Source organism: Stegastes partitus, unplaced genomic scaffold (assembly GCF_000690725.1).
Source record: "Stegastes partitus isolate 25-593 unplaced genomic scaffold, Stegastes_partitus-1.0.2 Scaffold435, whole genome shotgun sequence".
NCBI classification, from domain to species: domain Eukaryota; kingdom Metazoa; phylum Chordata; class Actinopteri; family Pomacentridae; genus Stegastes; species Stegastes partitus.
The window spans coordinates 189,986-247,363 of NW_007578166.1; the positions used below are offsets into that span (position 1 = coordinate 189,986).

A 57,378-nucleotide genomic window follows, 5' to 3' on the forward strand; every position below is an offset into this window, starting at 1 on the left:
TTGCAGGTATTTGGTCAGAAACCAAAGAAGACATTGGTATCCTGATGTTGCTGACAAATTGAACTTAACATACATGTTGGCATTAAAGTAGAAGTCATGGCATTACTGAAGTTAAAAGGATTCATCCTCTGGAGACCATGCATGTCTATGCAAAATTCCATGGCGATCCATTCCACAGATTGTTCACCCTGTGGACAGACAGACAGATGTTGCGATCTATAGAGCAACGTCGCTAGCGTGGTGAACAAAAACAGTCAGTGATTACAGAGTTAAGCAGCTTCTAGGATACTTTTCACCACAGCATAATAGAACTCTTTGTGTTTTCTTGTAGGTTGCTTCACAGAGGATTCAGATCGTCCAAACGCACCGCAACAACAGCTTTTGTATATATATTTGATATTCACAAAGATTTTTCACTGCACTCAGCCAGAAAGGAGCCAAGTCAGCAAGACAAGCTTTGAATATCATCTAAAATGTCGATGAATATTGTGTTTATTCAGATATTTTGTATCTTTACTGGAATGTAATGTAAAGTCACAACACATAACCTGCTGACGCTCCAGAAAGAAATCTAAAAAAAGCTAAATATCTCAATGAAAAATCCCAAATATTGCAGTTTTGCTTTGATATTTCATAGCGCAATAATTCATTCGTGCAATAACTAACAACAAACTTAAGAGGGAGCTCTTCGTACACTCTAAACTTTGCATTGTAAAAAGGAGCAAATAAGGAAAGCAAAAGGTTATCAGAACTGGCTAAAACAGAGAGACTGTAGAACTTTTTTCCTCCTATTTTATAAGACTGAATTGTTTTGTCGTATGGATGAAAAAGCCGACGGTGCTGTTTTCAAAGCCAAAAAGCATTAAATGAGGACCCACATCTCTTTAGGCACACTATTAAGATTTATATATATTGTTTATATTCTTTTTATTTCCATAATTATTGTGCACATTGATAGTCTTGATCCCAAATTACCATTTTTTACTGACACACAGCAAACAATGTGAGGCTCAATAACAGATTCCAGTGTGTGTGTGTGTGTGTGTGTGTGTATGGACGTAAACATGATCTTGATCTCAAAAGGAAAAATAAATTCGCACCCAAACACTTTCACCTTCTGATGCAGCACTTACTGTCACCCCGAGACAAAGCTTTTTTGTTATTTTGATCTGCGCTCTGCTTGTTTTCTCTGCAGTGACAGTGTGATATACGAGGGTTAATATGGTGAAATAAGCTGACGAAAGCAGACAGGCCCGCACACGCAGCCTGCCAAAGAAAGAGACGCCGCACTCTGTTTGATGCTATTCTGAGCGACGCCACTGGCGCTGCAATCAGAGACCTGTGTTTTTTTTTTTTTTTCTTTTTCTTTCACTGAGTTTGTAGGTGTGAGTGTTTGTCTGTTACACCTGTAAATTCTAGCTATAAAAAGTTGATTGAAAAATAAAAAAAAAGAAGCAGCGATGGCTGCGGCCTGCCTGATCGCGCCCGCAAATGTGCGTACAAGTTTGTGCACGTGTGCGTTTGTGCACTTCTGCGCGTATGTGTAAATGATGAATGTTTTGCCTTCTTTGTAGTCGTACCCAGTTCTGGTGCGATAGTATCAGTCCTGTCACTGTCGAGGGAGACTGATGTGGAATGTTAACAGTGACTCTAAGTGTTGGACTGTCTCCATGGAGTCTCATTCATGCAGAACCCAGATAGGACATCCAGGAGATTGAACACATTAAAGTGAGGCATGAAGAGAGGAGCCTTATTATAGCAGGTTTCACATCAATGATGGAGAATTCCAGTCATCTGAGAAGTACACAGCAGGTGAAAGATTACAGCTATTAAAGCAACAAAAAAAATAAATATGCACCTAGGAGGTATGAAACTTATCATCACCGACAACAGGGCTGCAATCATCTTATTAAATCATGCAATTATGTTGCAGGAGCTGCTGTTGACGCAAGTGAAGTTTTGATTTAGGTGATGAAATGGCACCATCTTCTGCCAACAGACAGAACAGCGTCACTGCAGCGGGTTAAGCACAGAACAACCAGCTGATGGCGTCACTGAATCGTTGAAGCTCAGTTATGATGATTTGGTTTTTAGATGCAGGATAAATGGCTCAAGCTGTGAGGTTTTTTTTGTTTTGTTTAAAGAATGCTTGCAAATAAATGTGCTGATGAATTCACATGGAGCACTGATAGACAACTCATTGAACTTCACTAAGATTCTGTCAGTCAGTGACACTAGAAAAAAGTCCTATTCATCACAAATGGTTAGTTAGATTTGACAGGAAAAGAATGAATGAGTCCGAGCAGCATTGAATTTCAGCTGACAGAGCTAATTCCTCAAATACATGAGCTCAACAGGAGCAAGAGCTTGATTGACAAGAGGAAGTTTTGGGGTGCTGAAATGTAAGATCTATGTTTGAATATGATGGTCACCTGGCTTCCACTAAACCACTGATTTGAGGAAGGCAATGCCAGCAGTTTGCTTTATACGTTTTCCAAAGTGTCCATCCTCTCAGATTTTCCAGTTGGAAGGATTTTAGCAGTTTCCATCTATTGAGAACATGTATGTTCAGCCGCGTGTGAAGCATAAATAAACACGTCTTTAAATATAAACCTAAAGTAATATTGATTTCCTTCTCAAAAATGCAGTTTTAAAAAAAAAATGATATCCAGATATTTTGTCTCCACTTCTTTGATCAGCTGCTTCACAAGTAACGCACTTCGTCTCTTCTGTTCCTTTAGCTGGTTTTAGCTCATTCTGTGATTTTCCTCTGGTCACAATCCTTTTTCCCATACGCTGGAGAGTTTCTTTCTGCTGAGGTTGCAGTTTAATGTGCCATGTGATCAGTCTTTTCTTTGGAAAGCAACAAACTGCAGTCATTAGTGTATTAGACAGAAGTTAAGGTTGACCATTCTGTGCTTGGAGAGCCCCTTCACAGTTCCACATTCCAGCAGGTGTTGTGAAATTCTGACAGACTTCATGCATAGATGTAAAATGCATACCTTTAAGAAGCTCTTTTATACAAGTTTCTTCTTTAACACTATCATCCTAATTAATGAACATAAATGAAATTGTCCTAAATCACTCTTACATTCATCCCAAGTGGGTGAATACTTTCTTAAAGCACTTTTAGTGCCTTTGTTCCAGTTTGACACTATAATTCTGTTACTGCAATTTCAGCACAAATACTCAAACCACAGAACCCGACGCTTCATGGACTGCCTTGTCCTTCATTCTACTGACCGCACTCTGGCCTTTGAGGAGTTCAGCAAACAAGAAGTGATGAATATCCAGTAGCGTCCCTGGTAATGACGTGGTATTCTGTAGAAAGAGGAAGCCTGTAGCCTGCAATAAGTTCTCAGCGCTGTAAACACACACGTGCTGACACAATTATCCTGATTCCACTGGGCAATCCTAAAGGTGCAGAAATCACAGCAGAAACCCCACACTGGATGTAGTTCCCATGGATTCAACATTCATCTAATAAAACCGATAACATTGTTATAATACGTCCCTTTTGGAGTTTCTCCTTTCCCCCTCTGATATGATTTTTCTCTTTAGACCATCACACAGCAGACGTGTGCACTCATGTCAGACTTGAGCTGTACAGTCACCGAGCCTCGGCTCTTTGTGACACGGATTCCCCGACATGTTCGAAACTTTCCTTTGAGTTTCTGCTCCATGTTGGCGTGATTGCATCTCAAATGCGGATTTGTCAGCTGTACATTCATACTGCAGGTCTTCTGGTCTGCCAAATGCCACCGATACTGAGGATAGACTGGGGAGGCCACTGAGGTAGACTGAACGCTCTGTCATGTCATGAAGCCAGTTTGAGATGATGATGAATTATGATGCTGAATGTAGCCATTAGAAGAAGGTAAATTGTGGTCATAAAGGGATGCACATGGTCAGCAACAATACTCAGACTGACTGTGGTATTTAAGTCATGCTGATTGATTAGAAAGGGCCCAAAGTGTGCCAACAAATCATTCTCCCCAACCCTGAATCGAAATTGAAATTCATCAGACCAGACTGCATTCTTTAATTCAATTCAATTCTATTTTATTTGTATAGCGCATATTTACAACAACAAGTCATCTCATAGCGCTTTAGTGTTGGACTGGAAAGTTAAGTAAATCTAGCAGGCTCAGTCAGCATTAGAGACAATATAAGGGGTTTATTCAACCACCTAAAGCATAATGAGCAGAACCAAAACCTTAAAAAATCGGACCCACCCCCCATTCACTTTGGTTAATAGTCAAACATGACCACCTGCAAAATTATCTCACCGATCATTTTTGTATTCGGTGCTAATTCACAAATGCTAGCATACTAATGTGCAAAATTAGGATGCAGAATGAATGAAATGAAATGAAATGAAATGAAATGAAATGAAAAGAAAAATACTTTATTTATCCCAAAAGGGAAATTCAATCTTGTAAAAGCTCACTTTTTTTTTTTTTTAAATCAATATAACATATATTCTATACAACAACAACAATCATTCATTCAGAACATCAACCAATTAATCATACTTCCTAAATATCAGCTGTGGCATTGTCACTTTCAATGTTTTAGCATACTGGCTATTAGCATTTTTTCTCAAAACACACTCAAAACGCAGCTTCACAGAGCTACCAGCAGGACTGTCGGCTCAAAATCAGTCAGATTTCCTGTTATATGTAACTGCACACCGGCTTTTAATTTATTTTTTTTATACCAGTTTCTTCATCAAGTCTGTTTGTGCATTGCTGTGAAGGAAAAAGCTCCAGTTTTTTAAATCACAGTGGGAATTGATTTGGGTCAAGATCAGCTTGTGTCTTAGTTTCACATTGCACAGTCTAGAGGATGATTTTTTTCCCCTCTCACAGTATATTTGTCATTTACACCAGCACAGGACAGAAACTTATTTTGCTCTGTATAATGATAATGTCGTGACAACATCAGGCACCATCACCTTCTGAAAGATTCATACACCAGCTACGTAAGCAACAGACAGATGTTACATGTGAGTTTGTTGCTAATGAGGCGACAAGTTCAAATGTGGGATAGAAAGACCTATTGTTTTCATCCACCCTGCCCTTATGACAGCTGTGGAGTGGAGGTGTGGGCCTCCAGCAGGAGGATACACCGTGATCTGGTCAAGCTGTGCTTACAGACAAATATGTGTGTGGCTTTGCTGCGTGTGGTGTGTGTGTGTTTGCGTGTGTGGGCTTTCCTCTGTGCAACAGGGACTTTGGTTTCAGAATAGCTCACCAAAGACCCTCAGGCCCTTTTATTGTGTTCTTTGGAAAATCTCATGTTTTATTTTATCCTCGGAGCTCTGATAAAACTTCACCCTCTCGCTCGGACTTTTCTTTGCCTGTGCTTATCTGGCTGTGAAAACAGATGATTTATGTACAGTCTTCACACTCGAGTTTATGTGTTATTCCGATAAGGCCGGTGGGGTTGTGTGCGTGTCCGTGTGGTTTATGAGTGTTTATTGAGACCACAGATTGTAGGACTGCCTACTGGAGGACACAAACAATCTTCCGTGGGAATGCAAAGTCCCACCAGTTCCCAATCCCATTCCTTATCTCCAGCATTCCCATATGAGTGATGTATATTATCTTCCAGAACCGGGACCATTTGACCACTGCAGTGCTGCCGCCGCTGACCATATGCAAATGCATTTATAAATACATCCTGTAAGGCTTTTAAGATTACTTAAATTTGGACAAAGTGCTTGAAAATAATCATGCAAGTTATCAAAAATCCTGAAATAAGTATAAAACAAAAAGCTTTTTTAAAAAATGAATTTGCGGCCTTTCAAAATAAAAGACTGAAAGAAAATACACAAAAAAAAGGCGAGACAAAAGTGTGTGTTGTGGGGGTCAACCTCAGGTTTTGCATATTTTTCAGTGTCTCTGGCACACAGTGCGTATGCCAACACCGTGGCATGTCCAACTGCCTCCTCACCTGCCAGACTGACTCACCTGGCCTCCATCAGAGCCCTACCCATGGGTGTGAACATCAGTCAGGACTCTGAAAAAAAAAAAAAAACTGTTGCCTCCTATGAATCATTCAAATCATCATCAGGTGTAACATTAACCCCAACACAAATACATGCATTAGCTACAGTTATATGTGCACCTGTATTAAAGCAATTAATGTGTTTTCCCCTTTAATAAAGCTATATAAAAACTGAATAAATCAAATATGTGCGCACTGCTGACCACTAAGTATGTAACTCGCGATTATTTTACCGTAAGCTGTGCATGTCGCTGTTTGTTCATCGCGACCATCTTCTGTCACTTATCACTTGACGCACACACAAAAATCCACACACACACCTTTTTCGTGGAGGCGTTCGGGGAATTCCCAGTAACCTGCATGTGTACAGGTTATTTGCATATGTTCACTAATCTGGGGGGTTTGGCTTTAACTGTAAACCCACTACACCTGGACACACGGACACACACATGCAACAAACACTCACGCACACTAACTAACGCACAGCCCCTTACTCATCAGTAACCGATGGCCGCGTTTTTAAGCCCCAATTAAAAGCCCTATCTTAATTGCGTCGAGGCCTCGCACACTAATGGTCAACGAGAAATGTTTATGTGTGTGTGTGTATCCATGAGTTTTGCGATTCACCTGTGACCGTTAAACACCGCAAGTGACTCAGACGTCACACAGAAAGTGTAAAGCTGAATAAATCCCTCCTAATCTCACATATAGACGCACGCTCAGCAATATGCAAATGTAATTAAAATGATTGTTAACTGCAAAAAAATGACAGTAATCGCCTTTTCCTTGCCTGACAACCAGACATTGTACACAGCTTTCTGTCATAAGGTTAATACACTGATGTAGTGTAATATACTGTTGTGTCACTCTAGTAACAACAAAAGTACTTTTTGTATTAAGCAAAGGACTCTCATTCCCTTGGCCTTCGTTTGTCCCCTTTCACTCGAGCGTTTCTTATAATCGACTTCTAATCGAAAAGTCCTCACCCTCCCCTCAGTAAGGTAAGAGTTTATTTTTAGATGCAAACACTTATTTTTAGCTCGCATTTCCCCGCTCATTCCTATCAAAGAGGACTGACAACATTTTTACGGCAGCTCCAAAAACACAGATCAGATAAGCGCGACACATTCATGTTCTGGTAAAGCAACAATTCTCGGGTTTCACCTGCTTCTTTGTGTGTATTCCTAACTACGCGGGTCCAATGTCTCACTTGTCTTATCACCGCCTCTAAATCCTCCAGGTGCAGGCTGACTTATATGAATCCTAACCGTCACCTTCGCTGAATGATCAGGGTTTTTCCAAACACGTTTATCACGGCTTTTGAAAAGCTCTTGCAAGTATCTTTATTTTCACAGTGTGCATGCTGCACCTTTAACTAATACCAAACTGCAACATCTGCTTCGACGACTTGCACCCATACTACTACATCTAACACAAATACTAGTACTACTTCTACTACGATTGATCCCAATATCACAGCAACAAAATCTGCCTCTGACTTTTACCCCAACCACTGCAGCCCCCTGAATTGTTACCGCTGTGCATTGCTGTGCACAGATTCTGTCTCTTTTTATTTTTGACCTTGATGGAAAAAGTTCAACACTTTGCTAAATACTCCTACTCACTTTAATGCCTAGAGCTGCGTTAGAACATTGATATCACTCTCAGGTCTGCACAGTAGACGTGAAGCTACCAGGAGCATCCACTAAGCATCGCTCAGCACAAACGTTGCTAAAGTTGCCTCACAACCAGCTGAGACTCCAGACGGTTACCGCACCCGGCCATGAAGTAGTCCAATGCGTAAAATAACCTTGCAAAAAATAAATCACAATATGTTGTGACACCTTCCTTTTTGTAAAGATTTTAAAAAGACACACTATGATATTATAAGGTTTGGAGAGGGGATTTTTGCTACCTATGGACATCGACAGTCTTCTCTAATAGGTTACTAGGGATGTTTTCATGTTGATGAGACAAGAAAAAGTCCATTATCCATCCATCTATGATCTACACACCGCTTAATCCTCACTAGGGTCGCGGGGGGGCTGGAGCCTATCCCAGCTGACTTAGGGTGAAGGCAGGGGACACCCTGGACAGGTCACCAGTCTATCACAGGGCTACACTTAGAGACAGACAACCAAGCACACTCACATTCACACCTACAGACAATTTAGAATCACCAATTAACCTCAACATGTTTTTGGACTGTGTGGGAGGAAGCCGGAGAATCCGGAGAGAACCCACACTGCACGGGGAGAACATGCAAACTCCACGCACACGAACCGGCAACCTTCTTGCTGCGAGGCAACAGTGCTACAAGAAAAAGTCAAGAAATCAAATAAGTATGTCTGGCTCTATTTGAAAAGCCACTCAGGCTTTGTTAACTGACCAGATCTACTGAATTAAACCTTAACAAGACCTACAGTTGTAATACAAAAGCTACAACTTCAACTTTCTCTGCAATTAATCTGGTGGTTGCTCATATAAGCGTGTGTGCAGGTAATGAACTCACACTTCTAAAGGCATGACACTGGATTACAATTAACACTTGGATGTGTCATATATTTGCCACAATGTCAGTTTGTACCACAAAAAAATAAAAAATGTAAATGTAGCAGCAGCGTCACTGCCAATAAAGGCTCATAAAACAGAATTATGCTCCTGATCGCAGGGATGAGGAGGCGCTGCCATTGTAATATCTACCCTAATGGGAAGTAGGTATTTATAACTTTTGCAGTGTAAGCAAATGTTAGATGCACCAACTAATGTCCCCCTGCATCGTAAAGATTACAGCCTCGTCCGTGCTTTTGTTTGTTACTTGTGCTTTCATCTGGTTAGCGTGTACGGTTAGCATCCCGAGGGTTCGAAAAGGTGTGACATTGTGCGTGTGGAATACGGGAAACTCCTGACACTTTTACAGAAGCTGTTTCTCCACCTTGCTGAACAGGTTTTTCTGAAATCACTTTAAAAAACCAAAGTGTACTTTGATAGCGTGTAAACAAACAACGTGCGTAAAAACCAACAAACCGTTCAGATCAGATTCATCAATCTGACCAGAGTTAAAATATCAGCAGCTTCTAAGTGTCTTTACTGCACATGTGCCAACATGACGCACAACACAACACAAAAGTGGTTACATATCACAGTGTGTGGCAGTTTGTGCATGTGTGCATCACATTCAGTATGAGCACAAGTGTGTATCTGCGGTGTTCTGGGTGATCAGTCTGTCACGTTTGGTTACTTTTACTGTTTCAGCTGCTGACACATAAGCAAATCTGACACAAGTGCATATACACATTTTTGATGCCCGGAATCAGAAGGAAACAATGCAAGTGGTATGAAAACCAATAAACTCTGCAGTCCAACCACATAACTGCTGATACACTCTGACATATTGACCCCCATGACCCATTATCTCTGTGTACCTTAAATGTTTCCACTGCAGATGTCTGTGGTAATATTTCAGTATAAAGAATCTCTAAGCTCTCTGACAAGGTGCTAAGTTATTGGTCCCATTCCTGTAAGTACACTTTGAGTTTTTATCAGGTTGAGATGACAACCCAGGAGTCGAGCACAGGGTATAAATACCCCCCTGCCTCTCCTGTTTCATACACGTCGTATATCATCCATTGAAAAAGGGTCATAGGCTCCTGGCACTGCATTTGGATTTATTATGACAGTGCTTATCAGGCCATAAACCCCACCGAGGCAATTTTAATAATATTCTTTCCTGCTTTGTTTTATTTTTTTTTGCACGAAAATGTACATCTGTCAACATTTGCATGCTTTGTTCCAGCATGCATTAAAGAAAATACCACATACAGGTCGTCAGTCCATGATTAGGTTAATACATGTGCACAAAGAATCTCTGGCATTCCTGTTCACACCTACGAACAATTAGAGTTTGCAGCTGACCTGACTTGTATTTCTTTGGACTGTAAGCCTCGTAAGCCCACACAGAAAGCAGCAGTGTGTGAGAACATTGACAGCTCTAGCTTTCAGTTTTCACAGTTTTACTGACAACAATATGCACTCAGATAAGCTTAATAGTAGTTGTGGTCGAAAAAAGTAAATTTTGCTACTAACAAAACCTCCCGACTTTGATTCTAACTCAGTTTTAATGTCATGATTGATGGTTGCTCTTACTCTGAGCCCCAGAGTTCTGGATTGTAGTAGAAGTTTCAGAGTTGCTTTAGTGCCTCGTTTAAATCCAGACTCCCGGCACATGGCTCTTTGAGTCGATCACGTTGACAAGGTTGTTGTTAAAAACCAAAACACGCTTTGGGGAAATCCCTATACATACCCCGCTGGTTGTGTACTGGAATCTACGTCTGAAATAATAACACACGCGACAATAAAAAAGGAACAGGCTCACTTGCGAGCCACAGTTTAGCATACATTGAAAGTGAGCTATGAATGACGTCATGCGTTCCTAACCTCCGGTGTGATGCAACTCTTGTTGCTTCCTCACAGCGGTTTATGAAGAACAATGTCAGTTTTACATGACAGTTGAGAGTTTAATTGGGAATAAAGCATATTGTATGTCAGAGTTACAGTAATGTTCACAGAACTGAGCCATAGAGGAGAGTTCTGTATGAATTTTACTCACCAACTGTGTCATAAGTTAAACTATTTTCCAAACCCTTGTTGGAGTTGACTATCTGTGAGACGAATGAGTATATGGCCATTGCGTTCCAGGAAGAGTGGATGATGAATAAGTGTGCTGTAACGCTGTCAGTGCAATCAGAAATAAAGTGCTATCGTTAACTGGTACACTAGACTTACGGGGTAACATTTTATTTTTTTACCGCCCTATTAAGCATTTATAAGCCGTATATACACATTTAATATAGCTCACTGTGCTAGAATTGTAAGTCGATGTCAGATTTTTTTAAGGGTTTATTGATGCAGTTGTCTGCAAAGGATATAAGCTAGATGCTGGTGTGTAAAAGAAAGAAAATAAAGTTTAACACATATGTAGTTATATTCATATATTTTAATGAGAGAAGTTGTATTTGCTGAAGCGAAAGTATATTACATACATGTATGTCTTACAACTACATTACAATTTATTATAAACAAGTTATCATGCATATCCTCATTTGGTGTTGTATATAATAATCATATTTCTCATATTTGGAGATATCACACTAATATAGGATTGTAAAATTTAAAAACATGTGATTGTATTGTCATGTAACCACCTTTACAAACACTTCCAATGTTAGCAAATAGACCTGCTGTCTTACCTGCAAGCAAATATGTGAAGCAAATGTGTTTTTTCCCCTTTCCATCCAACATGTACTGGGCTGAATTTTTAAATGTACATTCCAGCTGTTTCATCATTTAACACGAATACAAAGAAAAACATCATAAAATGCAAACATCCTACTTGTGGATCTAAAACCACACAAGCCATAAAACCCCTAATACACATCTTTTCCCTCCATCTATCTGTATGTATGAGTGTGTCATGTTTAATTACAACGACAATTTAAAGCCAAATTCAAGCATATAAAGCCTCGTCATTATCCTGCATTGTATCTCCACTGTGGCACAAAGAGTGATAACAAACAAAAGCAAAAAAAAAAAAAACACACACACATACACCACAGACTTTGGTTCCAGGAAATAAAACTTCACAAGTGACAAACACTAACTGAAGCTCTGGTATGAAATAGACAATCTGCTTTAAAAAGAAATGGAAATGAGAACAACTTTCATCCTGTTTTTTCCAACAAAACATTTAAATATGTGTTACGATAAGAGCGACGGAGACAATGACAGCTTACGGTAATGCAACTTTAAATAGCAAAAAAAAAAAAATCTGATTACATTTTATTAAGAAACAATAGAAGAGCCAGAATTACCCTTTATTTTGCAAACCACTCCCATTTTAACAGCACTCACCGGCCAATGAGAGGGGTGGAGGAGGGTGTATGTGTGTGCAACCACTATAAGAGACGGGGACGTCCAGGTGGAGCATCACACAGGTGAGCGTTTATATTCTCCACCCGCTTCTGCTTCAGGATACTACTTCACTGCACCAGAACCAGGAGGGCACCTCAGACTGAACAAGGTACAAATATGTCCTCATTTGCTTTGTTTTGTCTGTTTGTTGTGTGACTGTGTGTGTGATAATTTCGAGAAGTTTGTGTGACAGCTTCTTTCACTTCTCTCTTTTTGTCTGTGAAAGCTTTGTGCTTGGATTCTGGTGTCTGATGGAGGTGTTTTCTTTTCCCAGGATTGTCCTTCGAGTATGCTGGCAGAAATGGAGACGGTGAGTCTGAATTTAGTTTTATTTGTAGTTTTTTGTTAGATTTTTAGTTACTGATGAATGACAAGTGTGTTTATTATTAATATATATATATAGACAGCTCGTAGTTTCAGTCAAACTGCGCCTTAAAATCTGATCTCATTGACGGTAACAGATGCACGTAGGCTGAGTGTAAAAGACCTGAAAAGCTGGAACACACACGACTGTTACCTGAATGTTATCTGAGGAAAACACAAACACTTGCATAAATTTGCCAGTCAAACTACAATACACACAGTCACTTTGTTGTGTCCTGGCTGTCGTCCAAGAAACAAGATGTGCAACGCAAAGGCAGCATCACTTTCAATTTCATATAAGTTGAACGTTATTAAGAGTTTCACAAATACATGCTGTTTATATTTATATAACAAGAATGATCTCCACTCTTTAATGTTTGTTTGTTTTTTTAAACTCATTTAAAATTGATGAATGAGTCCATTTCTGATCTTCAGATAGCATAATTATTTACACTATGATGCATCACAGCACAACAATAGGTACCTTTCAATCAAAAGTGTCTGTGGTCTGATAATGATGCCTCAGGCTGCAAATGACAGGAGGTAAATGTCACAGCATCACACAACAACCCCAGAACAAAGAAGAAACAAAGCAAAACTATATGATGCCTGAAAGCTGCTGTCCTGCTCTCTGTCTTGTCAGATGGCTTACATGGCTGAGATCAAGATGGGTGGAGGCCGGGGCATCTGGAGCGGAGCGACGCCTTCCTCCTGCACCGAGGTGGACCTGGAGGTCATCGAGGAGTACCTGCAGGAGCATTCGCTGGAGGTGCAGCCCGCGCGCACGCCCACCTCGGCTCTGACCGCCATGGGGCAACAAACGCACTCCCACCAGGGCGCCAGGATCATAGGTCAGTGGCGATGATGGACGACGAGGTTCTCTGTGTGGTTGGTCGGCGTGGATTTGACCGAACCGTCTGTGTGTGTGTCTTTTAATAGAGAATAGCTGGTCAGGTCAGCATGCGTATGAGTGGTACTGCGACTCACACACTCCAAACGAGGAATACAAAGAGCAAGCCCTGCCTCCAGCCTGGCCTAGTCCCCATGACAACCAGCGGGTGAGTTCAAGGACCTCCAAGTACATTTTAGCTTAATTATCATTTTACAGACAAGACGTCACTCCCTGTGACAGACCTGGCGGTATTTGGACTAACACAAGACTGACTTAATGATTGATTTATGAAGATGGTTACACTTGTGAATAATTTGTGTGTTTTTCTTTGCGTTTACTTCAGGAGCACATTGCATATTGCTATGAGGCAACTCCATACATTGACTCGGATTCACAATCTAGTAGCTCCCAGTATCAGGAATACCAAGATTCGCCATCACCGTCCTCCGACAGGGGCGACAGAAAGGACTCTTTGCCTCTTGCACCGCTGTCAGGTACAATAACATACAAACATGTGTACATAGGCAACAAAACTCTTAACAGCCACACAAAAATGCTCGACTGTGTCTGTGTTTGTGTTCGCATGCACACACGCACGTATCGGACATTATCACTTCATTTTTGTGTTTACATCCCCTTCCTCCTCGGCAGGAAAGAGGAAGGAGCGGCTGTTCCAGTTCCTGTTTGAGATGCTTCAGACACCGTCGATGCGGAGCTGCATCTGGTGGGTCCAGTCCTCCTCTGGTACCTTTCAGTTCTCCTCCCAAAACAAGGAGAGCCTGGCGCAACTTTGGGGTCGGCGAAAGGGGAATCGCAAGCCCATGACGTACCAGAAGATGGCAAGAGCCCTGAGGAACTACTCCCGCACCGGCGAGATTCACAAAGTGAAAAGGAAGCTCACCTATCGGTTCGATGAGAAAACACTGAGAGGTCTGCGAGGAGACTCCAGTGTAGTGTAGAAGGGACGGTGGAGAGGGCATTTTAGCCTAGAAACAGAATAGGCACAAAGGATATTGAGGGAAATCATTGTTGATGTCCCATCAATGTCCTTTCTGCTGAATCTACTTCTGTGGTATTTTGAATAACAAATGAATACTGAGTATTTGAAAAGCCAGAAAATGAAACACTGCTGGCCAGAGCTTATTGTACATAGAGAACCATATTGGAGTTGGTGTGAGAGGTGAACCAGGAATGACCACACTGATAGAAAAACGCTAACTTTAGGAACAGGCGACGTGTCAGAGGTCAGCTGGTATTTAACATGTAAATCTAAAAGGTTGTCACATAATATCTACTTTATAAGTAGTAATGAAATCATTGTAAAAAATAAAAGTTGTGTCTTTATGTTTTTTTATATATATAATTCTGTATTGTGGATTTTCAACAGATACAGTATCATTTTAAAGATTTTTTTTTTTTAACCAAACATGATCTGTTTGTGTCAAAATAAATTAAAAACTATTTTCAGAACACTTGACTGTACGCATGTCTGTACTGTAGCCGTGTGCCTGCCGGTAGCTATGAACAAAGAGACACTGTGTCGTGCACATTATCCCCAATGACACAGAACTGCTTAGAAACTAGAGCAAACAAACACACACACAGACACACACACCCGCAGCCAAAACTGTATGCAAAGTTTGCATGCATTGGAAAACCACCACCGCAAACAGGCCTGTTAATCAGTAACATCTAAAAGCCCTCCTCACACACTGAGCAGAACACACACACACACACACACACTAAACACACAGAGATGCAGAGAATTACTTTCTTTTGTGCAAATTTGCCAACTACAGTAATTTTATTGTTACCTGACGCAAGGACAAGTTACATAATATTCAACACATGTGGACTATCCAGAATAAAAAGATTTACTCTTAAGTCACAAACTTTGCTTGTGTGATATATTTTCAATAACAAGTATTAAACTGCATTAATTCCCGTCCTGTGTTAGATATTTCCATTTTATGCAGCTTTATCCTTTCCATCACACTGGACAGGAAAATAGAATACCTTTTACTCAAATGCAATTTTCAACAGTTATTAATTTGCTTGCAACTTAAGATTTACATATAAAACATAAAGTTATAGAATAAGATGCACAATATGGATCAAACTATCTACCAGTAAGTGATTCTTGAAATTAGCTGAGGTACTAAAAAAAAATAAAAAATCTATGTAAACATGGATGCATGAGTAATAACAATCCAGTTATGTAACTTTATAACCCTTATAAACTATTATAACCCCTTTGGATATATGACACTCGGGTGGGGCTGCTTTGCATGAGTGTTTTTACGTTTGATTCATTTGCTCCAGTACATTTTGCTTATGATACACGTCTCCTTTCCTTTGACTTGTAACTGAGTGGCCCACTTTTCCAATGAATTTTTTAAAAAATAAAATCCCCAACACCACTGAACACACCTGCTGTATAAATAAGCTGAAGAGGCTCATTCAGAAGTCCTTCCCTCTTCTGAGGCACATTTATCAGAGAGAGGAAAAGATTTTCACTTACTGATGAAATACAGATGGGGTCTCCACGGAGTGCGCGCCTGTTGTTGTGTGTGCACACGGAGGCGCATGTGCGTGTTTGCATATAAAAAGCTTCTGCACATTGTTTTTGGTGTTCATTTGAATCCAAGAGCTGAGAAACAACAAAAGGCTTTCTGAACAACAAACTCTGGATTATGCTGGATTTTTTTTTTTCAGCTGCTGTGGAATTCATTACACCTGTACGTCGCCTTCAAGGAAACTTGCCCTATCAAACTTCTCTGCCGCCCTTTGCTCTCCATCTGCAGCGATGGCTGATTGGAGCTGGGTGGCCTACACCGTACTGGAAGTGCTGATTGCTGCGGCCTGCTGCTTTGGGAATGTGTTGGTGGTTTGCGCGGTGTGTCTCGGTATCCGGGATTCTCTCCGGGAGCCAACCTTCTGTTTCCTGGTTTCCTTGGCGGTGGCTGACCTGCTGGTGGGTGTGGCCGCTGTGCCCCTTGCTGTGCTGCTGGATGGGTGGGTGAGCGTGACCCCTGAGATGTGCCTGCTGCTCAGCTGTGTGGTGCTGGTGCTGACGCAGGCCTCCGTGCTGTCTCTGCTGGCTATCGCCGTGGACCGATACCTGCGGTTACACACCCCACACAGGTGAGGGCCGAACTCTGCAGCACTGATTTATTGGTGGAAATTGTTGATTTGTGTGAATATCCCTTGATTCTGTTTTTATCCCACATTTTCAGATACAAAGCCCTGGCCACACAAAGACACACTTGGCTGGCCGTGTCTATGTGCTGGATACTCTCTGCTCTACTCGGCTTCACCCCTCTGTTTGGCTGGAACAACTACTCCTCCCTAACATCTGGTTCCACCAATACGTCCTCCACTTCCTCCGAGACTCCACCGTGCACCTTCCTCTCAGTTATCTCCCTCCCTTTCATGGTCTACTTCAACTTCCTGGGATGTGTCATGGCACCCCTGCTGGCCATGACCATCCTCTACACTCGAATCTTCTGGAGCTTGCAGGGGCGTCTGAAGGAGAGCTGCCCTCAAGCTCAGGCACCTCTGCTCAGGGAGAAGAAGCTGGCCTGCTCCCTTGCTCTGGTTCTCATTTTGTTTGCGGGCTGCTGGATTCCTCTGCACCTGATGAACTGTCTTCTGCTGTTTCACGGTCCTCACGCTGTCACACCGGGATGCCTCTATACAGGCAGGTGATGGTGCTTTTTGTAGTCCTGCAGTTGGTTGTTGTTGTTTTTTTTTATTCATATTGAGAGATTTCATCATTTGTTTAGATCATTTGTTTCCAGATGACAACAGTAGTGAAACATGACATTAACAAATCCCAAAATTTCAGGTATCCTCCTGTCTCACGCCAACTCAGCAGTCAACCCTGTGGTCTATGCCTACCGCATCCCAAAGATCCAGCAGGCCTACAGTCAAATATGGAGGCGCTTCCTTGAGAGGTTAAACTGTTGCCATGGGAACAAGCAAGTTCGCGGATCAATAACGAGCAGCCGAGCCAATCGCACGGAGATGGGTAGATCGGGAGGGAGGACCAGCGGGTCATTTTAAGAGCAGATACCCAGTTGAGATTGAATTCTCAAAGTCTGTCGTATTCGGTTTGCATACGTGGTCCCTCGTGGCATTCGATGTCCCGACAATTTGGGTACAAACTTAGAACGATTTCCTGTGTCTCCACTAGAGTGTGCCATACACTAACAAACTCAACAGATGCTGCTCAGTCGGAATCAGAAAAGCAGTGTGCGACAAAAAACAATTTCAAGATCCCATTCACTGATTTTTGGACAACTGTTTTGAGGCAAGTGTGACTTTATTTAAGATGTACATATTTTAAAGCAGGTCATTAGACAGCTTCAGTCAGTTCAACAGCTGCTGTTAATTAAACTAATCCTTTGAAGCACAAATGTTCCTGCTCCTTTTTTTTTTTTTAATGATGTCTGAAAATAAATGTAATACTTGAGCCGTGAGAGTGAGTTGAATATTCATCAATGTCCAGTGAGCTCCTCAGGGAAGGCAATAGACTGTATAGTTATCACCTGAGCAGGGTGCAATCCCACCCACCAAACTATACAACCTACTACCTCACCCTGTCAGAGCCCCAAATCGAGCACACCACAGGTTCAGCTATCAGGCGGGGGGGAAAAAACTCATTTACCTGTTCTAGGGAGAAAAATGTGTAAAGAAAAAAATAGAAGGTTGTCCCAATGCATTATGTTGACTGCTGCGAGCGAGTTTTTTTGTGTTTTTTTTGATTGGACAGCACGATTGCCCATCTGGAGATGACAGTCGGCGAGTGGCTGACTCAGCTGTCTCCTTGGGAAAGACAGTAGATTGTATAGTTATCTCAAAAAGAGGTCACAAAACCCCACAACTATTCAATCTACTACCTCAGCCCCAAGGACAGCATCCACGTTGCTTCATCATCAAAGATCCACAAAGGTAACTTTCCTGCAATGGTACAAAGCAAAAGAGACAGAGAGGGTTATCTTAATTGACTCATCGTTGATACACATTCAGTGGACACACTGGGCAGGATTGTCACTTTTGAAACGTATATTTCCGCAGTATTTTTTAACCGATGTGTTGAAATCCAACCCCGACTGAAAGGACTGTTCTTGTATTGTCCGATTTATCTCTGTGTCGGATTTTCTTTAAACCGCTTCCTGGAAATTGTTCAAAATCACAACTTATGGCCGAAACTGCTTCACGACAACAAGTCTTCAGCTGCCAAGATTTGGAGGAACAATTATCACTTCTTAACAAAGAGGACCGTCAGAGACTTGGCATATTTGCACATCCTCGCCGATCGGTCAAGTTTCTTTCAGTTGCATAGCTGAACGTCTTTAAGAACCGTCTTCCGTTGAAATAAATCAAAGACAAATAATTTAACGGTAAGCGGACATCGGAAAGTGAGAGCACTAATGTGTGAAAGCCCAACAAACAACTCACTGGCTTCCTGAGACTCTGGCATGTGATCGAAAGAGAGAGAGAGAGAGAGAGTGAGAGAAAAAAGAGCTGCTCGACTCTGTGCCAGGAATCCTTTTCCGTTTTTGCCAAAAACTGAGCTCATTCCAGTGGGCTATCCCTGTGTAGGCTGGCTGCTGCTTCTCAGACGGAAGTATACACACACAGATGCCTGCAAATATGGCTTCCACCAGCTGCCTCTGATTGAATACAAAGCTGGGATTCTGCCCCCCAAAACACAACAAGGAAACACAAAATGGCGTCTTGCAAATCGGCCATTTTAGGTCTGCTTAAAAACACTATAAGGTCTACCTTTCAGGGTTTTTTTTTTATACTGAGCCTGCTGTGTCATGATGAAGAAAGAGCAGCTGTTCTATCGGGAGTGATGGAGAATCAATCTTGTGCCAAGCACTGAGACGAAGCCAACAGTCCTAGACGACGCACTCGATCACGGGTACTGAGTGAGACGGAAACTCTAACGTTACTTATCAGACAGCTGGACAGTTCACAGAGAAAAAAGTACGATCACATACAGCGTGTACCTGTCCCTGTCGTTTATCAATAGTTCTCTCACTGAACGAGCAGATTTTCGGTATTTATTTCTTCATGAAAGTTGCAGCTTTTCCCTGAAATCACTAAACTATTGCTAAACTCTGGATAAAGGTTACGAAGGGCCAGCAGTTTCACATGGCAGCAAGCGAAGGGTTAATGAGTGCCAGACTAAATGCCAGACCTGGACCTCACATAGACACGGAGGGGTTAGAAGGTGCACCGCTTGCATAAATTAGCATACAGCCACAACCCCTGAGACTCGGTCCAGACCGGCCCATAGTTAGCATGCGGTAGACCCCGCTAGTCTGATTACAGAAGACCAGACAGACAGAATGGGGTGGGGGGGCGGAGGGGTGCGCTGGCAGGACGCCCAACTCTGCCACCATGCCAGTGACAGATCTATGAGCTCTGTTCGGTCGCCAAGAAACGTCCCCTGACTGGAGCTGTGTTTGGAAGGACAAGGCGAACAGACTAATAGTGATATGACACAGTGTACTCGGGGAAATAGGTCAAATTAATGAAGATTTAACGGGACATCTGAGCGTGAAAAATAAATGATTTCAACATTAAATGCTGGTGGGGAATTCTGTGCTTCTGGGTTAATTGCGAAAAATTGGCGTCCCCCCCCCTCCCTCGACCGCTTTGGAAACACCGAAGCCAAACTCGGTCGGTCATGTGAGCTCGACTGGGCGCTGCTGTCTGTGAATGTGCACATTTTCTATGGCGCATGGAAGTGCCACTCACGGCTTGGCTGGGGCAAAATCATTTTCTCTGTCAACAGCTCCAAAATAAATGCGCCTCGAGCCTTCGGGGCAGCTGAGAGGATCTTGAAGAACAGACGAGAAAAGGGAAAAAAATGTGGCCTATTGAGCTAATCTCATCTGCCTATCAGACTGTCTGTGCATCTGTCACGGCAGATTTATGGCTACATGTTAGTAAATTCGCATTAGCGGTATTCGGAGTAAGCTACGAAACGAGGACCTTGTCCTCTCGTGCCCTCAGATAACACGACTCTGCTGTGACCAACCAGGATATGTTTTTCTGCAGGCAATTTCCTGCTTTAGCACAGTCATCTTTCTCTGTCACTCATGTTTCTTCTTGAGTTTCCAAACCCTTATGTCAGTTTATAGCGCTTTAAATGTTGAACAGATGCTTCTTCTTTTTTTTTTCTTTTTTAAATTTTGATTACTTAAGACCATAGCTGATAATGTTTCATGAATGCAGCATCTAATGTTTGTTAAATAACTTAATGTTTGTAATGCTGCCAAAACTGTAAAATCGGAAGAATAAGGAAACGTGCTAAACAATGAAGATGAGCTGTTACGATCAAGTTATTTATTCCTGCTCTTTTTGTGGATAATGCTGAAAATCAGGCACATGCCACATAACTGCAATGTCAACGGTTCGATTCCTGGCCAGGAGAATCCAGTCGCATGTCTAAACTATTCACGGTCAAATAAAGGCCAAATACAGGTTTTACAAACTTCTAACATCAATTTAAATTTTCTGTGCAGCCAAAACACAACAAAAAGAAGAACCACTGCGCCGTCTTAACCAAATCAAAACCCATGCCAAAACGAACCCCGAAGATATAAAGTATGGCGGAAACAACAGGCCTCAGGTTCCTCCCCTCCGCTGTGAAAGAACGCGGGATTCGTTAAGATTTACTCCTCGCCCAACGCAAACAACGTAAACACGCAAATTAATTAGCAAATCCCCAAAACACACACACACACACACACAGCACGCTCGTTTGCCAACAAAACTCCTCAAAACTGGAGCAGATTATCGCAGGAAGCAGAGGCAGGGAAATACCTATTGGATTGCCTGGTCCCTTGGTCCACGAGACAGGATGAATGCTTGGCACAGACACAACGGAGGGGGCACCAGACGATTGGTACAGGTTCTTGTGTGTTTCTCCCTTTCCCACTCCCTCTTTCTCCCTCTCCCTCTCTGAGCTTTGTGCCAAGAATGGGCAGTGTCTGTGTGCCAGGCAGAATTTCAATAAGCGAGTAAGGAGGTGGTGATGGTGGGCAAAGGAGGAGGAGGAGGAGGAGGAGGAGGAGGAGGCGCGGTGGGGGAGCTGGAGTTGGCAGAGGAAGTATGCCACACAATAGATGGCAGGATGAAGAAGTCCCACTGTTAAAAAGATGCAAACGGATGTCTTGTCTTACTCGTGTCCAGTCTTACTGATCCTCTCTGAAGCGCTGTGGTGATTTTTATCACACCAGCTTTTTCATCTTCCCGCTCCCTCAGGAATGCCCCGATTCCTGCATTAAAGGGACGAGGAGCGCTGGGCTTCTTCCATTCTGCTTGGCATGGTGCCCGCTGCGGTGCTCTGTATATCCTCATTAACCAGGCGCAAACACACAGACCTCACATGTATGCAAGTACACAGAAATTCGCTGCCATATGCATGTACTCACACACACAACCAGAGAGACGACGCAGCGCATTTGCTGGACCTGAAGCTCACACTGTCTGATCCAAACTGCTTAATTTCAATGAAATGCTTCCAGTCCTTTGCAATCCATTTCTCTGTTTTGCCAGACAGAGGACACACAAATGTTGAACTGGCAGGCATAGGAGCTAAGTAAACATGTCGGGCAACGTGGTGGACGAAAAGGTAGTATGACCTAGATGTGGCACGAGCTTTAGGGAGCCGTTGTGTTAACTATCACAGAGTTCAACAACAATCTTAACCACATCAACACATAAAAATGGCTCAGTAGTTAGACAGGTGACGGGGCATGAAGCCATTCTCCAATTTTTAGATTTAGGCTGCGGTATTTCATTATCGTGGCACAAGCAGTGTATTTTAAAAATATGAATAGCAGTTGATGTCTTGAAGAGAAAACAAGTGACTGAGTGATAAAAGTAACTCTGGTGTATTTCCTCTACCCTCCAACCACCCAGATCGTCAGCGTGTTTCTAAAACCTCTGCATGAATTAAATAAGAAAGAAGGTTTTTTTTTCTCCTCCTCTTCATCTTCTCTCTCTGTCCCCTCTCCTCTTTTCCACTTGTCTATGCTTTTGCTAATGTGCTAATGAGATGTGTGGTTACCATGGTTTCAAATGTTTCTGATAGCTCAGAATCCTGGCCTGACATGTTGCTGCCCGCCCACATGTTATAGCATTTACTAATGCCACACAGAGCAGGCCATGCACACAGACACATGCAGCAGCGAGACACACTCAGATAGGTGAGCCCCCTCTTTAAACAGGGGCGTGTGTGTCTGCTCATTTGTGTGCATGTATACACAAGGGGTATGTGTGCAAGAGTGCAACGTGGTGTGTGTCAGGACGAAACAGCTGCAGCTTCCTGCATGAGAAGACAAACTTCCTGTTGCCTCGCTGCAAACCGCGGCCGGTCAGCCGAGATATCAGCCAATCAGCTATGTCGACGCTGAATGCAGGAAGTTAGCCTGACTGCCTCTAGGAGCAAAACTCAGTGACATTATGAGGCAACACGATAAGTTCATCTGAGGATAAGAGAGGGGCGGGGAAAGAGCTCCAACACTCCTACCTCTCTTTCTGTCTCAGTCACTTTTGATCTCTCTATTTTTCTCGAGCTTCTTTTTTTTTCTCAGCGTTTTCCTCTCGTCGCTGTCGACGTCGTTTGCTCGTATTTATTCGTGAATTCGTTTAATGCTAAAGCTGAGCAACCTGACATGACAGAGGCTGGTGCAGAGGGAACTGGGAGCAGAATACCCAAGAATTGTGAGGAAAGGGTCTGCTCATGTTCTACTGTTTACACGTGGCACGAAGGCGCCATCTTAACACCAACCCCTATTTAGACCAAGACAGATACAGTACTGGAGATATGCTGTCTGGTTAGGTTTGTAATTGCACATACAGAAAGGTGTTTCAGTATGATAGTTCCCCTCTGAAAGTAGGATGTGACCGAATCATTTGTTGGTTAACATTACGTTTCATCTAATTCGAGTGCAACATCAATATTTTGCTTTTGTTTTGTGGCGTTCTTGTCAAGTCATTTGGCTGTAATCAAAAATATTGAATATAAACGACATGTTTGTTTTTCTTGGGACCGACTGAGATACGTACCCACGAGATAAACGCTGTTGTTCACATGTACGCTTTTTCATCGTCAACGCTAGCGGTGACAAATCAACAGCTTGATTGAAAAAATAAATGTAAAAGAACTACTGGAGAACGGCAACATGAAACTGCGACATTGGCTTAACAACCTGCCCTTTTCGTTGCGGCATTGTGTGTTTGTTTGGCCTAACTCAGGTTCATTTCTACCTTGAGTGTAAAGTGTCATATGTACAGTAGCCTATAGCACCGTGATCCAGGACAAACATTGCAGTTACCACCTTCCAACACACGGCCACACCTCTAGATCGCAGCGATAAAAACTTGTGTTTGCACAAACGCACACGTTCCCTCGAGACAACCGCCACATATCTGCGTTTTTACAGTGGCAGAAAGTGCAAACAGTGTGTGAAGAGAATAAGAAGCAAAGTAAACCCTGCCCTCGTATTACCTATCATGACAGCTCCGGGTGATAAGAGACGTGACACTTGCCTCGCACCGGTCAGCGGCTAAACTTATACCGACCTGAACACAACAACAGCTCTCTAGCTCGGTCGACCCCCCTGAGGTCAGACAGTAGCCTCTTGCCAGTCTCCAAAGAGACACCTGTTCAGCACAGAAAGCCACAGCAAAACTGTTTACCGCCCTGTCAGCGCCTGCTGTCCAAGAGCGAAGAGGGGAGAGGCAGAGGGCGACAGGGAGAGACAGAAAGAGGTAAAGAAAGTGGGAGAAAGAAGATGGTCAGCAGGGAGTCAGAGTCACTCTGAGCTCGAGAAAAGTTTCTCCTGTTGTGTCCATTGAGCCAAAATGGCGCCGAGCAGAGTGCGGCGTGGCAACCGACGACGATAGACACGTTTACAGGAGGAAGACCGTGATGAAGGACAGAGAAGAGGGCGAGAGGAACTAGAGGAGACAGATTATAGGGCAGTAAAAAAGACGGGAAGAGGTGTCGCAGGATAAAAAAGAAAAATACCTGGAGCCTGTATGTGAGCGGCGGGCTGGGCCGGAGGACTGAAGGAGAAGAGGGCCGTGATGGCGGGAAGAAGGGAAAAGAGAAGAGTAGAGCACACCCTCTGAGAGCTACACCCCCTTCCCACAATCCCCTCCTACTGGCGTGAGTGCGTCTGTCCGTACACGGGGTGACAGAGGGACGTCTGCTCACACACACAGCCCTGTAACACACACACACAAACCACAGTATCAAACACACTGTGCACAACAACACAAAAAAAAAAGAAAAAGAGCTCCAAAACAGACACGCAGTACACTCACATTACTTGCGGTTGCGTACGACCGAAAAACAGAGTCAACACACGCGAACACGCAGACGCAGGACAGTTCAAAACACAAACATACACATAATCAATTCGCCAGCCTTTGGATCGCCCTCTGCTCTGCCCTGTGCTGTGTTTGCCTCGGTCTGCCTGCCCACTTTGGCACCGCTGCCAAGAGGGAAGGAGAGAAAAAGGACGAGAGGAGGAGGAAGAGGAGAGGAGAGGAGGGGGGGTTGTAGAGACACAGAAAGAGGAAGGGAGGGATACGCTGTAGCGAGAGAAGGAACAGAAAGAGGAGGAGTCCAAGAAAAAGAGTTAAGAAAGAGAGTGTGCCATGGAAAGACAAGAAAAAGACAAGAGGGGAAGTGTAAACTGTCGCCATCGGCCACGGTGACACAAAACAGTGGGACAGCGGCTCGGAAGCAAACGCGAAAATTTGCATGTTAATCATCCAGCATCCAAAAAAAACCCCACACATCCCTCGCCTTACTTATACTATCCTGCAGCAATAGACAGATGGCGAAAGAGACGAGCAGATCCCAACACTTCTGCCATATTGTTCCATCTCACCATATTTTTTTGTACAATCAATAGATAAAAAAATTTCAACAAAAAGAAGCCCCGAACTGGCTCGAGATTCAAACTCTTAAGCTGTTGGACATTTGTTGTCAAGTTCTCTTGCCAAAAAAAAAAAAGAAGGAGTCCCGGCAGACTTACTGTCTTTTTCTGACATCTCTGTTCTGCCTGTTTTTCTCCGCGTCTCCCTCCATCCTCCCCTCAATTCGTCCTCTCCCTCCATCGGGGATAATATCAGCCCTCCTGAGTGGGAGGGGTTTGAGGGAGTTCAGCTAAATGAATCAATGAGCAATGTCACTTTTTTTTTTTTTTTTTTCCTTCTCTCCAGCCTTTGGCATCTTTCCCAGGTTCCCCCTTTTTTTTTTTGCTTTTCTCACACCAGCATGAGAGCTGAACACCAATGCAGATGTTGGATCAGCAAGCTGTCGCCTCTAGATGACCTCAATCATTAGGAGAGAAAACATAAATCCATCTGTTCATAAATGGCCGACCTTCTCTATAGCCTGCTCGCGGGCCAATCGCCGGCGCCCGAGCGGGTATCCCAAGCCGAGCCAACCAATCGGAGCGCACGTCTGGGCTGATGTCATTTTCAAAGTGCGGAGTGTAATTCTAAAAAAGCAGGAACACTTTTTTCGCCATTAAATTGCAAGCAAATTTTTCTCTTTGGAAAAAAAAACAACAACAACTTACCATCGACCACATAAGGACAAAAAGCAAAAGCGTGTGTTGTCTTTGGCGAGTGAAAACGGTCGATTCCTCGTTGCAGCTGCTGTCATAATAGCTGCTGAGTCCTCAAACTGACCAAAGAGACACCAACACACACATTTTTTTGAGGGTTCTCCCAGCCCTCAGACGCCCACCGCCGAGACAAAACAGACCACAATAGTCCAGCTTCTTTGCTCAAACTCCACAAGTCTTTTTTCGAAGATAGGACAATGGACACGCACACACACACATTCATACTGTACACACACACACACATACACACATGTGGTGCGAACAATCCGGTTCTTCCATGGAGGCTCAGATTCAGCCAGCAGGTTGGACAGCCCCTCAACCTGACGTCACGTCTCCTTTGTTGTTTATGAATTTATTTCTCTCCTCAGCTGAACTCTCTGAACCCAAAGTCCCCCCCCCCCGCACCACCACCACCTCCCGTCCTGTCCTCGAGCCCTACATTTACCCCCTGCCAACGAAGGCGGGCAAATACAGTATGGCTTTAACAAGAACTAAGAAAAGAAAAGAGAGAGAGAGGAGAGAGAAAGGGAGAGGGAGAGAAAGAAGCTCAGATGTCTCTCTCACTTTTTCTTTTCCTCCTTTTCTTCTTCGATCGCTCCCTGTGTCTCTTCCTGCTTGGCTTGTAAAAGTTTCAGCTGCATGGCGGGCCGGCCTCTTTTGGCAGCCGTCCAACTCTTGACTCTCCTGTCCCCTTGCAAAAGAGAGAAGGAAGGGAGGACAAATATAGTCACAGCTAGACTCTACTGTACAGTTGTGGAGGCTGATTTACTCTGAATGAACAGCCACCACTTTTACTTCAAAGCAACCTACACAGGAGCAGAGCAGTTAGTGGCATTTCCAACAAGTTCCCAGTTAAGCATCATGCAGTGAATAATATGTACAAATACAAGTTAAACATTGCCTGAGACAGCATGTGGAGTTTCAAAAGACTGTGCAACAGTCGTGATGTTCGTCTGCCTTTAACTGGCTCTGCCAGCTGAATCTGATAACTGTGTGTTTTGGTGCTCACGCCCAGTTCACACAGGGACACACTCGTTGTTTTGTCATGGTATCAATAAAGTGAGCAGCTCAGCTGCTTGTAAGTGCAGTTATATTTACACTAGCACACGAAAACCTTTACAGCGCCAAATATTTGCTTTAATTAAAAACATATATGCCGCCTAAATGGGCCTTGTTTCAAAGTCACACACACACGTATGCACACAAAGGCTAACAGATATGCAGTTACTGATTTACTCACCTCCGCCGGGTCGATGATTAGTGACACGAACACTGAAATGTAGATGTAGTTACTCAGAAACATCATCCTAATCAATTAACAAAAACTTTAGTTTTTCTCATTTGTTCTGTAACAGTTCTGACACGTCCACAGCTGTGGTCCCTCTGTATATACAATGTGCACATAACATGAAATAAAACTTGGTCAGAAATGTTCTAAACTAAATATTACTCATAATAATGTAATAATTTAGAATTTATTGTGAAACAATCATTTATAATAAATATATATGTAACATTGTATAAGCCAAAGGAAGTTCTTGTGCTATATAATGCTTGGAAAAAAATACAATAACATGAGAATAAATGCAGTGTCTAAAATAATAGCAAACGGTTTAGGTACAATCCATTTGTAGAAAGAAAACAACATTTACATTAAAATTATTAAGCTAAAATTAAAACAGAAAAGACACTGTAACCCTAACACTACATGTGACTAAAAATTCACAAGGTCTTTATGTTAAGCGCTGTGAGAGGATATATGTTGTGAACAGCGCTATATAAATAAAACTGAATGGAATATGTATAATAATATAGATTTTATTCTAGCTGAGAACAAGAAGAACCTACTGTTTTGCAAAATATTGCAATTTTTTGTTGATTAAATTATTTTACAGTCCTAAAACATTGTAATCACGCCCATAAAATATCTTCACTTACATGCTTTAACGTGCTTGCTCAGTTTAACAGTTTCAGCATATGTTTACCAACTTGGAAAAACTGTACTTTGAAAACACAAAACCCTCTAAAGTCAGCGGTCAAAGCATGATGCCTTTCTTCTCATTCCTACATCAGACTTGAAGTGTTTGCTCACCTGGCTGAGATTCTTTGCTGCAGGTTTCAGTCACATCAGGTAGGCGGAAAGGTCTCACAACACTGCATTAATTCAGTTGCTTTTGTATTGATTTCCAACTAAATGAGTGCAAGTTTACACACGAGCTGTTCACCAGGTGGTTCGATGCTGCTTTTGCTTTGCTTTAATTGGCTCATGAACAGCCAATAATAATCCAGTCTGTAAAATGAGGAGGGTGACTGGATGTGAGTGTGTGAAACAGGGACGACTGCAGAATTAAACTCAGTAATAGTCAAATCAAACAGGCGTGGAGTTTGATATTGTTATAGAGAATCTGCTCAAAAGCACATCCTTGTACATTTAACTGGCTAAACGACTGTGCTGTTTGTATTGTAGAAAGACGAGGCGCTCCATCTAGTGGCAAACGTGCGTAAATGCAGCTTGTGGTCTGCAGCACATGCTGCAAATATCATTATTTTATACCCTCTAATTTTCTCCAGAGTTTGAATTCCCCATGCATTAGGAAACTGCATGTTGTAGCTCTGATCTCTGCAAGTAGAAAAACAAATATTTATATATATAGTTTGGTGGCAATGTTATCCACTCTGCCAAAGTGTTGTCCATGCAGGGAGACAATCAGTTCAAGAGTAGGGAGGAAACAGATTCTAGTAAATGATCAGGAGGTCATGGGATGCAGATCTGTTTCATGTTGTGTGTCTGCAGGGTTTAGTGCAATCATGATCTCATTGTTTTACACCAATGTCACACATAAAGTGTCAAATATAAAGTAGAGTATGTTGCCGGCGACAAGAAGTCCAGCAGAGGTGATGAGGAAGAAAAAGAAGTAGCCCTGAAATGACCATGTAGTGCTTCATTCTTTTTCCAGAATAAAGAGCAGCCTAACTGCTCCAGAGACTGAAATTAAGAATCCTGAATAGTCTGCCCTCCAGGCCTCTCTGAGTTAGCTCGACAGACGTGGAAAGTATTTAAGGATAAGAGAGACAGACTGAGGCTTATTACCCATGTACTGTCTATACTTGAAGAGGACAATGATATAAAGGAGGGAGGGGACCTCTTTAAAATTCATGCTAGTACCAAGATTTGTTGTAGCTATTATTTCTGACAGGTTGGGAATTTAAAAATCCCCCCTTAATTTCTTTTTCCTCCTCAATTTTAAGCGTTTCTAAAAGCTGAGAAGAAAAAGAACTACTTCTACCACTGCTGCCATAGACCTCAGTGGAAAGGGAAGGATCTTTGCATGGGCAGGTTGCAGTGCAGACGTGTTTGTACATGTCAAAAAGAAACCAAGCAAATCCAGCTGATGTTAGGAAATCTGTCCTCTGCTCTATATTTTACTCCCTTGTCCGTTACCAGTCAGTAAATGTGAGCAGGTCTAGAATAACAGCACATGGAGGCAGTGACTCCATCAGTTTAGTTTGTTCCAAATACAGAGATTTTTATTTTATTTTTTTAATGTAGCTCTTATGTTTGGTTCATTGATCTTAATTCAGCTGAAAGACTGAATGGCCATTTGTCCTCTGCTGTGCTTTCATAAACTCACAGGGCTGGTAAAAACAGAACACTTACAAAAGGAGCAAATTAATGTCATTCATATAATCCAGACCTCTGAAATGGCCATGACTGAGTTAATACCGCCCTCCAGTGGTCATTTGAAGGCCGTCGTGTTTAAATATTGCCACTTTCCTGTCTGGCCTTGTGCTTCCTCCTGTGCTCAGTCACTCCTGAGACTTTTATCCTTACTAGTCTTGGCCCAGCCCATTTCACTCAATCATTTCAGCTTTAAAGAAACAAAGTAGGCGCATTCAGGGCCGGCAGGTCTTACAAACTTTGGGATAATGTTAAGGGTTCTGCATTAAACATTCCTGTCTATTGCAGATCAGATTCTAAGTGTTGAAAACAGCCTTGGAGTTTACAGCCAGCAGTTATGGAACATGCTGAGAATAAAAGGGTTTAAGTCTCTTTTTCAGTCTCTTGACATTTCATTCAGAGACCCAGAAGCATCTTATTTTAACAATACAGTCACTGTTACATGTTTGGTGCAGAAGCAGAGCCCTTTTCTTTAATTACTCTCACTTAGTCCATCTGAAAGAGTAATATAGTTGGCAAAGTAAATCAGTAAGCAGCCAATACAAGCTTATTTGGATCCCTCGGTAGGATTTGACTGCAGAACACATCACTGATAGTTGTAAAGTTACACAATGTTGCAGTCCTCGTTCATATAGTGACACATCACATGGACTACAGACTATAAGTAGTCGTCCCTTTTCCATTATTGTTGTGTGTAACCACTTGTAACTGAGAGCAAATAAAAAAGTCTATTTATTGGTGATATCAAATAAAATATGAAACAAATCAAGAACATGATGACTGTATATGATTTATGAGCTGATAAAGATAAAGACTGCAGATCTTAATTAGTGGGATTTGGATTTATTTTTGTTATTTCCATATTTCTAGTTGGCCTCGATGTGATGTTTGTCAGGTTTTAAATACAGTTATGTGTGTGTGTGTGTGTGTGTGTGTCTGGATGCTTGATAATTCTGTAGACCTGCAGATAGATTTACCGATACCATGACCAGACTACTAAAGAGCCTTTTTTGGGGAAAAAAATATGCCACTGAGCCTCTATGACTAATCCGAGTCTCCCGTTCTATCTGTAATAGTTTTTCTTTGCAACAACTTGGACCCAGATTTGCTGCATCACTGGGTTTGAGTAATACATTTTCCCAAAGCATTTCCAGCAAAAACCAGTTGTCATTCGGTAAGTCTCGGGTCCCCAGAGTAGACGACCACATGATCTGATTGGTAAATTCGCTTTGGATTCGGCATCATAACATTTTCAAAGCTCTCGGTTAACAGTTAAGCCCAAAATCCAAAATGTTAAAACCATGCCAAATTTTTAGTTTCTTCTTTGACCAATGAGTTTCTTCTGGTTGGAAATGAAATAAACAAGTGACAAAACATGATAAGACGTTGTGTTACAGAGTTTAATGATCCATTTCAAGTGTTTCATTTCTATTACATTTTGAAAGAAAATTTCATGTCCAGAAATATACTTAACAATCACTGGAAAAGCCTTTATTTGCCATCGCAGCAACCAAACAGTTCATATAATTTCTAACAGGCTTTTGGCCCGTCTCCCCTGGGATTTTGGTTAACTTCTCTGTTGCGATGAGCCTCGGGTCTTTGAGGTTGGAAGGTTTTATTTCCATCATTCTGGCCATGGGATTCATGTCTGGACTTGGGCTGCCTCAATTTAAAAAAATGTTGATATTGTTTTCTGTTGGCTGTATGTTTCAGATCATCGTCTTGTTGGAAGGTTCAGTGAATTTTTTCTACTGACTCCAGAATCCCAATGTGCTCCTCTTTTGTCATAATGCCATTTACTTTGACAAGTCTGCCTGGCCTACTGGCTTAAAAAGACCCCCCCAAAACATTACATTCCCACCACCACGTTTAACTACGGGGATACTGTTTAGTGGTTGTTTGTTTGCCAAACCAAAGCTACGTCTCTGTATCCTAACAACCTCACTTTCACCCTATCTGACCACAGAATTGATGCTCAGAAGCTTTCTTCTCTGTCCAGGTGAGCCTTTGCAAAGCCAAGTTTGTCTGCCTGTCTTGGAGAAGTGGACTCTTTCTTGAAGAAGTGTTTTCACTGAAGGGCCTAAACAGAATTGCTCAGATTCATCAGAATGGCTTTGGATTATTATTTGCTTTTTGCACTGCTATTCTTAAAAAACTAGGGGTCACGTATAGCTTCCTAACACACCGTTTTTTTTTTTAAAACTGCTTTGCACTGTGGCCACTGGTATTTGAAAACACTTTGATAATCTTTCTTCATCTTGCCAGCAGCCACGATTCTTATCCAATCAATTCTGTGCTATTAATTACTGTTATATTACTAAAAATGCCAAATCCAGGAAACTTCTGCACCTCCAATTAGTGCTTGGATAAAGAATATGGCACTATGTATGTCAATGGAGAGAAAAACATATATTTTAAAAAACTAATTGGAAGTGTAGGAGGATATCTGGGAACAATTTGGTGATTTCATGAGGAGTGATTAATATAAAAGAGCTTCTAAAAGAGGAAAACCCAGAAAGTGGCACTTAAAGTCCAAAGTGATGCTGAACTCTAGAACGAGGTTTAAGGCATGTTTACTACTAATATTATTTGTCTAGTGTTAAACTTCTTCATTTTTATTATTATTTTATCTCTTTAATTGTACTTATTATTGTTTTCTTGGTTATTATTTTGCATGCTTACTCTGTATGGTGCCAACAAACGGTTTACTATTTTATACTACATTCATACTATCTTCTAATACAAGAAAGGCGAAGACAGAGAACTTGGTTCTGTGTGGGATGGGTGGGTTGTGTTTGTTAAAAAAAAAAAAAAAAAATGTAACACATAGTAAATGCTTTTCTCTGTATGAATGCTGAAAACAATTTTAAAAAAATAAAAATAATAAAAATGATTCATACCCTTTGTCAGCAACCATCAACAAAGCCTTTATTTGCCACTACAGTTATTAAACAGTTATCATGTGTCTGATTGTTCTTTATTCAATCTCCTGTATATTGCAGTAGGGGAGGCATGTTTACAAAATTGCATAAAGTTGAGGCACTGGAATGATTCTGTAGGTTGCTCCGGGATGCAGTTCTTCAGAAAGTGTCCCATTGTTATAACACCTTTATTTGACCCAAGAAGTCTCACTGAGATTCAAAATCTCTTTTACAAGAGAGACCTGGCCAAGGTAGCAGCCAATCACAACATACTAAGATGCAACAAATACAGATAAAGCAACAACTATTAAAACATAGTGGACCTCTCAAGAAAAACAATCACGTGTCTCCATCACCACATTCTTTATGATGCTTTTAAATTGTATGAATTGATATGAATGTTTCTAATCTAAGATCTTTCTGCAGATTATTCCAAGCCCATGGGACATAGTAGGAAAATGCAGTTTTCCGAAAAATCAGTTAAAACCCGGGGTACATTGAAAAGTAAGCACTTGGATTGTACTTACTGTAGTTTTTTGTTTTTTGTTTTTTTAAATTTCCCTATGCTTTTACTTACATTTTAATTGCAGGATGTCTGTTAGTCTTATTTGTACATTATGGTAGTTACAGTCGTCCTCAAATGTATTCATATCCTTCCATTAAAGACAATGCAAAATTCACAATAGTCACTCAAATAACTAGAAACTGAAAAAAGTAATAATAAATAAAAATTTGCAAAATTAGAATTTAGTGAAATAAGACATTGCTTTTGAATGGTGGTACAAAAGAATAATTTTTTAAAAAATCCTATCAACAATACAATATAATATATAATACCTGTCAACAGGTGCAGAAGTGTGATTGAGAGTTACAGAAAACACTTGATTGCAGTGATTGGCTCAAAGGGTTGTTCAACAAAATATTAGTTTAGAGGTCCCATCATGCTTGTTTGTTTGTTTTTTATAAAAAAAAATATTTCTGTTGAACCACAATTCAAAAGCAATGTCATGATTTTCATTAAATTTTGATTTATTATTACTTTTGTCAATTTCAACTTATTTCAGTGACAGCTGTTCTTTTTCCTTCTTTAATGGGAGGATATGAATACATTTGAGGACGACTGTGTGTATTTCTAGCCAAATGAATGCTTCTCCTATTCTGCCTAATATTCTAGCAATAGCTGGACATCAAGGGGACAATTTACTACACATGAGCAGCAAACACCCCATTTAGTGATTTTTCCTTTTTTTAAGCAGAACAAAAGCCCTTGCCTTCCCTGTGTCCCCCCCTGCTCTCCCGGCAGGAGTCTGATGTCCTGGGAGGAGTTTGTGTTGGGACTCACAAAACTTTTGCGTGTGCGCGTGTTCTGACGCCACGCCTCTGTGCGTTTTCCTCCGCGCGTTGATTTCATACCAAACTCATACTTTGCATTCCGCCTTTTTCTGTCAAACGCGGCTGTTTTGTTTTGTTTTGTTTTTTTGCCCCTGGAAATATTCCCCCCCCTCCGAAACACGAAGTCCACGGAGAAAACTTCAAGCAGAAGAAGGCGAAAAAAAAGCCGTGTGCTCGTAGCGGGGCGAGCAGGGAGAGCCGTTGCGAGGTGAGTGCGCTCCCAGATACTTCTTTGTTGTGCGCTGCAACTTTCATGCCGCAGCAGCTGCTTCGCTTCGTGTGCGCTGGAAGTTTTGGGATATTTGACATATTTCACATTTTCCCGCCGCGGCTTTTGCTGATTCAGAGATTCGTGTGTTCGTCGGGGAGTTCCTCGTTTTATTCACTCGGCCGCCCGTGTTGTAATTGACTTACTTTTTTTCTCCTTTTCTTTTTTTTTTTTACGTGTCCCGGACTTACTTTGCAGTTTGTTACGGTATTATTAGCCCGCAAGCTAACCGCCTAGCATGTCAGCTCGAGTGTGTTAGCAGCGGCTTTCGCTTGTTCTATAAGCCACTGAAAAACACACAGTGACACGCTTTCTTTCACTTTAAAGTCTTTGTGTTGTGTTTGTACAACTTTTAAAGACCTGCTAGATAGTTGTAGTTTTTCCTTAAGGGATCGAAAACAAAATGTTGCCCACTCACAGTAAGCTAAACCGCTTCCAAGCGTTGAATTTTGTCTCTACATGCTAGCAGATGGGATTCTTATCGTAAAAGTTAAACCAACAAGAACAGAAATCACACATTTGTTCTCGCCCCTGATTGATTTATCCGACTTGTGTAAGCTGCGACCTTTAGGTTCATGTTAAATCTCTTAAAGGCTCGGTCTATTTGCTGTTTATAACCTACAAAGGTCTTAGTAGTAGTAGCAGCAACCAGCTGAAGTGACTGGAAATCTGGGAAGTGCAGTGATGAGATCAAGCTTAGTTAATCATAATGTCAGTGGTGGTCCCTTTGGAGCAGAAGGCAGCCCCGTAATTGTGCATGTGTCTTTTCAGTGTTTGCTGAGCTCATAGCTTTATTTAGCCCAAAGCTCTGCTGGCTCCTCACTGCACTAAACACCTAACCTTTTTGCCACTGGGAGCTTTATTGAAACTTGAAGAGCTCCATGTCCCTTCTGTGCATATTATCCCTGCTTTGCATCATCACTGCTCTGGTAAAGGACAAAGCTTTGACTTAAGAAGACTCAGTCCTATGATTTCCCAAATTACAGCCAAATTTCTCTTTCTCAAGCCTGGTGTACACTTCTCAGGTTTACTGTGTGCAATGTATGGACTGTTCAACGCTTAATCATTTACTCCCAAGTTTCCCCTAAGGGTTTGTTGACATTGGCTTTACTTCCCCATTGTTTGGGGTCTCACCAGCCCCCACAGCCCTTTATGTAAAATAATAGCAGTTGCGAAATCGGCAAGTTTTTATCTCCTTTGAATGTTGTGGTTTTCCCCTGACTTCATAAAACCCTGAAAGTATTCAACGAGGAACATTTCTGTTAGCCACAAAAAAGAGTTTCCACCATTTGATTAGGATGACAATATACAGAAAATATCATACAACATTATCATTACACAAAATAAGGACATATTTGATGCTGTCTAAACATATTTGCATTTCTTTTATTTAGAGTATTTTAAGATAGTTTCACTTGAAAGCTAGTTATAGCTTTGGATAGTATTTTAAAAGAAAACTATTATATACTTTAATCTGCTTTGGAAGCTTCCAGATTTACTACCAGGTTAGGAACTGCTATATACTGAGGTTTAAAGTCAGTTTTACCCCAAAGAGGTCCCCAGTGAGCCATTCTCTTCCAATAAAATCACATTAAGTCTCTCTTTTTTTTCCATCTGTGACCATAACAAGGACCCCGACATTAGGCAAAGTCAAACAAAACAAACAAACATCTTCCCAACTGCCCCCCTCTCACACAGTAAAACTTTCAAGACCGTCACATCTCCTCCCCTGGAATATCAAAATATTCCTTTCGGCTTTGCTCTTTCCTAACCATCCCACCAGCCTGTCTGATCACTATGGAAACAGCACAGTCCAGTCAGCAGTGATTGAAACTGGGAAGGCCCTGCGCACAGTGTGTAAAATAAGCCCACCGCAGCAGGGGAAGCTCAGCAACCACACTGATCCTCTGTGGTTCTCCCGTGGCAGGGACCATGTTAGCCACACTCTGGAAAACATTACATACCAGGCAACATTCATGTTGCATATGTGTTCCTGTGTTTGAAGAGACTTGGAGCATCCTCAACAATAACAAAAGAATGTGTAATTTCCTCGTGGCCTACGCAGGCAAGGTTGCAGGCTTCTGAGAAGTTCATGTGGCTTGAATATTGCCTTTTGAACTAGTTTTTCAGGAACGATTAGCTAAGGAAAATGACTAACCGGTCTCGTCACCACCAACTATGGTCAATTTATTATTCATCATCTTCCATCTGGTGGTCTAACCTTAATAGCTACACAGACTGGTAGTGTCTTCATTGACCTTGGCTAGTGTTTATATATTTACAAGCTCTTAATATTTAGGCATTTTGCCTGTCAGGTCTTTAACCCAGGATGACATTGCTATTAATATACACTGTACCAATGGAACCTGTAAACAACTTTAGATGAATTTGATCTCGCTCTTGGTGAAGTGTGGAGACATTTTGTAGTCCAAGAAATCTGTCACCATTCTCGACAGCCGCAAAGTTAATCTTGGTCTTGTCCTTCCATCACAACGTGTGTGATATGGATTAGCAAAACAAAGTGTGGGATCTGTCTTTTAATGTTCTTTAACTGTCACCGTGCTTCAGATTTCTGGTAATATGAAGCTGGAATTGAAACAACTTACTTTTATCAAAATACTTTACTGTTTATTTTCTATTAATCTGACTTTAGTGTTTTAGTTTTTTTGTCCAATGACAAGTTAGATTACACATCTAAGAGGTAAATGGGAGTAAGTAATCCTCTATTATATGTTTTGATGTCGTCTAGCATAATATGTTTTGGAAAATGAGTTCAAACTGACGATGGATAACATAACCGTACTGGAATGTTTGTGTTTGCCACTCATAGTAAAATAAATAAGTTAAATAGCAAAGTATCTTACTAATCAAACCACTTATCCACTTGATAAAACTATATAAAAATCCAATATTGCCAAAAAGCTGTCCCGCTCATTGGCTTACAGTGTACCCACAATGCCCAAATCCTCTTACAGATATTAAAATGATACTTGTTCGGTTCAGTGATGCAGAAGCTGATACAGCATCCAACTCTGGTTTGACATCTTTCCATGCTCTTTGCAGCTCAGAGCCAGTTTCTGAACTTCTGGCACTCCAAAATAATATTTTTAAAAAAGATGTCCATTTAAATGTCTCAGTTTGACAATGGACCAACTAGCTTTTTCTATATCCCTTACAAAATCCTTAACATGGCCATCCAATTTAAGATCAAGTTGATTTTCAACATTTTTTTTCAAGGAAAAAGACAAAGGATGTGTTTCAATGTCAGGAACCACATTTAGGGTTTTTCATTTTTCTTCCCCTCTTGATATCATATTTAACAGAATAGATTTGTAGTGGTAATATTGTGGGCAGTGGTGCTTGCTGGTCATTTCCAGCCGTTGGTGAGTTGAAGGCAGATAAAATTTCCTTTGCCTCAAAAATGTCTTTTGTTTAATATTACCTGTAAACAGACTATACAATTGGGAGTTTGTATATATTGCTGTATTAGATGTTTTAGAGCTTGACTATGTTTTGAAACAATCAGGAGACGGGTGCATCTATTTCTCTAAATCTTGCTGATTGCAATGACTTTTTGTCTAAATTCATCAGCTATAAAAACAAATACTACTCTGTTCTCTTACATTGTGCTAGATTTTAGCAAATGCCTTTTTAATGTGGAACAAGGCCTCTTTTTAAACCTGGGTCCAGGACAAGTATTGCCACTTGCATAATGTATATTTTTGTTTATCCCCTACAGTGCAATTTGCAAGTAATCTCCAAGTAATAGTACAAACCAAAGGAAATTTGAAAAGTCACGTGTGGCCATCATATCCTGTTGTTGCACATCTCATCTCTTTCTTCCTACTTTTTCTCTCTCTGTGCAGCACTCTAGAACGTTTTACAGCACCACAAAACTAGAAACACCTTGTCCTGTGTGTTGTAGGTGTGTTGTGGCTGGAGCCGTCATCATTGCGTCGGAGTGGAGTTGCCGTGGCAGCCCTGACGGGGCGCAGGAGGAGGGTGGCGATGGAGAGGGACTGGCCGACGGGGCAGACCGTGGATTGGACGGGGATCCCGAAGGGGTCTGGAGTCCCGACATTGAGCAGAGCTTTCAGGAAGCTTTGGCCATCTACCCTCCCTGTGGCAGGAGGAAGATCATACTTTCAGACGAGGGGAAGATGTATGGTGAGAAACAGCTTTATTCACATTATTTTAATACAGTCATCCATCCTCTCCATCTCCTCCCTCCTCTACTCTGTCTCCATCCAAATCAAAGGCCAAATGTAACATATGTGAAGAGCTTGAAAGGGGAGAAACTGTGCTCTATCTTGCTTGTTACGGATTTTGACCAAACATTTTCTGTCATGGAACTGCAAACATTGCACAAGGTTTACTGCGCAGCTTTACAGCTGCTTGTAAATTCCACAAGCATCAATCCTTTTAGATAAATCCAAAATATTTTTTTTGGAGGCGGACATAAAAAATGTCCTACTATATTGAATGCATTTCTCAGGAATATTCTACTTTACTACATGCAGTTTTATTTATAGTGATGCGTGGGTCACTTTGAAATTACAGCATATAGTATATCAACTGTTGCAGCAGTGCCACTACACAATGAGATTGGCAATCTATAGCATGTAAAAGTACTTACCATTGTAAACCAAACTATCACTTACATGTAAGCACAATGACTTGAATTCTAGCTGCTGCAAAACAATGAGTGACTGATTGCTGGTTTTTATTTTGTCTATTTTCTTTTCAGCTTTAAATAATTTGTTTGTTTGACAGTTTAAAATTTGACTTATTGTAAAACTGTACAATGCTTATGTGTTTAGAACCCAGTCTGCCACCTGTGTAATGTGAGACCCGAATGAGAATTACAAAATAATGTCTGACATTCCATCTGTACACACACACACACACAAAAATCACATTCCCGATATTGTTTGCTTCTCCAAGGAACCACCACAAAAGCTTGTATTGATTAGCTGCCTACACTTTGGAACCTAGTTGGTTATTGATCCTTCTTGCAGAGACCTCTTAGTTAGTGCACAGGTGATGTGCTTGCTGGTACTTTTGGAGAAGGCTATTTAACTTTAGGGTCAGAGGGCAGCCAGGACCAACTGGGTCAAAGATACAGCAAGTAGACATTTCAGGTCAAGTTAAGGGTAACGTATGAAGAAGCTGCTCGATTGCACCGTAGGACCATTGATTGCTGGGCGGAGGTGTGTTGCATTTGTGTGTCAACAGGATTGCACAACAAACTACTGAGCTGAATTTCATGAAACTTAGTGTAGAGCATGAGCAAAGGCAGATCCTGGGAATTTAGGTGCAGGTCCTTATGAAGCAGTGAATCCAGGATTTTTTTTCCTCCCCGACTCTATTTAACATTTCAAAGTAACACATTTTTTGTTTGTCAGAGAGAATTTGCCGAAACTTCCAGGCCAGATTTCATGAGACTGGAAATGTGGAGCATGGGGTAAGGAAGGAGCCATTAGATTGTGCTGCCAATCTGGATCACTTTCTTAAAGGCATTTGCTTTGATGGAGGTTACACTCTCCAAGTGCCCTGTTAGTATCAGTCTGTGGGACTGTAGAGCCAGAGTTGTAACACATGCACACATGCAATGTGCCTTTTGTTTGTTTTTATTAAGATTGGTTCAGGATGCTGTCTGTAAGGAGAGTTTTGTATTTTGACTGTTTGATCTTACCTTATTGAAGGCTTTGGCTCACATCCAACATTCCTTGCATTTCTTTCTTTCTTTCTTTTTTTTTGTCTGAGTTTTGGCATTCCCATCGACAGAAGTCTATGTCATGCGTTTGTGTATATGTGAGGGTGTGCGGTGAGGGAAACGGGATATGTGATCCCATGCGACAGAAAGGGAAAGTTTGTTTCAGCATTGCAGCGTTTTCTCCTTTTGTGGAAGTGTGGGCTCACTGTGTTGACCTCCCCCCACTTCCCTCTTAATAAACAGGGATAGTCTCATTGGTTTACACATTCACACTTTGAAAAGCTGCACTGACACTGAACATAATACCAGTGCTCATTATTGACCAACCGCTTTCTCATTTTCTAACCAGCTTATAGAACAACGGCCACAAACTTTCGCAGCACTTCTTCAACATACTCTAAATATCCATTTTGGGTTTCAGTTTCTGCACAAAAAGTTGTTGCTTGGGAAATTTTTATTCACATCCAGTATTTTCTATTATAAATGAGTGGAAAGGGTATTTGTTCAGTAAAAGCTTTCAAATTAAAGTACTATTTAAAACATAGTGAAAAGCAAACTGCCTCAGTTGTTTAATCAGAGTTTCTCAAAATTTCAGTCTGTTATTTTGTCATATTTACTCCAGGATGATCCAGAGGGGATCCTCATATCCTACACTATGATGATATTTTTTTCTCATCTTACCAAACTTCTATAATAACTTCCATCAATCCACCCCTAATGTACTTTAAAAAAAAATCTTGAATGTGTAGAACTGTGCATTAGCAACTGGTTTCAACTCATAACCAGCTTTGGAAGTCCAATTTTAGTGGAATAATTAAGAAAGTTTTGTTTCAAGTCTCCTTTTCAGTTCCTAAACAGTACTCACTTGTGCCAGTTTGTACTGAAAACACCTACTGTATATCTGTCTGTCCCATTTGGCTGGATGTCGGACTCTCTTCCTGTTTCTTATCACATTTATCTTAAATAAATCGTGAGCTCACATTATTCTCAGTTAACCTACTCAGCCACAGCTGAGTTGCTTGATTAGCAGTTGAACAGTACATATTGGGTGACTGTCCAGTAACAGTCACCTCAATCAAGCAATTGCTGTGCTACAAAACACTTTAAAAGGCCTTTATATGGCTCTGATATTGTTACAGTAAAGTAGCTGATACAAACCTCATGAGCATCATTTCACACAGTTGTGTTGTGAGGAACTCTAGAGGACACTCTGGCAACACTACATAAAGAGAGACTGTTTATTTCACACAGACTTTCAATTGCTATTATGCTTATCTCGGTATGTTAAAACTGACTATAGTAACTGTACTACTGCTTAATGTGTGTACTTTTTTCTGTGACTGCAGCAATGAGCTGGTACTCGCACGGTGGGAGATATTCAGTTTCCACAAAAAACCCAGTTGTCTGTGTGACCACCTTTCTTCATGGGGATGTGTAGTTAGGCTGTGGGTGTGCTAACGCTAATTGCCAAAAAACATAGTAACTGTATTAATTCACAGACTTTTTACTAAGCATTTGTTGTGGTCGAGGACTACTTAGATCCTTTACATGTGTAGAAGTACTAATGCCACACTGAAATAGCCTGCACTGAAAGTGGTACTTAAAGTAAAAAACATATTTAAGTGTAATCACGAAACTTATTTAAAGTAAAATAACTTTGTACAGAAACTTTCCTTCTGTACACTGCAATACAGTACATTGTCTGATTATGTTATTACTACCTATGCATTAATTTAAAGGCAGGATTTTACTGCTGCAGTAACCATCTGACCTTCAAAAGTTTGAAAACGAGAAGCTTTACGAACCGGACTTGATGAGCAAAATTAGCAGCCCTATGTATTTGCTCTCTGTCAGTGCTTTTATTGTCATTGTGTAGAAGATGTTTCAGAACTTTGACTAAATCCGACATTGGTAGATCGCCAGAATGCTTTTGCAGACTAGTGAATTTAAATCCATTTGACATGAATCCAGATCATAAAACTGGAAAAGCATATGCGGATTACAGCTCATGTGTGAGAAAGACAATGATGTCACATGTCTGCGTGTTCAGAAATGTGAAATGGTTAATGCAGCTGTTAAGCCTGAAAAAGACAATAAATAATCTACATTGTTATCATCATATACAATTACAGAAAACTCCACGACACTGATATCAAATTAGGAGAATTAGGAGCTTTACTGAAGCTCATCCTGCTAAACTAGGCCAGTCGTAATTGAGCTTCAGTCTCTGTGCTGCCTTTGCTCTCAGTCATATGTTGCTACCATGATGTCACCCTGGATTATAATGTCAAGCATGTATTTCCAAATTGGGATGATCAGCAGACAGATCACTTGCTCTCCCACACACAGGGTGACACAGATAACGCAGGAGATACTGTTTGCAATGACAGCATTTTAGTATCACGTTGGTAATTGCTAGTAATAATAATGACAATATTATTAGGTAATAGTTTGTTGAGGCAGTCACAGTCACTATTGTAGCACTATTTATTTATTTATTTTTTTGACTCTGTACTTGTGTTTTTGCAGTTGTTTGCAGTGTGTTGTCAGAGATTTTGTCCCCTATTCTCATATGGTGGTAGTTGGGTCTGAGGGGTGCAAATGCTGCCATCATTGAATTGAATTTCCCTTCTGGGATAAATAAAGTATTTTTTTTTCATTTAATTTTAGAATAGAATAGAATAGAATAGAATAGAATGCCTTTATTGTCACTATACACATGTACAATGAGATTAAGAGCAGCTCCTTTAGTGCAATATAGAATAAGAACAAAATAAAGAGCAAAAAATAAAAAAATAGAGAGATTTAAATATAAAATAAGATAGGTTATATATACAGTATAAGTTATATGTACAGTATGAAATTAGAAAAATATTGCACAGCATGGTCAGAGGTGATATTGCACATTTAAATAGAGTTTACAGTAGTTTACAATGTAATGCAAATAATAGCACCAGAGTTGATGGAGAACAGTTAAACAAAAAATGTTTTTGTTTTTTTTAGTTGATTGCTGTCGATAGCAGGCATGTGTTTTGTAACTACCTCTTTTAAATCAAACAATGTATTTATCAAAATTTTAGAAATTGCAACGAATAATGCAGGTTCTGTGGGAGGTTTCTTCTTGTTAAGGTGGATTTTTTTTTTTGCTTTCAACTGTTGCCAAAGAGCTTACTCAAAGGGAATCATTTGGATTTGTTGGGCTTCTCTCTATAATTTAGTATAGTTAGATTTGTCCCTGTACAAATAAAACTGAATTGAGTTGACTTAAAAAAGCATTTCTATCATCACCTTGAGGTAATTATGATCTTAAATTCTATTATTAAAGCAAAGAAACAAAAAATCTTCAGCCACCAATATATATTATGCATCCCTAAGATTAGTAAAGGCAGCTTCACACCCTGCTGTGCAAAAGTCCAACTGGTCCTACGTGAAGTATGCTAAATGTTTGTAAGACACCTTGCCAACCATCTTACTCTGATCAGTATGTTTTTAAAGTTATTTTAATAAAATATCTCAAAGACTCGTTTGTTTCTTTTCTCACTAGGCCAATCTCTTTATTGTGCATTGTCTCTCTTTATCTCGTTTTGATGCCGTCTCATCTGTACTTTCAAGTAGGACGTAAATGGGTAAACGCTGGATTGATGAGGAAGATGAGGGGAGAAACAGGAGAGATAAGTTCCTGTAAAACATGAGATTTACATGATTTTTGAACAAGCATAGTTGAGTGCAAAGGAACTTTATCTTCCAATACAGTCATGTGATTTCATCATTGTGTTGTAAAACCCTCCTCCAATGTCCCTAATCTTTCATTGTATGTAAATTGTGTAAATTAAACATATCACAACAAAAGGGACATGACCCGACTTCCAGAGAAAAAGCATTGTGACTCTTGTGGAATGGTGGTAGACTGCATGAACGTGCATGTGTCCTGTTTTGGGAATTGGAGCAGACTGCTGTGTCTGAGTCAGCCCCTTCTGTTGATTTTGGGGAATTCTGTGTTCTGGTAACTTAACAGAGCTGATATGACTCATCTAAAGTCCCTATGGTGTCGCACTGCTTCCCAGAAAGAAGGATGGTGATGTGGATGATGTTAGTTCATGTGAATATGTAATAAACGGTTACAGCCGCGAAATCAGTCGAGCCAACTTTTAGATTTAACCTCTTAAATCTAAAAGCAGTCAGAGTGAATAGTGAGTTGCTCATCAGTTACGATTCGAGACAAGCACATCATCAGGTGTGGGTTGGAGCTGGGGAGGCAGAGAAAGAAAATGCTGACCAGGCAGTCTGTGGTGACCACATTTTGGAAGTCTGTTAACAATATGATGACCTCTCCACTCTTTTCCCTCCATTCCTACCATTTGTCCATCTGTTTTGGAGCTCTGCCAGCAAGCAAGGCCAAATCTGACTGAAACAACACAGACTGTTCTTAATGGAAATATCTTACGGCCATAGAACTGGAAAGCTTGCCAGTTCTTTTAATAATGTGATGGGGAATACAATAGGCTTATACGAGCCTCGGCACTTTGGCACTAAAAGTGCAGTCACATTAAACTTCATTTCCAATACACTCAAGGGATGAAAAAAGTCACTGGCAATGTCACTGCGACCCCTTGGCTAAAAAAGCATGAAGGACTCATTGTCTGGCCATTTGTGGTATAATTGTACTGAAGCAGATTCACCATAGATCTACACCCACGAATAGACTGCCTGGTTTCAGTGTTTCACATTGGATCAAGTTAAGTTAAATTGAGTGTGGCCTCGTGAATTAGATCATTCAATTCTGTCATCCTTGTATTGTTTTGTTTTTACATTTGCTTCAGTGAGTAAATGAGATTGGTTGCAAAAAGTGGTGCAATTAAAAATATGCCTGTTCAGTGAACACAACAAAAAAACTAAGACATGACCCACTGACGTGTATTTGTTCAGCTCTGGATGAACGTTTTTGCACAGTGTTAACATCAGGCATTATTAAATTTGGCCAAAAATGTGGCTATCCTGATTGGTTAGGGTCATTTTCTGTCGGTTGCAGTGAAATCCCTCTTGGGTAATTTTACCAAAAATTTGCACAAATCAGCTTTTGAATATTAATTTTGTCCATTTTTAGATAATCGTTAAAAAAAATTACAGGGCCTTGCATGCTTAACAATGTCTGCCAACAAAAAGGGTTCCAAGAAAAGGGGACCATTTGCTATTAGCTGGGGCTAATGTCATAATGTGGGCACTGATGATAGGCTGTTACAGCGAGGTAATTGACTGACTGGTTAAATTTGAGCGGCAGCCATATTCTTGCAGTGTTCACTAGAAAATGTTGGCATAATAAAGCAAATGTAAAAATAAGAAGAATCGCCATTCCTTATACCAGCTCCATCAGCGTTGAACTTTCTGATATAGAAAAAATACTATAGTGTGTTACTAATGTGTTATTACCTTACCTTGTTATTGATGTGGCGGAAATGTTTTTGTCTGTAAGTGCTCCTTCTGATTTGTATCTATTGCTTTCTAAATGCTAGGTCGAAATGAGCTGATAGCTCGCTATATCAAGCTGCGAACGGGGAAGACACGCACACGCAAACAGGTATGTAGAGATGTTACTGAAGACGACAGCATTGACATCTGTTTGATGTAGCAGCATTTACTAGATGCAGCTCATGTATTTTCTGATTTTTTCTTTGCTGTAATTCACCCATGCACCTTATTAAAGTGATTATTGTTGGACCTTGTCTGTTTGAAATTGTAAAACCATTATGTGTCTGTTTTCATCGGGGTAACCCTGGCCCTATAGGTGTCTAGTCACATTCAGGTTTTGGCACGTAAGAGGGTACGAGAATACCAGGCAAGCATCAAGGTGGGTTCCCATTGAATCAACTCACCCTTTCCTCTGTAGTCACATCCCTTTTCTTTTCTTTTCTTTTCTTTTCTTTTCTTTTCTTTTCTTTTCTTTTCTTTTCTTTTCCTTGTTCCTCCCATCCTTTTTCCTCCATCCTGTTTTTCTTCAGGTCTCTAGTCACCTGCAAGTCTTGGCCAAGAGAAAGTCTCGTGAGATTCAGACTAAGCTCAAGGTACACGCTCACTGACTTTGCAATGCTAGCTGCTTCGCTCTGCATGTGGCACATTACTAACTTCCCCCATTATATCACTGAGAACGTCTTGGTCAGGAGTTGCAGCTGATGTGTACCTCTGTGGCAGGGTTGCTACGTTTTGATTTCTGCAGTAGTTGGGAATCATCCTAAAAGTGCAACTACGTAGCAGAGACTACATGAACTATAAGCAGTCGGCTCCAGCTAGTTTATGTTTTTGTCCTATGTTTTCACATTCAGCACTATGTGGAACGAGTTAAAAAGGGATCTGTCATTTTTTCCATCAATAATAGACAAAATTACATGATGATGCATGACAAATCCATTTAGTGTTGTGGTGATGCCATGCTATCTGAGCTTTTGGCATCTGAGTCAAGACCACAGGAAACTCCTGATGGAACAGTTTAAATCCAATTTAGAAGCAGTTAGTTGCATGATTGTTGTACAGTCATTAGAGCACAGAAATAGTGTTTTTTATTGGCAGTAGGAATGTGGTGTGACAGGCTTGGGCTTTGCAAGCTAATGTTTTCAAGCATCTTATTTGTTTGCTTGTTTGCTTTATAGGTCTCATACATTTATGCATATTTGGTAGCATTGCTCAGTATGAAAGCCAGCGGCTTTGAATGTATATCATAATTTGTGGGGAAGCGGCTTTTGTTACGATGCATGGCAGTTTCATTCGTCTTTGTTCAGCGGGTTTGTTGCCTTCCATAGATAACTGCATGAGAGTCTGTACCTTGCTTGGTTAACCCGCAGGTATGGCTATTGTAATGAACATGAATGCTTGCATACACACAAACATGCAACAGGTTTTAATGTGCCCCTCATCGATGTGTACACTTGAGGAATTTCAGTTTTCTCTTTTAATTTCTGATCTCCACATTCCTACTCTTGAACATTTCCCTCAGTTCTTTGTCTTTTCTGTTTAGTCACTTTTCTTGTGTTTGACTGTGCCCTGTAATAAAGTCTGTTTGTGAAAACATTTTGCAACAAAGACATTCAATTTGCTGCTTTCTGATACATGGTTTCTGATTGAACTTGGGGAGTGTAACTTTTCAAGATTTCCAGGTCAGCATATTTCCTGGTGCAAACATAAGCTGCTCTAAGATGGCACAGATTAGTAAAGAATATCTAGCCCTGTCAAAGTAACGTTCATGTTTCTGAGCTTAGCACCATGCATCTGTTTGACAAGGTAGATTTAGGGTGTAGTCTTTTTAAAGAGTTACAGTTGCTTTAGAAAGTATTTGGGCCTGTTTAGTTTGTGCACATTTTATAATGAAGAAAAAGTCAATTTGAATGAATACATTTGCCAGTTATTCCCATCGATCTACACTTAATAACAGTAACAGCAAATCATGTTTTTAGAAATCTTTGCAAATTTATTAACGATCAACAACTCAAATCTCTCATTTACAGAAGTATTCAGCCCCTAATTCAGTACTCTGTTGAAACCCTTAAGGCAGCAGTTACAGCTTTTTGTTTTCAGGGGTAAGTCTCAACAGGCTTTGCACACTAGGATTTGGGCAGTTTATCCCCTTCTTCCTGACAGATCCTCTGAAGCTCCCTCAGATTGGATGGGGAGCATCTGCGATCTGCCATCCACAGATGTTCTGTAGGGTTGAAGTCTGGGCTTTGGCTGGGCGAGTCAAGGACAGTCAGACTTTTCCTTAAGGAACCCCGGTGTTGTCCTGACCTTATGTTTTTGATTATTCTCGTGCTGAAACGTCAGCTGTAGTCCCAGTCTCAGATCACTTGGATCTTCGGGGACCTTACTGTATTTGGCTTCATCCTTCAATTCCGATCAGTCTCTCTCTGTCCCTGCTGCACTCAGGACAGTGCTTCACTGTAGGGATGGTATTAGCCAGGCAATGAGCAGTGTTTGGTCTTCATCAGACGTGGTGTTTGGAGTTCTCCCTAAAGAGTTTCAGACAATCATTGACCTCATGCTCGCCTTTCAAGTCCTTTAAATGACGAGAAGGCTGTCGTATGTCTTTTACACAGAGTGACTTCCATCTAGCTTTTCTACCATAAAAACCTGATACGCTGAAGTGTTGTTGAGATGCGTGTCCTTCTGGCAGTTTCTTCTCTCTGTACAATACCTCTTAGGTTCTTGGTCACCTCGCTGAAACCAAGACCTTCTTGCTTGGCTGCTTAGATTGGCTTGAAAGCCAACCATAGATAAAGTCATGCTGGTTTCAAACTTCTTCATTTTACACTTAGTAAAGCCTGTTTGGAATACTCAAAGCTTCAGAAATGAAATAGCCTTGTCCTGCTCTATGCCTTACCAGTTTTATCATGGCGGTTTACAGAAAGTCTTACTGACTAAGCTGAGTCCAATCACTTCCACCGATAAACTTCACTCCGGTTAAAGACATCTCTGGAAGGACTGTTAAAGCTAAAAGGATGCACCTAATCACAACTTGGAAGTGCCACAGCAAAGAGTCTGCATACTTTTGTAAATGAGATATTTCGGGGTTTTTTGTTTGTTTGTTTTTTTTAAATGAAGTTGCAAAAAAACAACAACAACAATATTTTTACTTACGTGCAAAAAGTGAAGGGCTTCGAACGAGGGCGTTTTCCTAACAGTGATTCTGTAACCTGCTTTTATTTTGAATGTGCTCAAGTTAATTAATAACGTGTCTTTTTTGCCATAGGCCATGAACTTGGTAAGTTGGTTACACAACTACAGTTTTCTGCTTAAGGCTTTGTGCTGTGTGGTTGGCATCACATTGCTGCTAGTCCACAACACAGTTTTACTGCCAGACTCAAAAAAAAAATCCTGCTCATTGCTCTTTTGTTTTTAGTGGCTTTAGTTAAATACTGGTGATGGTTAGCTTTTCTAGTTTTGTGCGCCTCGTGCTTTGGCTTCCCTTTATGTCTGCTTTGCTTTCTGTCCTGTCTTCCCATATAGTTACTGCATCATGCTGAAGTACAGTACATGTTGGCTGGCTTGCTGTCTAAACTGGCCTTTTGAAGTTGGCTGACTTTGGAATGACAACCTAATTTTCACTGGAAATTTTTAGATAAGGAATTGTCATTGTGTATTACTTTGTGTTTGTCTTTCTTATTCAGGACCAGGTATCCAAAGACAAGGCACTGCAGACAGTAGCCAACCTCTCATCAGCTCAGATAGTGTCTGCGAGTGTAATGAAACCCCAGACTCCCTTCCCTCCACCAGTCAGAGTGAGACGAAAACACTGACACACACACACACACACACATCTGTTCTTTTCTACCTTCTGGGTAAAAGTCTGAGTAATACTATCTGTCCTGTTTTCCCCCTTTCGTCTTGTTTAGTTTTGGCCTGGCCCTATGCCAGGACAGCCTGGACATTCTCAGGAGTAAGTATCACTGGCAGATTAGTTGGTTTTCTTTCTTTAAAGCTAAAAAGTTTCTTGTTCAAGCTGGTGCAGTTGCTGATTTTTGGGTTCTCCTCGTCTTTTTTTTTTTGTATTTCTAGCATCAAGCCCTTTGCACAGCCACCATACACTACACTACCAGCCCCTGTCCCTGCACCTATCAGTAAGTGTGAACACAGAATAATTGATTTGCCCAATTAATATAAATAATGTCATTGTAATTTTGTGTTTTCCTGTTTTAAACGTTCGGCAGGTTACGAGGCCTTGCCACCACCTCGTCCTGCAGCTATAGCAGCTCCCGTATGGCAAGACAGAACCATTGCCTCTGCAAAATTACGGCTACTGGAGTACTCTGCTTTTATGGAGACCCAGAGAGACAGAGAGACGGTACAAACATCCAGACCCTTTGAATGAAGAGTCAGCCATGTAAAATATTGTCAAAAGCAAATCCCTCTCTTTCTACCTTCTCTTTCTTACTGTTTCTTCTTCCTTTGCTACAGTATAAACACCTTTTCGTTCACATTGGGCCATCAAACCCGGGCTACAATGACCCAGTATTGGAGTCCATAGATGTGAGGCAGATTTACGACAAGTTCTCTGAGAAGAAAGGCGGCCTGAAGGAGCTGTACGAAAAAGGGCCACACAATGCGTTCTTTCTTGTCAAGTTCTGGGTCAGTACACAAAACCAATGTTCCCCCCTGAAGTCAATTGGAGAAAAACATTCATTTTAGTTTTTTTCCATTATATTACATTCACTGCATTATTATTAATTGGTCATAGAATAGCAGGCTGGGGTAATAACCTGTTAACACCACATGGGGGAAGCAAAGCCAGTGTGACACTTGAAGACACACAGGAAAGGATGTTATTGGTAGTTGTTTCATAAACTGTATTAAATTAACCTCCCCGGTACCTTTACCACACAGAAAAGCAACAGGTGCAAGTTCTTAAGTCGTTATTTTCTCTTTTTTTTGTGTTGCTTAAACTATGTAATGGGTCTTTTCGATGTAGAGTGACAGCAAAATTATACAATTGCTCATGAAGAGCCACAGGGGTCACCCTGACCCATATACGTGCAGTAAAACACACACAAAAGAAGCGTATTTGAAATAAGTGGTAGCGTTCGGTGGTGGCTTCTTGATTTATTTTCCTCTTTTCTTCGCGTACTTTCCACACTCACTCTCTGTCCGTCTGATTGTGCTCGTTTCAGGCGGACCTGAGCAGTGACACTGAGGAGGGTTCTGGTGCGTTCTATGGTGTGAGCAGCCAGTACAGTGGCACAGAAAACATCACTATTAGCGTCTCGACAAAAGTTTGCTCCTTCGGCAAACAGGTGGTGGAGAAGGTTGAGGTGAGAGGATGAATCCTTTATTTTAATACTTGCATCGCATTTCCTGTCGACGTGTGTTTTAATTGTGACATGAGTGTGTGGATTCCTCCCATCCAGACCGAGTATGCACATTTGGAAGGAGGAAAGTACGTGTTCCGCATCCATCGTTCACCCATGTGTGAATATATGATCAACTTCATCCACAAACTCAAACACCTGCCAGAGAAATACATGATGAACAGTGTGCTGGAGAACTTCACCATTCTACAGGTACGTGTGCAGGTACTCATAGCGACGGATATGATTCGAATAAGCCTACAAATAAAACCATTATATGGACATCTTTAGTAGGCATCAAAGGTTTGTAGTTCAAGAGTTTAATATCCTCAGGGATTGTACTTCTTTTAAACCGCTCTGACTGAAAACAGAGCAGTTCATACATCATCTCGCACAGCATTTCCTGAAAGAGGATCTGAGTGAGAATCATCTCTTTATCTGTATAAAACAATTCAGTGAGTTTAAATACAAGGCTGACTATTTTCTGTAGGGTGTGTTTGAGCAGCAGTAAAGCTACAAATCCTAATTTTAAGAGACTTTTTTGCCCTTTTCACAGCCGATGAACTAAACTGTAAGATTCAGCAAAACAACAACAAAAAAAAGCTGAGCAAAATTAAAGATTTTGTAAATATTACTTTCCTTAACCCAACTCCTAGAGGTAATTTATCACCGTCCCCTCTCCTGAAGTCTGATCACGTCTTTAGGTTTTTTACTGCAGCAAAAGTTCACAAGATGAAAGATGTCTCTCCTGCGAGCTCTCTTACTTGTCATTCCCTTTGTTAGAATTGCTAAACTGATGTGTTTGTTCGTATGGTTGACTGCTAAAATCCTGACTGTCCACAATGTTCTTTTTGTGCCGTGTTTTTGCCAGGTGGTGTCCAACAGAGAAACTCAGGAGACTCTGCTGTGCATCGCCTTTGTGTTTGAAGTGTCCACGAGCGAACACGGAGCACAGTACCACGTTTATCGACTAGTTAACGACTAGCAGCATGTTGCCTGCATGCAGAGACTCTTCACAGACTTTTTGATACGTACAGCATAAACACTATTTCCAGCTCAACACACAGATTCCCCACTCCTCCACTCTAAACACACTCGTTTTATCAGACCAACCGTCACACTGTTGTCATACCTACGGCTTGTTTAATGTGTATGCGCAGATCTCTCAGCGGCGTCCCGTGACTTTTTAATTCGTGAAATAACTGAAAATATGATAGCTTAAAAAAAACAAAGCAGCAAAAGGGATAAGCTTCATTATATTAAGCTGAATACTTCATATCCCTCCTCATATACACCATATCCAGTGAGAATGTAGCGTCGATGCATTATTATTTCCAGGGAATGTTCCAAGCATATGCATTTTATGTCATAGGTGTGACTGATGTGAGACGAGTTTGAATATAGTTTGTCAAACCAACCATTTAATCAGTGTTAATGTAACCTGCCACAATGACTTATTTCTGCTACGGTTTGTGGTATCTCTGCAAGGTACAATTTGAATGACCCTACAATGGTATATCCTCTGTTACTGCTTAGTGTGAAATCGTGGACTTCTGTTTGATCCAAGGATTTGCAGAAAGTATGAGTGTGCCTCTTTTCTGAAAACAATGCACTACATGTAAAGACGTACATGTTGTATTTATATTTGAAACGGTGTCATAGTGCAAAAGAGAGCCATCACTTTAGGACTATTTTGCTGTTGAAAGGCTTCCAGCGGTACATGCTGTGGAGGGAAGATCTCGATCGGCTCACTTGTCTGTGGAAACAACGGAATGATGCACGGAGTTTTAAATTCAGTTCACACTTGGGTGTCAGCAGCATTTTTTAATGAGAGTTATCTTTACTGTTCCTAGACACAATACTGTTTTGACTTTGACTGTGTGGGCTTGCTGCAGTATTTCTACCTCCACGCGAGTTGGGATAAGAATGTGCTTTGGTTCATAAAGCCTTAAGCTGAGGAGCACTGATGTATAGGATGTGTACACTACTCTTGTAATGGTACTGTTTATAAGCCAAAATAAGGCAAATAGACTCGTTTTTGTAAAGATGAAATCTCTTTTTTTTTTTTGTACTTCACCAGCACAGCAAGAAGTGTTACTCTACACATTTAAGTTGATGGGTGTTGTGGTTGTATCTTTTCTGATGTATGGTACAGACCACATTAAGATTATCCACAGTGCACTGGGGTAGATTTTTCCCTTTATAACACTAACAAAAACTATCCAGCTGACACTTTTTTATTGTTTTGCTCTATGTAATGTTTTTGGATGACTGGTACACATGGTTCCAGCATTTTTATATTAAATCTTATTTGACTCTATCACGCCCTCTCCTGGCAGGATTATGTTTAACCACGTGGAAGGCGTTAATTTGTCTTTTGACTTTCTATTATGACAGTAAGAGCCATCTGGCTTCATTTTTTAGATAAGATAGTCATATGATATTCACTGTGTGGTCAGCCAAAAGTGTTTTATCTTTTTTCTTTCTTTCTTTCTTTCTTTGTATGTACTCTGTTTGGCTGTGCCTCATCACTCCTATGGTCAAGCCTGCTCAGTGAATTAAATCTGTGCCTTTTATGCTGTACCAATAAACTCACATGATGGTTTCTTGATAGCAACATTTTGACAACTGCTTCAAAGAGAAAGTCATTCTTCAGTTGTAAATGAGTAGATTGTAAGTGTTTTACACTAACTTGAGTTAAGAGGAATGTCATATTTGACCTCAGGGCTGAATACCCAGCCAGAATACTTACATTAAACTGTCAACTTCATTTGCTTAGTATCAGATTAAAGCGTTTTGTTTTAAATCATAGCTTTTATGTAGTCGAGCAAAGCTTTTGTAACTTGTTCATTGTTGGCATAAGAATCGACGCTTTCATTCTCTTCATTTGTTCAGTAAAAAAAGGGTGTTTTGTAGGAAATGTGTTTACATTCTTTAAATTAGATATCGAGGACGGAGGGAAGTATTTTTAATTTCTGTATGAAGACCTGAGCATCATTTAGGCAAAAAGTTTTTCAACAATATTCAGCTCTTGTCCTTATAGGCTTTTTCCAACTAAAGACATTTCTCTGTCGTACAGAAATGGGTCTATTTAATTGCATCCACTTCAGGGACATGGTCAATGGGAATCGCTCTTCAAAAATGTTATAATATATACTTGCACAACTTTAATCACCTTTCTTATTTCAGATTAATAACTCACTTGGCTATTTTAGATAATGTGAGTGTGCTTGGTTGTCTGTCTCTAAGTGTAGCCCTGTGATAGACTGGTTCCCCGTCCAGGTGTCCCCTGCCTTCACCCTGAATCAGCTGGGATAGACTCCATTCCCCCACGACCCTAGTGAGGATTACGCACTGTATAGATAATAGATAGTTATTTTAAATCACTCTCACTTGAAAGTTTTTGGTTTGTCCTGCTAGGTGGCGCTGTCCCCTCAAATTTAAAGGTTGACATGACGAATAAAAAGTGCACACTTATTGGGTACGCCTGTGACATCTTATGCAAAACAATACAGCTCTGCCAAAAATTTTGCTTTTCCTAAACTTTTATTAGTTTTTGTTGGAGGTGGCACTTTATATTTATTATCGAGGTCGTAGCGGGAGGCAGTCATGGTGTTTCGGGCTGCATTACATTTAAAAGTATTCCCAATGTCTGTATGTATGTTAACAAGATGGACAAGAAACTGGGAGTATTTTTAAGTGTATTGCAGTTCAGTACACCACCAGCACCTACTATCACCTCAATAATAAATATAAAGTAGAATCATTACCCCGTTTCATTTTAAAACAAAAAAATGTTCAGACTTGTCAAAGCAGAATTTACGACAAAGCAGTCGCACTGGATTGCGTCTAGGTAATAAAGTGTCTGGTGATTGTGTCTTCTCTACATACATTATGCCCTCACCCAACCAGAATTCCTCTTAACTCATGAATCACTCACATAATGTACCTTCACGGTTACATAACAGGTATTATATAACATCCATGTGTTTACACAGATCCTGTTGTTTCCTTATCATCATGCGACGCCATTAATGTTACGGTTCCTTAATGCTGAAAAGATCCGATGCGTCTGACTGTCAAAAGCTCAGACGTGTCTGTGTTTTACTGTCAACTCTGGGTTTTACTGATTGATAAACAGTTCTTTGCATTAAGCGCACCATTAACTAAGATTAATCATCGAATACAGGCTCTATAGGCCAGAGCAGAGATAGTTGTGGACCATGTTTGACCTCAGCTTACTGCTCAGTGCACGTGGATGTGTCAGGCTGGTAGTTTATGAGAAAATCATATGCAACAAATGGCATATTGTCTACACGATGGCAAGCTTCCAAGGTATACACAGCGATGTCTAGGTGATAAGAGAACTAACATTGTGGTTTGACTTTACACACATTCTGTGCAGCAGCCCATCGAGTTTACAGTCAAGCTACAAAGTGGTTGTGACAGTTCTGCCTTGATGAGACATTTTTATTGTGTGTTGTTTTGTTTTTAGCATAAAGAAAACAGTTGTCGACATCAATCACACAAACATGTACAGGACGACTGGCTACTGGTGGTACGTTCACGCTTCCCTGAAAGTGCAGCAAAGCCTTACTGATGTACAGCCTTTACAGTTTTTTTTTTTTGTTTTTTTTTTGCTCAAACCTTTTTTCAAGGTTATGATCAACCTGGACAACAGCTGAATTCCAGTACTCCTGACACACACTCTTTTGGCTGCATTCTTGGCAGACGTTAGATCGACTATTATCTGTGAAGGCTAGACTTACCAGCCCAATGCTGCCAAAACTGCTAAAAAAGTGACACACACCCGCACACACATACAAATCCCTCAGGCTGGGTGTGGTAGTAAAAGCTATCATTGTTAGCTAAAATAACATAGTTCACGAGTTGCTCATGGCTAAATCTCAACTTAGATCAGTAAGTTACTGAGTCATGGACAAGATCTGATAAAGGTTTCATATGGCAGATGCTTAAAAATTTGATAACTGATTCCGGATACAGTGTTGGATTTGTATTTTTTTCCCCCCCATTCAGGTCTACAGCTATCAAATCTGATAATCCTCGTCGTGGATGTATAATCTCACCTTCCTGATCAGATTTACACTATCAACAGCTCAATTAAATATTTGACTGAGCTTTCTCCATCTGTCTCAGCTCGGGGCAGCTATACCAAGAGGGGCTCGGTTTATCTGCAGCCACGGTGCCATAAACCCACGCATGTGCACATATCATATCGCAGGTAGGCTGCGTTACAAACATGGCATTTATTGCTTTAGCAGTGTAGAGACAAAAGGGTGTGGTGGGAAAGTGTCACCCGCAGAAGCGCAGCCAAAACAATCCGGTTATGCAGAGATCAAGTGTGCTCATATTATCGTCTTTGCCGTCTCTGCCATGCCAGTCTTACCCTCATTTCATTCGGCCTCTTCATTCTCTTGCCGTTTCCTCCCTTTTTCTTTGCTCTCGTTTAAAGTTGACTCATGCTTGATCATTGCCTGCACATTGGAAATCAGACAGTAGAAAGTACTTCACGCTAATCCAGCCCACAGGTGGATATGAGCACGCAGATGTATGATCTTTATTTTTTTTTTGCATTTTTCCCCCATCAGTATCTTTGTTTAAACACAAAAACTTATGTTTAAATACATCTGTAAAGTATAAACCACGAGAAAAATCTAAATATGCCACCATCATCCCATTTCTAATGAGCTCATCATTATCAGTGACCAACATTTGCTATTAGTTTTGCATCATGTGAGTTTGCGGCTTTTAAAATTGCTCTAAATGTTTCCATACACCCAGCAGACACACAGAGTGAAGATCTGAGACACACGATGGATTTAATATCACAAAATATGAGCATGTCGATAAGTTGGGTGTTTCAGTATTAGCGATAAAAGTCAGTATAGGCTCCAGCTCCCCCCCCACGATCCTAGTGAGGATTAAGTGGTGTATAGATAATGGATGAATAAAAAGTCAGTAATTATGGATTCAAGTTGAAAAAACTACACCATGCCCTTCTTGTTGCACATGGAACTATTATGCCTGTTGCATCATCTGTGGCAGAAGTACAAAGAGGATAAACTTTAAATTTATGGTTTCTCATAAAACAGTAAGTCATGATTATCATTTTAGCTTGGGATGCTGCAACAGTTGGATACAAGAAGTAAAAAAAAAAAAAAACAAAAACGATAAAATGCTGTCTCCTAATACTAATAAACCTTACAGGCCCATAGTCATGCTGAAACAAGTTATGGTAAGAAGTTGTTGGTTGATTTTGAATGCCCCATATACCGCTTTATGCAAATTGCATTTTTGTGAGATTTTGCATTTCAATAAAATGTCAAGGGAGGGATACAGTTGCAATCTGCTGACTAATGGGCCAAGAGGTCACTTTCAGTGCAATGACCACTAAACAGGCCTTTACTGGAAACATTTGTGACTTGCATGAGCAATAAAATGTTGACTTTGTCTATTTTTGTAGCTTCACTTTCAGTGTCCATTGATTTTTAATGCTGGCTCACTTGTCACTCTGTCAAGACTTAGTGGGACAACAGGAAGAAATGGTAGTAGTGTCATCTGCATTATCAACTGGACAGATGTTAAACTAGAGGGTCAGGGGCAAGTGGTGCAGTTGGTTAGCACTGTTGCCTCGCAGCAAGAAGGTC

General features: G+C 40.9%; 3 protein-coding genes and 1 long non-coding RNA gene across 11 annotated transcripts; 3 read left to right on the forward strand and 1 right to left on the reverse strand.

Moving 5' to 3' along the window:
* Window positions 1-10,994: 10,994 nt before the first annotated feature.
* LOC103360403 (transcription factor Spi-B) lies at window positions 10,995-15,618 on the forward strand. 2 transcript variants are annotated; one of them, XM_008286135.1, is made up of 6 exons: window positions 10,995-12,091; window positions 12,257-12,292; window positions 12,989-13,196; window positions 13,285-13,403; window positions 13,581-13,731; window positions 13,889-15,618. In XM_008286135.1, the coding sequence occupies exons 2-6, from the start codon at window positions 12,272-12,274 to the stop codon at window positions 14,194-14,196; spliced, it is 807 nt and encodes a 268-aa protein (XP_008284357.1). In that variant the 5' UTR covers window positions 10,995-12,091; window positions 12,257-12,271; the 3' UTR covers window positions 14,197-15,618. The 2 variants fall into 2 exon arrangements, with proteins under 2 accessions (XP_008284357.1, XP_008284356.1); XM_008286134.1 differs by having other exon boundaries at window positions 10,995-12,292.
* A 116-nt stretch (window positions 15,619-15,734) lies between these two features.
* Window positions 15,735-17,686, forward strand: LOC103360402 (adenosine receptor A1). The gene is made up of 3 exons (XM_008286133.1): window positions 15,735-16,381; window positions 16,474-16,937; window positions 17,085-17,686. The coding sequence occupies exons 1-3, from the start codon at window positions 16,044-16,046 to the stop codon at window positions 17,300-17,302; spliced, it is 1,020 nt and encodes a 339-aa protein (XP_008284355.1). The 5' UTR covers window positions 15,735-16,043; the 3' UTR covers window positions 17,303-17,686.
* On the reverse strand, window positions 17,543-28,101 carry LOC103360401 (uncharacterized). Of its 4 annotated transcripts, none has more exons than XR_520351.1 (5): window positions 28,004-28,101; window positions 27,152-27,183; window positions 26,476-26,602; window positions 24,297-24,495; window positions 17,543-18,199 (listed from the first exon to the last, which is right to left on the reverse strand). It is a non-coding gene; the product is annotated as an uncharacterized LOC103360401 (long non-coding RNA). The 4 variants fall into 4 exon arrangements; XR_520352.1 differs by lacking the exon at window positions 28,004-28,101 and adding an exon at window positions 27,850-27,894; XR_520350.1 differs by lacking the exons at window positions 26,476-26,602; window positions 27,152-27,183; window positions 28,004-28,101 and adding an exon at window positions 24,596-25,308.
* Window positions 28,102-45,390: 17,289 nt separating this feature from the next.
* Window positions 45,391-53,626, forward strand: tead3a (TEA domain family member 3 a). 4 transcript variants are annotated; one of them, XM_008286139.1, is made up of 12 exons: window positions 45,391-45,462; window positions 45,670-45,732; window positions 45,884-45,946; window positions 48,619-48,630; window positions 49,037-49,147; window positions 49,262-49,305; window positions 49,425-49,486; window positions 49,577-49,710; window positions 49,824-49,994; window positions 50,534-50,674; window positions 50,771-50,923; window positions 51,582-53,626. In XM_008286139.1, the coding sequence occupies exons 1-12, from the start codon at window positions 45,391-45,393 to the stop codon at window positions 51,693-51,695; spliced, it is 1,140 nt and encodes a 379-aa protein (XP_008284361.1). In that variant the 3' UTR covers window positions 51,696-53,626. The 4 variants fall into 4 exon arrangements, with proteins under 4 accessions (XP_008284361.1, XP_008284358.1, XP_008284359.1 ...); XM_008286136.1 differs by lacking the exon at window positions 45,884-45,946; XM_008286137.1 differs by lacking the exons at window positions 45,884-45,946; window positions 48,619-48,630.
* Window positions 53,627-57,378: the final 3,752 nt, after the last annotated feature.

What these genes read in the sequence shown, in the direction of transcription:
- tead3a (XM_008286139.1), top strand. Translation starts at nt 45,391, where the DNA reads ATGCTAGGTCGAAATGAGCTGATAGCTCGCTATATCAAGCTGCGAACG. An exon ending in AATACCAGGCAAGCATCAAG is followed by an intron (nt 45,733 to 45,883) that starts GTGGGTTCCCAT and finishes GTTTTTCTTCAG; the next exon opens with GTCTCTAGTCACCTGCAAGT. An exon ending in CCTTCCCTCCACCAGTCAGA is followed by an intron (nt 49,148 to 49,261) that starts GTGAGACGAAAA and finishes CGTCTTGTTTAG; the next exon opens with TTTTGGCCTGGCCCTATGCC.
- LOC103360402 (XM_008286133.1), top strand. Translation starts at nt 16,044, where the DNA reads ATGGCTGATTGGAGCTGGGTGGCCTACACCGTACTGGAAGTGCTGATT. An exon ending in CGGTTACACACCCCACACAG is followed by an intron (nt 16,382 to 16,473) that starts GTGAGGGCCGAA and finishes CCACATTTTCAG; the next exon opens with ATACAAAGCCCTGGCCACAC. An exon ending in ACCGGGATGCCTCTATACAG is followed by an intron (nt 16,938 to 17,084) that starts GCAGGTGATGGT and finishes CCAAAATTTCAG; the next exon opens with GTATCCTCCTGTCTCACGCC.
- LOC103360403 (XM_008286134.1), top strand. Translation starts at nt 12,272, where the DNA reads ATGCTGGCAGAAATGGAGACG. An exon ending in TGCTGGCAGAAATGGAGACG is followed by an intron (nt 12,293 to 12,988) that starts GTGAGTCTGAAT and finishes CTGTCTTGTCAG; the next exon opens with ATGGCTTACATGGCTGAGAT. An exon ending in GCCTCTTGCACCGCTGTCAG is followed by an intron (nt 13,732 to 13,888) that starts GTACAATAACAT and finishes CCTCCTCGGCAG; the next exon opens with GAAAGAGGAAGGAGCGGCTG.